The sequence below is a fragment of the Mus musculus genome, chromosome 5 (genome assembly GCF_000001635.26).
Source record: "Mus musculus strain C57BL/6J chromosome 5, GRCm38.p6 C57BL/6J".
Lineage (NCBI taxonomy): Eukaryota > Metazoa > Chordata > Mammalia > Rodentia > Muridae > Mus > Mus musculus.
The window spans coordinates 96,884,463-96,956,551 of record NC_000071.6 but is presented as its reverse complement, the minus strand read 5'-3'; the positions used below and the strand labels follow the sequence as shown (position 1 = coordinate 96,956,551).

Genomic DNA, 72,089 nt, shown 5'->3' with positions numbered 1-72,089 from the left:
GAGTTACTAAGACTGGGTAAGTTACAGAGAAGAGAGTTTGGGGCTCATGGTTCCAGAGGTGAAGAAGGTCTGGGTGAAACAACAGTGGAATGGACTAGAAAGCAACAGTGCGTGTAGGAACTACTGAAGAGAGATGGAAGCATTGGGGTGTAGTACAATCCTGTGTATTGAACTCTTGACCTTGTACATGCTAGGGAAGGCTTTATCCAGAAGCTACACACCCAGCCTCTGGCTTTGTTTGTAACAGCCTATTGTAACACTGTTAATCCATTCCAAGGAAACAAGTCTAGTGTCATGAGAATAATATTAAACCCCTTACTCTAATCACCACATAAAGGCTCTGACTCTTAACTCTACAAATTGGGCACCAGGCCCGAGTCTGAGCATGGGCCAGAACAAATCATACTCAAAGCACAGCACATAACTGCTTAAATCTTAAATTGTACAATAATTGCAGTTTTATTTACCATTTATTTTCTACCATTTTTGTTCATTGTATCTCTGTTTGGGTCACTGTTATTATTGTCTTTTCTTCTCCTTTTCAGCTTTATTTATTAATTCTTTCAATTAATATTTTGCTACATATTCACTGTAGCCAATCGTTGATCTAGATTTAGGGAATGCATCAGAGAACATGATCAAGTTCCTGGTATCTTGGTCAGGTATTCTAATTGAAAAAAATTGAAGATAAAAACATATATTTACAATACATAAAATTAGGTCATATGGGAAACACCACAGCAGACCGTGGCAGTGCCCATGGATAGAGAATGATGTGTGGGTGGTTATTCTAGGTACTTTGGTCCATTTTGGTCTCTCCCACGAGATAAAGCTGCTTTTGGTGTGTTGCCTTTCTTCTCAAGTCCTTCAGGGTAATTGTGAGCTGCTCCTGCATCTCTTCTTTCTCTTCTACCCTTCTTATATGTTCCTCAGCTCAACTGCCCTTCACTCTCACCCTTCCCATGATGCCCTTTACTCCCACCCTTCCCTTGATGCACTTCACTCTCATCCTTCCCATGATGCCCTTCACTCCCACCCTTCCCATGATGCACTTCTTCCCATGATGCATTGCTGTTCCAGTCTTGTATGGTTCTGGACGCCTTACTGTCTTTTTCATATTCTCTCCTATCTCTTCCAGGAGTTTCTTTAAACAGCTTAGTCCCATCATAAAGAATTTATATGAGTGCTTAAGACACAACTTAATACTATTCATATGTGTTAAAAACAGCGAATTTAGAAATAATTTGTGTATAAATCAGAGAATTTCAAACAGGCTTAATATACTTCTGTATATGGTATAAGGGGCTCTGAGGTTCTCCTAACTACCCTGAATATACTGCTTACACTTACACAAATATAAATTCAATTATAGTTTTGCCTTTATATATAACTACTGTGGTGGCTAAACTTTAGGGCCAGTGAGATGGCTCATCAGGTAAAGGTACATGCTACCAAACCTGATGTCCCTAAGACCTACATAGTAGAGAGCACCAATTCCCATAGTTGTCCTCTGACCCCTACATGTATGACATGACATGCATATGTATGCATAATACATCCAAACGTGCACACTGAAATCTGGAATGGAAATGACCCAGAAACAAATCCACATCCAATTTTCATGTGACTCGGATTTCGAGCAGAACCCAGACCACCTGTTGTTCATTTCTCACTGTCTGGAACTCAACCCTCACTTCTCAGTCTCCTCCAGAGAACCCAGAACAGGGATTTGCACACATTCTTCTACTAAATAAGTAAATCCAACACCGGAGGAGATCCTAAGAGTTTGATTAAACTCCATGCAGAGACTCAATTTCCAAGTTTCTGAATGAGGCCTTTGGGACCATCTGCTGTCAGTAACATATGCCAGCGCTCAGCATAATACCTGAGTTGTAATTAGTATTGAATGCTTTGATGAACGATGAATGATGAACGGGAAGGGATGGACGGGCCAGTTCTGGTAATCGAATATGCACAAATGCTTTGGAATAATTTGATTCTGTAGCATACATCATTTGGAATCAATGTCAGCCTTTAGACACTTTCGTTTTCATAATATAAAGTAGTTTTTATTAGAACAGTAAACATGAAGCTGATTATCTACTCGGATTCAAAGGCCTACCGAAAGGGAACTTTACACTCTAATTAAGAACAAAGCACCTAATTGCATGAGATTGCACTTCAGAATCACCTCTTTGTTTTTGTTTCAGCTTAAAATGCTGAACCAGGAATCAGGGAGACAGGAACAGTAGAGGAGCTATCCGAGGACATAATTAATGGGTCGGGTTTTGTAACTGCTTATGAGCCGCACAGGTTAAGCCCGAAGGATAGCAACGGTGCTGTCGTTAAGAGGCTTAGCTGTTGGTTTTGCAGGCTCCTAGGCTGCATTCTGTCTGTTTGCCAAGGCATGATGAGTACGAAGCTCTGCCTGCTTTTTGGTTCTCTCCTGCCTCCCTGCCTTCTGACGCCAGCTTCCGGCTTAGCTTCATCCCGATCCATGTGACCCATCTAGTCATCTGGGAATTTATGAGAAGGGAGGCTTTCTCGATTCACTTCAAACCTTCTGAATCAGGATCAGCACTTTAGTGAGGTCAGATGCCCACATCCTAATCTTAGACAGCGCTCTGTGCTCTGGTCCAGCACTGAAAACCTTGGCTATCCAATTCAGGATGGGATGGGGGAGAGAGCACTCAGGATCACGGGTTAGTGTGTGGAAATGAAAATCCCTGGCCCCTGACATAGAGATTTTGATTGGGTGAGTTTAGATGGGGCCTAGGAAGCTGGTTTTTCTTGTCTGTATGCTGCTGGCCTGGTTCTGAAGCCAGGCTCAGCTCTAACCTTAGCTTTCCATACAGTTTGGTTTGAATCCCAGTTTCACCAACCTGTGATGTTGTACCTCAGTCTCTGCTGTGAAATGGCTTGCAGTGTTGGCTTCAGAATGGCTCCTCTCAAAGCTCTTACTGAGGTAACATAGTCTCAGGAAGGAAGCTTGCAGCAGTTTGGCTTAAAGATTTTACATAAGACTGAGGAAATACCAGCCGCTCATATTTAGATGCTGGAGATGAAGTTTCTAGGGGTGATTAGGAGGCACTAACATTCGATTGGTTCTCAGCAGTTTTAGGGACCTTCTCCTAAGCTCCAGATTTGGAGTTCTTTCATCATAAGCCTCAGAGCCAGTCCCTTCCCAGTTCTAGAAGGCCATCAGGTAGCTCAGAATCAATACATTTGTAGAGCAGGGCCTATAAACAGGTTGAAATCTGGGCAGGGGTAAAAGTCTGTGTGGCAGTGATCTCTCAATAGTTTTATCAGGGAGCCACCACTGGGATGGAACTCCAACAATTCTCAGTCTTGTTGCTACTATTCTGAAGAGACAAATACTACAATAAAGTCACCCATGCTGGAATGGCTAGCAGAGTTGGGCACCTTTAGTGACAATCCCCACAGACTCCATCTAATAGAGTGGATAATTTCCCAGTGTGAATAGGTGTACCTGACTAGATGGCTAGCAGCCAGATCTTTAAGCAATGTCCATCACACCATATGAATGGGTGTTGTCCCATCTTCTATAGCTTCTATAGCTTACTTCACTAGAAGTAAGTGCCATGAGACCGGATTTTCTTTTTTCTTAGTTTGGGTTGATAGTGCACCCTTCGAGCCCACGGTAGCTTCTCTATAAACGTTGAATGAATGGATGTGTGACTATGGTTTGTAGGGCTTGTTGGTTCACAGACAGACTTTGGAGTCAATACCTAATTCTCAAGTTGTGCTAACCCTGAGTGGGAACTTAACTCCTCTGAACTTCTATGCTTAGATTTCCTCATTCCTAAGACATACCGAACATAACACATTCCATCTCATACAGCATAGTGAAGAAGTACTTAGAACACTATCTATACTTTTGGCTATTATTTTATTGACTATAGTGTGACAAATCATTCTAAAACTTAGTTTTTGAATCATAACCTTCTTTACTTGCTTATAGCCTTATTTCATCTTAATGTCTAGCTCTGGCTGAGATAAAGATGAAGCTGTGTTCTACTTGCTTTGTAATTTCAGAATACTTGGCCTTGTGGGTCAGGTGACTCTTTGCTGTAGGGAATTAATGCACTGTAAGGTAACATCACACATTCTGCAGGAGAGTATCATGGAAATTGTATAGCGGCTCTCCCTCCTAGTTTCCACTGTTTTCAAACACTGTAAATGTTCTCAGGGTGAGATAAGGGGTTCTTATATGGTTTAGAACTAGGGAGTCAAAGCAAATAATAGATCCAGCCCAGATTGAAGGCATAGGAGGGGCTGGATCCCAAGAACAATGATTCACTGGAGACGAGTGAAGGTCAGCATGAAGGTCTCTGACCCTTCCTGTCTAAGGAACAGGATTGTTCCTGAGCATTTCTTACAGGATGAACTCTGCCTCTGGCTTTTACTAACAGGCACTCTTTTGAACCCCATGCTCGAGTGTCCCCCTTCATTGTTGGCAATGTTCTGCAGCCTTCATGTCTATTTTGGTTTCTCTCCTGTAGCATTCTTGTGATCTGTCACTTCTTTCCACCCATGCATGTCACTGAGCTGTTCCTACTGCTCATATCATAGCACATGACCAGGCTCTGGAGACAGATAGGGCTCATCTGGCGGCCTCAGCACCCTACCCATATACCCGCACGATTATGCTGTCTTCCTGAAAGTGTGTGCCTTATCACCCCCTCCCGCCCTCTCCCTTAACTCTTTTCTCTTAAAGATTCGGTTTATGGGCCCCTCTTCTAGGAAACTTTCCAGGAAGGCCACTCTCCAATGTGATATAACAGTTTCTTGAGGGAGGAGGCCATTTATCTGACAGATTTCATCTCATCTCCATATTCTCACTGTCGTATGGATGAGTAACAGAGAGGCCTTTCAAAGCAGAGTTTAATGCTTAAAGAGAGGCTTGTAAGGACAGCAGGGAGTCTTGAGATGATCTAGACTCTAGATTCTCAAGGAATCCAGAGGAAGAGCCTTGGGGTGGTGGTTGCTAGCTTACAAGCTGCAACCCAGAGATTAGTGAGGCTTGAATAGTAGTCGTGGTCTCTCTCTCTCTCTCTCTCTCTCTCTCTCTCTCTCTCTCTCTCTCTCTCTCTTGTGTGTGTGTGTGTGTGTAGAAAAGTGAAGAAGCTAGGAGTCTGTAAGGAAAAGGAGGAGTGTAATGGGTGGTTATCTATCAGGCAGGTAACACTGTTAGGGTTTGGAGGTCAAGGTGTAAGGGCTTCCTAGTTCACACGAAGATACTAGAGGAGTTTCTGTGTAGAGAAATGACCGACATTGACCTCTTCTCTTGGGATTCCCTGCTCCCACATTCAGAAGACTGGCAGGGGGGATCGGGTTCACTGGGCAGGAAGCTGATGCAGCAGAGGGGATGGCGACCTTTCCTGGCAAAATGAACGGAATGGATGGGAGTAGAGGTCACTCCAAGGCTTGAGGACGACGAGGTGAGGGCTATGTTCTGACAGGGAGCTACTTCTTGGAGAAGGAAATTCAAAGTTCAGTATGGCTATGCTGAGTTTGAGACTCTTATTACATATTTAGTTGGTTGTGTTCTAGACGGTTAACAAGTATAAACTGTCTCCAGAAACTGGACATGTGAATGTGGAAGTGATTAGCTTCATCCTATCAGCTGGAACAGATTTTTTGGGATTAAGAAAATAATAACCAAACACAATGGATAAATACAATAAAAGTTTATTTCCCACTGTTCAACATGTCTGAGAAAGTTCCAGGTCATTGGCAAACTGAGACTTGTATTCTGCGGAGAGTTGGGAACAGAAACCCTGTAGAAATGGGTCAACAGAAAATGGTGAGAGAAAGAAATAAAATCACAGACAATCCACGCAGAATCCAACAGAGGGATGTTGTTATAAAGGAGACCCAAGAAAATGGGAGACAGCTTGAGGACAACATAGGTCTGAGACATTTGTGTTGGTATTTATTTTATTCGCCGTTCCGGGATCTACCCAGGGACACACACGTGCTAGGGAAGTTCTGTGCAGCTGAGCTACAACCTTGACCCTGGTGGTTGATTTTTAAAGTTTTTTTTTTTTTTAATTTTAGATAGAAAAAAAGTTGGAATATTTAAATGTTAATGGAGAGAGGAAAGAGGGGAGATGCAGGAAGGGGAGGGATTTCAAGAGCCCATTTTGAGTGTGTAGAGTGAGAGGCTTTAGGTGGGTTCTGAACGGCTTATCCACTACAGCAGAAGAGCGTGCGGCGCAGAGGCAGGGAGGGTGACTATCAATTTAGGTTTATCTCAAACTGGGGGCGGGGGGAGTAGAGTCTGGATCACAGAACTTTTAGTGTTTCCTCTGGGACAACTCTGATCTCACATAATGGCTAGACTAACCCTAGAGACGTGGAAATGCACCAAAGAAGCTCCAAGTACTGCCATGTTAAAAATAATTCACCATTTCTCAGTGGATTCCACACGTTACAAAGCATTTACACAGTCTAGACCTCAGCATTGTGCAATGTGGGGATATTGCACCATAGAGGTTGTAGTTCTTAGGTCTGGGGTACAGCTCAATCCTACTGAGTACATGCTGTGTGTGTACTAAGACATATTCCACATTACTCAGGATGTACCATCTGTAGATAACAATAAATAAAAACAGTAGGAAGCTGCATTCCCCGAGATTTGGCTGTTCCCCAACACCGATAGATCTGTTATCTTTGTTATCTTTGCTTCATCTTTGCAACAACAATCAATTGATCTACAATGGTAGGTGCAGTTGTTGTAATCTCCACCTAACAATTGAGGAGAAAAATAATTAAGCAATTTTCTCCAAGCTCATATGGGGAGTGTTAGAGAAAGTCCTGGAAGCTTGGTGGATTCCATAGTCTAAACTTTCAGTACTGCACTGGACTGACTCCTAGAAATTACTGTAATGAGTGGGAATAAATGAGCACCTGGAACAAGTACCATACAGATTTAGCAGAAAGATGGGGGCATTTTTCAGACTTCGGAATGAAGAGTCATCCAATGAAGCCAAAGAAGGTGAGGATTTCACAAAGCAGAGGCGAGAGCTCAGGCACAAGAGCCCTTAAGCCAGTGGTTTGCAGCCTGTGGGTTGTGACCCCATGGTGGTGGTGGGGTGTCAAATGACCTTTCACAAGGGTCACCTAAGAACATCCTGCATATCAAACATTTACATTACGACTCATAACAGTAGCAAAACTAGTTATGAACTAGCAACGAAAGCCATTTTATGGTTTCAGGTCACCACAACGTGAGGAACTGTATTGAGGGGTTGTTGCAGCGTTAGAAAAGGTTGAGAACTGCTGCGAAAAAGCAACTTTTGTTCTGTCTCTTACTCTTCTTGTGAGTTTCCAGAGGCTTGGCTTTCCTGACTTTGCCTTTGCATCCGTCCTGAAGCTCAACAACCAACTTGTACAGAAAAGCAGTTTGTTTAGCTCCGTTCTGGGAGCCAAAAGTCCTGATTCTAACAGATTTGCTGAGAGCCTCCTGGTAGACACATCAGAACAGGAAATCACAGAGTGGGAGAGGAAACCAAAGCGACTGAGGAAGCGCTAGGCTTGTTCTGTCATAACAACCTATGTCATGGGAACTGACTATAGGGTCCCATGAGAATAATTCGACTTCTGTCAAGGACACATTGCATTTTGGTGAATGACAACTATTCAGAAACGTACATAAACGGCAGGCCAGGCATCTCTGTTCAGTGAACACCGCTGTCTGTCCAACACCCAGATTAGGCAATACAGCATTCCAGAACCCCAGGAGATCTTTCCTACTGCTTTTTGGGTTGTTTGTTGCAGTGCTGTGAACTGAACTCAGGGCTTGGTGCACGCTAAGCAAATGCTCTGCCGATGAGCTGTCACAGTGTTCTAACCAATGCCCCTAGTCCTCGTCAGGTTAACGCCTAGCTTCTCCAATGAAGGATTCATTTCATCTGCTTTTGAACTTTATACAAGCAGAATCCTACATTCTGTTCTTTGTATCTGGGCTCATCTGTTTAGGATAATATTTGTGAGTTTCATCTGCATCATCAGATATAGCTGGAGGCTTTTCCTTCTCACTCATATATTTCAGAATGCCTTTTAAAAAATCTTCTTTTTAAGCCTAGTTCAGTGGTGCACGCCTTTAATCCCAGAACTTAAGAGACAGAGACAGGTGGATCTCCTAGAGTTTAAGACCAACCTGATCTCATATATCATGTTCCAGGTCAGTTAGGGTTACAAAGTGAGGCCCTGACTCAATGAAAAACAAAACACAAGACACTGAGTAAATATGTTCTTTTTTTTTTTAAATCATTTTACTAAGTGTGTGTGTGTTTCTCTTGATGTCCACTTGAAGCATTGCGTAGGAAACCACCAGTGCTTCACACACACTGCAGCAAGCATTACCATCGAGCTACACACACACTGCAGCAAGCATTACCATCGAGCTACACACACACTGCAGCAAGCATTACCATCGAGCTACACACACACTGCAGCAAGCATTACCATCGAGCTACACACACACTGCAGCAAGCATTACCATTGAGCTACACCACAGTGTTGCTTTATTGTTGATGCAAACATGCGGATAGACAATTTCCAGTTTGAGAAAATTAATATGGATGATATTTCCTATTCCTCCTCCTCTTCCTCTTCTTCCTCCTCTTCTCTGTCCCCGCCCCCCGCTCCCCCGCCCCCACTACTTAGGATCTTTCTATGTAACCTAATATTGTTCAGAACTCATGAACCTCCTACCTCAGAATCTCAAGTACGGATATTAGAGTCATGTGCCACCATGTTTAGTAACATGAACATTGTTGATCACACTTTCTGTAAATGCATTCATTTTCTTCTGGGCATAAATCTGTACATATATGTAAAGATATGTCTCGCCCGAGCTAGTAACTCGCCGGCAAGAATTCACTCGGACAACCGGATGTTGAAGCTTTTATTGCTTCAACATAAGGAAGACCCCGAACCCGGAAAATGGTGCTGCTTATATAGCCCGCAGCGTGACGTTTCAGCACCTGATGTGGCGTGACAGCACCTGATTAGTTGCTCGCCCATCACCCCATTACTACACCCGAGATGGGCAGTGACTGGGCGTGTATTTACTCTTGCACTTGCGCATAAGGCTTGTTTATTAGTTAGGCGCAGTGGAAGCCAGCGCCATCTTATAATGGCGATTGCTCACGGCACGGCTCTCCACAGATATGCAAGACTCCATTTCCTTTTTCTCTTTTTAGTGAATTTATGTCCTAGCACTTTGCACTTATAGATGTGGTTATTACATTAAAACAGCCACTCGTCATGCTCTTGCTTATTGAGAAGCCACTGAACCCTTCAATGACTGGGTTCCCAGGGTATACTGTTGAGATGAAGATCAATTACTACACTTCGGCAATTCAGTAAAGACCAAGAGAAACCGGATCTACGATCTTCCTGGGTAGCCCTGCTCCAAAGCTGGAAACACAGCCAATTCTCATTGCTGCTAAGTAGCTCTCCTTACAAACTTTTTGTAGATCATTGTTCTTGGCCAATAGTGCTTTCTTTATCACTGTGTACACATGATAGACAATAATATTGATTTGACTGGCTTGATTCTTGATGCTATGCAGAGTGTTTTGTTCTTGTTTAAAAGGGTGTGTGTGTGTGTGTGTGTGTGTGTGTGTGTGTGTGTGTGTGTATGAAAAATACCATGTACGCATGAAAAATATCATGTGCGTTAATGTCCACACATGCTAGAAGACCCCAGGTGCAAGAGTTACAGGTGGTTGGGACCCACACACTGTGTGTGCTGGAAACTAAATTTGTGTCCTCTGGGAAAGCAGCAAGTGCCATCTCTTTGATCTCCATTTTTGTTTTGTTCTTGAGGCAAAATCTCACTTTATATAGCCCGGGTTAGCCTCAAATTTGTGAAATCCTTCCTTTGGCTTGCTGAGTGCTGGGATTGCATCGTATACTGATAGCTTTTCATAGTACATGATCTTGTACTACTTGATAGGTTAGTCATGGGCCATGCAAAACTATTGAACATTTCAAAGTGAGACTATTGTGAGAAACTAGTACTTAAATTCATTTCTCTCTCTCTCTCTCTCTCTCTCTTTCTTTCTTTCTTTCTTTCTTTCTTCCTTCCTTCCTTCCTTCCTTCCTTCCTTCCTTCCTTTCTTCTCTCTCCCTCTCTCTCTCTCTCTCTCTCTTTCTTTCTTTCTTTCAATAATGCTCGAGCCAGTGACAGAACACTTTTAGTCATGCCTGGACCCCTTGGCTGTGAGAGTCAGCTGCTTCAATTGTACATTTTTGAAATCAAATTCACATCAAGTATTTTTAATAACTATTTCACAACTGAATTGAGACTTACTATAATTATAAAAGACACGGCAAAAAGCGTCTTCAAAGGGTCCAGGATGGGATGAGCTGTTGATATGGCTCATCTATGAAGAAATCTCAGTCTTGTAGAGAACCGCAGCTCAGTTTGCTATAACCATGTTGGGTGGCTCACAATTGCCTCTAACTCCAGCTCTGGGAGATCTGACACTGGGCACTGGCACATGCATGCCATATGCTCACACACACATACACGTATATGACGATAATAAACATATCTGATTGTATTAAAAGAAAGCTGGGTAAGGATATCTTACATGCATGCCACATGTCCCTGTATACATGGCTGTGGTCTGGAAAGGGGATGGATTTCTTAGAAGAGAATGAGAATAATTTATTGGGTCAAATGTAACTGGATGCACATCGGAGCTCTGCCACTTGAATAGCCATTGCTAGTCAAGTGTGTCACTCAAGTGCCAGGTTCCCCTTCTGTAAATTGGTGATGTAAATACTGTGGCATGTTCTACCCTGACTTGCTGGGTTCCATTTGACTTTTTGCATCTCCTGTGGCATTGGCTTCACCTTCCTCTACCTGTCTCTCTCTGTGGGTCAGTGGTGAGGTAGCTGCTGCTGCCTGAGGCTGGAACCAGTGATTATGGCACAGACGATCAGAGAGCAGGGAAATGGGGGAAAAGGTTAATGTAAAATTTATACCCAGAATGCCCCTGGGATATCTAGCTCAAGCAGAGACTTCACTTGGACCGCAGCTCCCCTGCATCTGCTTCTGTACCTCTTTCCTTTGAGTCTAAGAGCTAGTGGCTGACAATCAACGGAAAACAAGTGCCTGTGCAAAGACTGAGGGATTCTGTGAGGAGAGCCTGAAGCTGAGGCAGCTCCTCACCCGCTCTTCCCTGCACACCGTCCAATGATCTCCAGGGGTTGTGCTGTCACATCAAGAAGACAGGAACTGCCAATTATTTTCTGTTCTCCAGCAGTGCATTTATATTAAGATACTCTTACATACCCTGAATTCTCTCCCACCTTACACACCCATTTCTCTCTCTCCATCTCATCACCTTAGATGCAAGAAAGCAGCAAGAACTTATTGATGAGCTCTTGGGACCTTAGGCAACGATGAATGCACTAATAAACAGCCACTGTTGCCTGTTTCTATGAAGTCTTTCCGAGTACAGTGTTAAGCTGATGCTGGGGTCATTAAATCCTTTGATGGTGCCACTTTAAGAGTATTAATGACTTCAGAGCAAAAACAGGACATTTAGTTAAAACTTAGTTCACTGAGTCAACAAGACAAGACACACACACACACACACACACACACACACACACACTCACAGGTCTTCTCACTCTAAAAGTAATATATAAATGCCATTATAACATTTTACTTAAAAAGGCAATATATTTCATATGCTTTCAGTTTGTTCTTGTGTGTATGCACTTTGGAATTTTTGTTTTTTATATATAGTCTGATTATATAATGCAGACTAACTCTGATCCTCCTGCTTCAGCCCTTGAGAGATGTGTCCATAGGTATCTGCTTCCATTCTAGGCATTACTTCATTTTCTTTCATTTAAATCATATTTATTTTTAACTGATGCATAAAATTAAACATTTTTACATATCAGTGGCATAAAATGTGCTATCCTTATATAGTTGTACACTGTGTAATATAAATCAGGTTAAGTACATTTCCTCAAATGTTCATCATTTCTTGTGGGGTTTTCATTGCTGCTCTGAGACACACTCTGGCTAATCAGCACAGGTGAGCCTTAAACTCACAATCGTCCTACTTCAGCTTCCTCGTGCTGGGACTACAGGGATGTGCTAACTTCTTTGGACACGTTTTGATTAATGGTAATTCTATTTCTGATATTATTATATGTCAGGCAGGAGTCTAGGATGTTCACAGATACTATCTTATTTAATTCCAGTTCAAATACTGTCTCTTTAATGAGGATTGCCCTGGCCTTTTTCAACCACTTTATTGAGGCTTTTTATCCCTAATTGAAAATTTTATTTATTTGGTTATGTGTTCATGCAGCACTCTCGAATTCCTTCCCCAAATAGATTGTTCATTATTTTATTGGAACATCAAGCTTTTCTCCCTGTCTTGAATTCTGCTATAACCATCTAATGACATAACCACAGTCCCTTGAATATTGGCCCACAGCAAGCACACAGTGTATATTTATAGAATTGCACAGTGAATGAAGAAGAGCATATAAACCTCTGAGTCCCCCAACGACTACAAGGTTAAAGTCACGAAGTCGCCAAGGCAGGCGGCAAAATCCCTGCGCTCTGCAATACTGTCCTTACCTTATGTGGGCTGTAGAAGGAACACACCTTGCCTTAAAGAGATCATTCCACATTCAACAAACACTTGCTAAGCCTTACTAAGCCCAACGCTAAGCACCAGGAACACAGAAGCAGACAATACAAACACATGCCAGCCAGTGTAGAGGTGTTTTGTCTGGACTTGACTAGAGAAGAGAGACATTCTAGGTAATAAATGAGATACACACTCTAAAAGAGGTGCACAGGGCGGGGTGGGGGTGGGGGTGGCCAGAAATGGTAGCAAGTCAAGGGAGTTGCAGGTGGTTTCTGAGGCTTGTTCTCTGAAGGAAGCCTGCTCCAGAGACAGCGGAGTACAGAGCAAACGTTGTATTGTGATAAGAACAGGAAGGCAGGGGACACACAGAGAATAGCCTTGAAGTTAGTTGTTTATAAAAGTAACTATCAAACACAGTCAAGAAGGCTGTGTCTGAACAGAGACCAAGAGATGGCGGGAGGTGGAGTTGGGAGAATTCGAGAGTCAGGGTCACAAAGGCGCTAACGTAGCACTCAAGTTGTGGGCCCTGCATGGAGGACTCAGTGCAACAAGGAGAGAGAGAGCATCATGTCCCCCTTCCTTCCTTTTTATCTATCCATTGTTATTTTTTAAGTCTGGAATTCTTCTTGATTTGGAATGAACCATTCTCCTGCCTCACCCTCGGATTTTTCTTCAGTTCCTTTTCCCATAATTTTCCTTAGGAAGCATGTGTGCATGTGAGTATGCCTGTACATGTGTGTATGTGTAAGTATATGTATGTACATGTGTATGTGCATGTGTGTTTGTGTGTATGTATATGTGTCTATGTGTATGTGAGTATGCTTATGTATGTATGTATGTATGTAAGTGTATGTGTATTATGTGTGCATGTGTGTATATGTGTGTACGTGTGTGTATGTGCATGTGTATGTGTATATGTATATGTGTGTATGTGTATGTAAGTGTATGTGTGTCTTTGTACGTATGCATGTGTATATGTGTATGTGTGTGCGTATGTGTGCATGTATTTGTATGTATCTATGTATGTATATGCATGTGTGTGTGTGTGTGTGTGTGTGAGAGAGAGAGAGAGAGAGAGAGAGAGAGAGAGAGGTGCCTGTGGCACCACACACTTGTGGAGATCACAGACTGTTTTCAGGAGTCTGTCTCCTGACATGGGCCCCGAGGATTGAGCTCACACTGTCAGTCTTGATGATGGACTTCATCACTGGCCTGCCTTCCTTAGTTTCTCTCTTTCTTTCTTTCTTTCTTTCTTTCTTTCTTTCTTTCTTTCTTTCTTTTTTTTTGAATAGTTACTACATTTCCTGTGGCTATATGCACACATGCATCTTACACAGACACATAAAATGTCCCCTCCTTGCTTCTTTCTCCGCCATCTAATCTCAGGCACCTCCTCCCCTCTTCTCCTTTATTAGTTTGTGTGTGTGTTCTTTCAAAATCATCTCATACAAGTCAATAAGTAATTATTTTGCCAACTTTTAATGTACAGTATAGCATCCTTTATACACCACTGCATACTTTATTTAACATCTTACCTTTGAAATCTTTCCACACACAGCACCTAAGCACTTCCCCAGACCTTGACAGTTGTGGTGTTCATATGAATGCATCATAACTGATTCAACTTGTCTCCTGTTGACAAGTTTCTGGAATATGTCCAGTCCTTGATAAATGTATAGATATGGTAACTTATATCTGTATAAATATATTTATAGTTTTCAAATTGCTCTCAACAGGGGATATGTAAAAATGTTCCCAAAGGGTTAAAAATATCTATAAAACTAACCATGAAGCTAAAGAATCAAGACATGTGAATTATGTTTTTAGTAATCATATTAATATGCTCACTCATTTCCCAAAAATACACTGGCTACAATTAAAACTTAGAAATGGAAAATTACATTGTATGTTTGGATCAAATTTAGATATGAATTTTTTGAATGCTGAAGCTTATGGAACCTGAGAGGCCTTCTTTATGAAAAGCAAATTAAAATTGAAGAAACCCAAATGGGCAGCATAGAGCCTTGGACATAGCCCATATGAGAGCGGGGTCCTAAGATGTAAGTATCATTAGCCGTGGGGATGCCTGATCTGCTTGGGCAAGCCTAATCAGTGGGGGATGCACATAGTCACATGTGGGGAGAGCAATTACTTTTCCTTTTCTATCAAAGTCACATTCATATGTTATGGGCTGCTGCCCCTAGCCATGTGTTGGTGAGATATAGGTCCATGGGCTACAGTGCTGGCATCTGCTGAAGGATGTAATATTGCTTGAATTTGCATATCTCCTCAAATGGGTTCATTCTTTTTATGTGACATCTTTCATCTCAGAAACTACCTTACAGAGATTTCTTGTCAATTAGCAATATGAGCATGATACAGAAGAAATTGTGTCATAATGAAAAATCCCTGGGAAGAGTTCAAGAGGCCTCCGCCAATCTCATTAATTTGGCAATATGCATAAAGGTTCCAGCTGGTGAGTGGTTAGCAGTGGGCAATCACTTCCTTATAGGAAGGCCAAAGGAAAGAAGCTGACGGGTTTCCTCTAATGATCTGCAGCCGGCAGCAGCTGGCTTGTCTGCTCCAAGGTTTGCTGCTGTCATCCTGTAGGCAGTCGCTGCATGATCGCTTTGGGAAGAGAAGACAGCCAGCTGGTAGAGGGCAAACAGTGTTTGCAGTAGCAGACAAGGGACAACAGCCACGGGGAGAGGAGAAAAAACAGAGTCAGGTCCAGGGTACAGAGACAACCCACCTTACCGGTTTAACACCAGCCCAAAGGAATACATAGAACATGGAATGGATATTAGAAATGTAGGTTGCCTCTCAGGCCGCATTACAGTTGTAGGGGAACTGATTCCATTTAACATAGAAAGGCTCACAGATGATAGTTTAGATATATAGGCATTATCCAATTAAGGGAACTTTGGAAGGAGCCCATATCCAGCCACCTGTACTAGAGGATAGAGCGCTCTAAGTCATGTTGGACTTTAGCCAAATGTGCCTCATGGTCTGAGCTTTGTACCTACCGCTGGCTGAGTTATTGTGTCCACAGAAGAGAGACTTGGTGAGTGCTTGAAAGGAACTTTCTGGGTTCTTTCTTTTGTTTTTGCTTTTATTTGTTTGTTTGTTTTCTTTTTTCTTTTCCTTAAGGAAAGTGGCTTCATTAAAAATTTTTCTGTCTCATGATGTCTCACCGGATGGTGGGCATTGAAACCCTCTCATCATCCACCTTACTACAGAGAACTGGGCGTGGAGATTATAACCCCTCCTAATTGAGCACCTTTCAGAAAGGTCCAGCTTTCTGCTCATCTATAAACCACCTGAGACAAGGGAACAACTGTTCTATAAGGTTCAAATCCAGGCCGCTGAAGCTACAGGAGAACTAACAGGCGTGGGCATCTTAACAAGTCACATTGCCATTCGTTATCTACCAGCCTAGCAAGGTCCTGTGGTGAGAGACCCCGTGGGAACCTTGATCATCGGTGAAACAGGTCAGCTATGAGTCCTGTGCTAACTTGGATGGATGATATCATTTGGCATGGCTCTGTATTTGCTGGGCAGGTTTCCCAGTGCCTGAGTGACACAGGGATGCTTCCTTGTGCATTAGCAAAAGAAGCACATGTGTGGATGAGGGCGTGGGAAAGGGAGAAGGGGCGGAGAATGAAGATGTATAACTCTCTTTTCTAAAATTCTCTCTCTCTCTCTCTTTCTCTCTCTCTCTCTCTCTCTCATGTGTGTATGCTGTGAGCATGCATGCCATGGCACGTGAGTGGTAGTGAGAGGAAAACTCAGGAGGTCATGGGGTCATGGGGTCATGGGGTCATGGGGTCAGCTCCCTCCTTCCACCCTTTCGTGGCTTCAGGGGACTCTACTCCGGTTGCCAGGCCTGTGCAGCGAGCACGTCTACTGGTTGAGCTATCTTGACAGCCAGAATTCTGAACCTGGCTATTTCAGAGATTTTCGTGGTTTCTATTTTTAAATTCTGATCATGACTATTAAGGCTTATGGAGTCAGAGCTTTGATTTCAAAGAGTTTGCTTTTTATTTCTGGAATTCCTTGTGGTTGACAGGTTCACTGGTTATAAAAATTAAACTTAAAAGGGATACAGCTAATGTTTTCATTGGTGTTCTTCAGGAGTGTGTGTGTGCCTGTGTGTGTATATGTGTGTATTATGTGTGTGTATATGTGTGTATTATGTGTGTGTATATGTGTGTATTATTAGCTTACATGTGTGTGTATATATGTGTGTATTATTAGCTTACATGATAAGTTATCAGAGATTGGTTAGTTCCACAGCAGCTGTCTTTAGGCTGGAGAGCTCAGGAGACCGGCAATTTCTCAGTCTAAGAAGCAGGGAGGCCCAGTTTAAAAAAAAAAAAAAAAAAAAAAAAAAAAAGAAGGAAGGCTTCAAAGCCTCTTGGGGGGTGTTTGTTATCTATACAGAACTATGCTTAAAAGCTGAAGAAGGTGAAGTGTGTCTCCAAAAATCAATAGCAGCAAACAACAACAACAAAACAAATGCCAGACCAAAAAAAGCTTCAAGACAAACAAAACAAACTTGAAGAGCTCAAAAGAGGCCAAGCAGGGCTGGAGAGATAGCTCACAGGGTAAAATCCCTAGATAACAAGCCTGACCACTGGAGTTTGGTGCCCAGGGTTCTCTGCATGTTGCCCTCTGACCTTCATACACATTGCTATGGATTGTGCAAGCCAGCCTCCCCTTCAGACACACTAAATTAATAGAGGTAATAAAGAGTTTTTAAAAAGAAGACTCAAGTAACCGTGTAAAAGGGTCTTCTGCTACTGCCTCACGGGGCAACCTATTGGCGGGTGCCAACCACAGTAATGGCAGCGTTTTCTCACTCAACTCGCTTGTCGCTTGCCAATGTACTTTGGAAACACTCCCTCAGACACACCCAGAAACGTGTTTTACTAACTTTCTAGGAATCTCTCAGTCCACTCAGTAACCACAGTTACCACCACACGACTAACTACAGAAATGATCATCCTAGCAAAAGACTGGAGACAGCGGCAAGCCACCTGCCAGAATCTGATTAGAAAAATGATTGTACCGTCATTGGATGGATTGTGGTCTCCAAGCATAACTGAGGAGTGTTAGTTGGTGGATCTAATGCGTGAGCATTCTGGGTATAAACATCACCATTTGCTACTCTCGGCTTCTGTCAGCTCAGTGTCCTCTGCAGGTCGGTGTTTTAGGGATCTTTTCCGAGTTTTTTTTTTTTTTAACATGCCAATAAATACACATAGATTCTCGTTTTTCTTTCCAGTTTGTTAAAGAGCATGGTAGTCTGATTACTACCTTGTCTCCTATTTCAATTGTCATGTACTGGATCTCTTAAAAGATACAATCCATTCACTTAGCTGGTCTTTATGTCTCACAATCGTAATTTAAAGTTTTCTTCATGTAAGCCTTACACATCTCTTGTGTTTATTCTAAGATATTATATAGTTTTGTAGCTTTATTTTCTCTTCCATTCTGTCTCTTTGTGTGTGTGTATATGTGTGTATATGTGTTCATGTAGGTGTGTGTGTGCTAGGGTGTGTTTTTTGTATATGTGTGTATGTGTTCATGTGGGTATATATTTGTGTGTATGGGTGTTTGTTTGTGTGTGTGTGTGTATGTGTTCATGTGTGTGTGTGTATGTGTGTTTGTGCGTGGTGTATGTGAGTGTGTGTTTGTGTATGTGTGAATGTGTTTGTGCATGATGTGTGTATATGAGTGTGTGTTTGTGTGTGTATGTGTGCATGTGTTTGGGCATGGTGTGTGTGTGTGCATGTGCATGTGTATATGTGCTCATGAGCAGCCACATAGGTGCTACAATGCTTGTGTGCTGTCAGAAGCCAACCTTGGGCCTCAGACCTAGCCTTCCATTTTTTTCTCTGATAGGCTCTCTCTGTTCTTTTTCCTCTTATACATACACCAACCTAACTTCCCATGAGTTTCAGGGGGTTCTCCTGTCTTTGTCTCCCATTCCCCCACAGGAGTTACATAATTTCTGGTGCTCATTCAGAGAATAATCTTAATATAGAGGCTAAGTATAAGGACATTGCTGGATTGTGTCTCAATCAAAACCTTAAAACAACGCACAGAACTGTGTTCCTCCTGGACTTTATCATATGTAGTATGCATCTTCCATGGATGCTTTGCTTGCCAGTTGAACTATGGTCTTTGGTTCTCACAGCCCATTAGACCTCATAGCCTGAGGAGATGCAGAGGAAACAGCTCTCTGTACACCTAGTTCAGCATCTAGAGGTCTGTCTATCAGCAAGACCTTTCTGCATAGTCATCTAGACTACTGGCTATTCTAAGACCATACAATTTAACAGAATACAATTACAGTGAAAGCCTCCTATCCCTGTATTACTTGTAGGCAGTTGTACTGGCCAGAAAGGACAAATATATTCAGACTGCTATATAGAGCTTATTGCATGAAGCGGTAAGTGGGCAGCTTTTAAATAGGAAAATCTTACATAGTAACACCCCTCCCCCAATGCATAGTCAAGAGGTTTTTCGATCTAAACCCAAATACTCAAGATCAAGTATCATTTTCTTTATTAAAAAAAGCTTCACATTTTCAGAACAGCCTTCAAAACTGCCCCCAAATTGCAGCAGGAATATTTTTTGAAAGTCAGATTTCCATTATTCATGGTGGAAATTACAAGGTCTGTGGCTCTTTCCAGCCCAAGTCTCTCTTGATGCCCATTTTCCAGTTATTTCATGTTTTCCTGGCAGCCCACAGGGGAGATGTGGAGATCATGAGATTTAGAGGCTTGGTTACAAAATTACAGAGGAGAAACTCACCAAATCCAATCTTCTCATTTTGCAGGTAGAGAGACCGAGGAAGGACACTGCTAAATGACTTCTCTAACACTCTTCAAAGGCTTCCTGGAGCTGGCTGGCATTAAAGGCCAGGCCCTTGCTTCCTGCTCTACCACATCTTGATAGATATTCCCCAGGAACAATGAGAACACACTCTCCAATAATTATTAGTGACAAAGATGAAGTTTCAGACAATACATAGGACATTTCTCCAACATGTTCTTTTCCTATTGGGATTGCTCATTCCATGGTTGTCATTAGCAACAAGATAATCAATGACATAGATTCATATAGTCAGTCCCGACTCATATCTAACTCACGTCCTATAGCTCCACTACCTAATTCACAACCACTGTATCACATGCTTGCTGAAATGGGCTTATTTTTAAAATTATTATTGTTCTTATCATTAGTGTTTTTATAATGTGTGTGTGTATGTGAGAGAGAGACAGAGAGAGACGGAGAGAGGGAGAGAGAGAGATAGAGGGAGTGTGCATTAGTGTTTCTACGTGTGTGTGTGGGGGGGGGGGATAGACAGAGACAGAGAGACAGAGAGAGGAAGTATGCATTAGTTTTTCTAAGTGTGTGTGTGTATGAGAGAGAGAGAAAGAGACAGAAAGAGGAAGTGTACATTAGTGTTTCTAAGTGTGTGTGTGTGAGAGACAGAGACAAAGAAAGAGAGAGAGAGATGGAGGGAGTGTGTGTGCACACATGGATGGAGGTTAGAGGACAACTTTGTGGAACTGTGGGACAGGTTCCCTCGTTTCTCCTTTACCTGGATTCCAGGGATCACACTTGGGCCACTGGACTCATGCAACAAACGCTCTATCTGATGAGCTGCCTCACTAGCTCTTAAGTGTATTTTTTTTTTTTCAAGACAAGGTTTCTCTGTGTAGCCCTGGCTGTCCTGGAACTCACTCTGTAGATCAGCCTGGCCTCGAACTCAGAAATCTGCCAGCCTCTGCCTCCCAAGTGCTGGGATTAAAGGCATGCGCCACCACTGCCCAGCTTCTAGGTGTATTTTTAAATTTGCATCACACCCATTCTTTCCATGCTTCCTGTTTATTGCTTGCTTGAGTAACCATTCTGCTGACTGGGGCTTCATCCTACCCTTCACATTCTTTTCATTAGCGATTTCTTTGATGCCATCCCCTAGATATTTGTTTTAATCTCTTAATTTTTATTGACATGTATTATCATTATATCTCACCAGGACCATTGGCATTTGTCTCCCTCTCCTCTTCAAATTATTCTCCACACCACCTCACTGTCATTTTCCCAAATTATAAATATTGCTTTGTTATTATTTTGTCTGAAACTTTACGCTGTCTTCTTTGCATCTACTGGTGCAAGCCAACTTGTTATTTGTAGTGTCAGATTCTATAGACACAGAAATCCTTATGTTTTTTGCATTTATTGAGTTACTGTATGCCTAACCCATCTTTGCACATACAGTTTCCTTCATCTAAAACACCGTCTTCTGCTCCCTTTCCTCATATGTTCCCCTTATTATTCTGATTCATCCTTCAAAATCCAGTATACACAGGCCAATGAGATGGCTCAGTGGGTAAGGACACTTGTCCCTAAGCCCAATGACTTGAGTTTGACCCTTGGCTTCCATGTGATGGAAGAAGATCACCAACTCTCAAAAGCTGGTCTCCAACCTCCATTCATGTGCCATAGCACTCACTTGCTCTACTGATTAATAAATAGATGTACAAAATTATTAAAGAGAAGATATATAGATGTTGGAGGTATAGTTCAGTTGTAAACACTTTTCATAGTATGCACAAGCCCTGGGTTCCATCCCCAGAACTGAATAATAATAATAATAATAATGATAATGATAATGATAATATAGCAACAACAACAACAACAACAATATCCAGTCATCCCTAAAGGCAGAGCTTATTTTTTGGTTTCTATGTCAAGCCCTGCATATACTTCTATTATTACATAGCACATCACATTATAAACCCTTATTTATGTACTATCATGGTATTTATCTTTGTCCAAATGCCTAGCACAATGCCTGATTGAATATCAAAATAAATAAGTGAAATAGACAGATTTACTTAATGGGCAAATGTAATCTGTTATATTTACAAACCCCTGAAAATAACTCTTCTGTGTGCCTGCTGTTCAGAACAGAGTCACTGCTGGAGCTATAAAACAGGAACGGTTCGGATTTATAGAATTTTAATAACTATAATTTAAAATGGTTATCCTTTCATCAAATCATATGTTTGTTTCCTCACTGTAAAATCACCGTACACAGTTCTCACCACATGACATAATAGCCGTCTCAGAACACCATGCAGATCAGAGGAGACATCTGGCATTTAATAGAGGCTTCATGTATCTTCACGGCCATTAGTTAACAGCTGCATATCTCCAGTTTTAGTCAAACGCAGTTCATTACACACTTATTAAGGTGTTCTGGACTTCTGGGCGCTAAGGACATAAATAGAAAATGTTATTATGTATGTACTTATAGATCAGATATCTGAGGTTAAATATGTTGTTTACTAAATTAAATGAGGACATATAGCAAATTGGAACAACAACCTAGGGACAGGCTGATGTTTGGTTCATGACTTCTCATACAATATCTACTAAAACAAGCCCCAAGGAGAAGGATGGCTGTGTCTCTATGGGAATCTAGATACTTACCTCCTATAAAGATACAATGTCTTTAATTAGCACCTACGTTTTACATTTTACTCCATTATTTATTATTCTAAAGGCTTTTTTGTTTTTTGTTTCTTTATTTCTTTCTTTTGTCCTTTTGTTCTTCCTTCTTCCCTCCCTCCCTCCCTTCCCCACATCTTTCCATCTTTCCTTCTTTCTATCTTTTCTTCCTCCCTCCCTCCCTTCCCCACATCTTTCTATCTTTCCTTCCTCCCATCTTTCCTTCCTCCCTCCCTCCCTCCCTCCCTCCCTCCCTCCCTCCCTCCCTTCCTTCCTTCCTTCCTTCCTTCCTTCCTTCCTGGAATAAAACCTAGAGCATTTCACATGTTAGCTAAGTACTCTATAAACCTCAAAGAACTTATTAATAAGGTTTATGCCCTGGAAACTGCTTCTGGGACTAAGATATGGCTTCTAACCTATACTTTCATTTGGCCCCAAGTACCAGGAATGATCAATAAGCAAGTATGATATCCAAAGGCAGTATAGAAATGGAGACCACATCTGTATATGCCACTCACTATTTATTATCTTCTGGGGGGTGGGATTGAGACAGGGTTTCTCTTTGTAGCCCTGGCTGTCCTAGAACTGGCTCTGTAGACCAGGCTGGTCTGAAACTCACAGAGCTCTGCCTGCCTCTGTCTCCACTGCCTGGCCCATTTTCTAGCCTTTGACTTTAAACAGGTCACTTAATTTTTCTGGGTTTTATCTTCCCAATGAAAATACCAGCCCCACCTTGCCCCATCTGGGGATAATTTTAAAGGTCAAGTGAAAACTCCTTAGAGATCAGACTTAAGAGTGGACAGTGGGTAGGGACAAAAGGAGTTCCGGACCCAGAACCACAGTAAAACACACCACAGTTAACCACAGCATTGAAGATGCCCCTATTGCCATGATCAGCTCTGCATGGTCTGCAGTTACTGCTGGCCCAGTATCAGGCTTGCTGAAATATTTGGTTGCTTCTTCCAATACTTCTCGAGTGAATGAAGTCGCTAAATCCTAATTTAAGTTGTGAGAAAGGTTAGAAATGCACATGTCCAGCCTTCTCATCGTTTATGGTAGAAGATTGGCCCATGACCCCCAACTGAACCTTTCCCTCAGATGCCAAGAGAAATTACCATGCGAGTTCCAAACACCTCTTCCTGGACCTCTTGTCCCTGTAACCACATTGCCTGTAGATGTGGAGGGAGGATAAGGTAGAGTGCAGAAGAACCCTTTAGGCCAGGAGGCAAATCCATTCCTAACAGTCCAGAGTTCTGGATTAGTTAGGGTGGACCATCCTGAAAAACTTACAAGGCAACAGGATAGGGTGCTCCTGATGTTCTGCTGGGACACGGAATAACTTTTGTGACATTTATTTATTTATTTATTATCCTCTGTGTGTACAAGTGTCCCAGTGCATTCGTAGAGGCCAGAGGACAATTCTTAGGAGTTGGTTCTTCTCCCTTTCTTTCATGTTGAGTCTTAGTTATCAAACTTAGGTCATCAAGCTTAGCAGCAAACACCCTTGCCCACTAAGCCATCCAAATGCCCTGTATGGGGACTTAAGTCAACACTGCAACACGAACAGTCTTTCAGTTGTTTTTCCCAACGGTAATTAACTAGTTCACATCTCGCGTCTTTTGCTCATTTTGCCATTGACCTTTAAATGCATAATACCTCAAACTTTTTTTTTAAATCCCAAGCAAAAACAAAGTCCCTCTCCTTCTTTGCACCCAGTGCCTGGTGCATAGTAGGCCTATGTGTTAGTCACGTTTGCACAGATTGATAGAGGGCTGTAAAAACAGACTTTCTATGAGATCACTGCTGGCTTTGCTCAACTTTGCCCAGTTCAGAGAGAAACATTTGAAGAGAAAATCTGTCTCCCAGATAGTCTGTTTTGCCTGAAGCAAACAATTCCAGGAATGAGAGACCACAGAGCAGCACATAGCCCCCACAACTGATCAACCTCCTCACTCCCAAGCCTCAGTAAAGTGTCCCCTGCAGACTCCCTCCATTCCCACATGAGGAAGGCTTCCCTTCCCTGTGTGTCTTTATGAACATGGCCTCATCTGAGGTCACACTCTGGTTTCTTCATGCTGCCTCTGAAATCTAGCATAGCTGTGATTAAGAAACCTGATAAAACATCGTAAAGGAGAAAGGATTTGTTTGGGCTCATGGTTTCAGAAGGTCAAGTCTACAGCAGCTTATGGGCTCATACACGTGGGCAGAACATCAGGACAGCAGGAATACAGACTGGAAGAAGTATTTGCTTTGTAGGAGACAGGAAGCAGAGAGCGAGGAAGCAAGTGATGACCAATATAACTTGTAATATCACACCTCAGTGACCCACCTCATTGACTTAGGACCCAAGATCTAAAGTTGCTAAAATATCCTTAAGTAGTGAGGGACAGACTCCCTGGTGCGCAGGCAGATAAGAAGAGGGCTCATGACTAAGGTAATAAAGAACTTCCAAGATGCCTGGATTCTTCATCACCTTCCTGAGCTGAGACAAAATCCTAGCAAAACAAAAGTCATGAGGGATTTTTCTCCGGACAGTTGGACCCCTGCTGATGGGCTGACTCAGGATGTGAGTACAATCCTTACACAATTGTGAGGCAATCAGTCATCCTGTCTTTCTTCAAGCTGCCTAACCTTAAAGTAAGGGGAAAACCCTTCAGAGACTGAAAAATTCCTAGAGAAGAGGCTGGATTCTGGCTTCCCAAGCTCCCCCTCGGCTTAGCAGATGGTCTTTTTATTTTTCCATGTCCCTGATGCATGTGTGTCTTCCCTCACTCCCAAAACAAACCATTATGAACTACTGATTCTATCTGCGTCTGTTTGCTGTGTTCAAGATTTTCTGATGGCGAAAGTTGTGTTTTAAGTTTTAATTGCTGTGATTAAGAGATCTATAAAATGAAAATACCTCTAATCTTTAAGCCCCTCTCCCCCTGCCCAAGGATAGATAATTCCTAGAACACTGGAGGCTGCTCGTGCAAGAAAACAAACCAGGGGTTTTTGCTTCTGTGAACAAGTTTGGTTGTTCCAACAGCACAGGATGTGTGCTTGAACACACATAGGCAGGAGGTATGTAGGCAGGACATACGTCAGGATGTATGCTTGCCCCTGACTGGACTAAGGTAGGAAGTGCATAGACTTAGGGGTTTTGCCTATACAAGCCCCTAATGTAATTTGCCACTGTATTCTGGGAATCCAGGGATGGACCTGGCTATTATCAAGGGTTCCAGCTAGTACTTAATAAAACTTACTTCAAAACTTTGGCTCAGAAAGTGTGGTCTGACTCTTACCTAGTAGGAGTAATGTTTTCTGGAAGGCCCCCCGGTGAGATCAGACCAATTACCCCAATTCTAAACGGGGAGCTTCACTCCAGGACCCCAGGGCTGAGGGATCCTCTCAGGAGGCAAGCACCCTGAGAGTTCCAACGCTCTGAGGTGCGCTTTTGGTTTCACGGACTCTCTGATGTGAACTGCTAAGAAAAGCAGCAAGCCTGTGGAGGCCTGCCCTAGTAAGTCAAAGTAATTTTCTGTGACATCTGGTTCTGTTGGGATCTAGATCTGGAACGAAGGGATCCAAACTATCTCATCCAGGGCAAAAATCTCGATGTCTCACTGCCCTGCCTCGTTCTGGTTGTTTGGTTACTGGAAGCCAAGATGGAAATCAGTCAGGCTCAGGTAAGTGTATGAATGAAGGTGGCCACCACGTGTTTTGTTGTTGACCAGTCTCTTCTGACTGCATGAACATTCTATGTTCTGTGTTTATTGATTTGTTTGTACTGTCTCTGCCCCCATCAGCTACCAGCCCCTGCCATCACCATTTTCCATGGCTGCTTTGATGGCTAGGGCTCAGAATTTCTTATCTCTGGAGTTTTCTGGTCTCTGTAGCAGGGATTCAAATGCCTTTTGGGTATGGATAATATTAAAATTGTTTTATGCTATTCTGCTCTATTGAAAATCTAGCTCTCACATTGGGTTATGTCTCTACCTTCTCTAGACTCAAGCATGCATATCTAAAGTTTCCTCCCCATCCTATGTCAGCTGAGCCACCTGATTTTGTGACAGAGAAAAGAGAGCAAAGCAAAAGAGCCAAGAATGTAGACTACTGGTTTCATTTAATTGTCTAAAACTTTTGTAAGTCTATTATATGAACTTTCTGTACCTCAGTATTTGTAAGTTTATTGGGTACGGTTAAAAAATCTGTAACAAAAAAGTTAACCTCTCCCCTTCCCACTCCCCACTGGTGGTAGGTAGGAGACCAGGCCATGGGGTCATGAGAGCAGACGAGCTGTCTCTGCCTCTCACCAGTGACCCTGCACTTTGCCTGGATATGAGCTGACCCTGGTGGTGAGGGTGCGAGTAAACTGGCATGAGTATGGGCAATCTGGCCCCACCACTTGTCTTCTGTGATGACATGGACAAGAGAAAGGTGTCCCCTCCCCACTCTGCCCCTTGCCACCTACGGCAGGCAGGAGAGCTGCCCCATGCCCTACCTGACCCTTGGAAGTCATCAGGGTGGGAACGCTGCCTTCACCTGCTACAACACTTAGGAGAGTGGGCCCTTCACCTTGCCTGCACAGCACAGTAGAGCTGGCCCTGGGTGTAGGGGTGGAAGGTGATCCGGCCCTGAGGCTGTGAGGGCAGGAGAGCTGGTCCTGCCTCTTGTCTGTTGGGTGGTAGAGGAGGTAAGGGAAAGATACCCTCCTCCCTTCCCTTGTCCCTTGTCATCCAAGGCAGGTGGGAGAGCTGGCCCCAGAGCCATGAGAGTGGGAGAAGCGTAAAACTGTAGCTTTTGTAAAATTAGAAGGTACATTTTTATCCTTGTTAGGTTTAGCCTCCAAAAGAAAAACAAACAATTTTTGAATGGAGGCTCTTTGAGCACCAAAATAAAACTTTAAGTCATAACTATCGTCCACAGAGAGACTGGAAACTTTACTTTTCTTGTCCTTTAGAGCACATCACAGAATATCACACTTTCTTATGTGATTCGGTTTATCAAGACAGCTAAAGCAAAACAAAGTTTGTTTTTTTTTTTTAAAGGCAATGCATTCTTAAGACCTGCATTCTTAGCCACGGATCCTCTATAACCTTAGTAAAAATGGCTGCCAGTCACGTGTTTGCCTCCATCCTATGGGGGCCATCAGCTAAGATGGCAGCAAGCCACATGTTGTTTACATCCCAAGAGGGTGTCACACCACATGATTTCTTTAAGATTACTCCTGTCTAGATTTTTAACTATCCACTATTGAGTCTTATAAGTCTTAAGTTAATATTTCAAACTTTTTTATTGGTTCTTTGTGAACTTCATATCATGTACCCCAATACCATTCATCTCCTCCCCACCCAGTACTCTCTCTCCACCCTTGCAACCTTCCCCCCAATAGAGGAAAAATAAAACTTGTTGTGGTAGCTGCAGTGTGTCACAGTGTGTCCACAACATACTCTTTTGTCCACACTTCTTTCAAATGGTCATTGCGATGACATGCTGGTCTGATACTAGGCCTCTGGCTTCTACTACATTACCAACACTGGATCCTCACTGGGATTCCTTGTAGACATCCTGTTGTTGCCCTATATCATGGAGATCCTGTACTTTGGAATCTATAGGACTGCTCCCTTCATATACTGAAGCAATTCATAGATGGGGCAGACATTGGGATGGATCAATTCAAATCCCTGACTCTGGGCCAGGGAGGTGTCTGAGCTGGTCAGCCTGCCAGCTCTCTGGCTCTCATGCCCTTGGGCCCAGCTCACTGGCAAGCCCTACAACCAGAGCCAGCTCTACCCTGCTGCCCAGGTGAGGTGCAGGGCCCTCTCTCCCAGGTGTTATGAAGGACATGGCCCATGTTCCTACTCTAATGGCCCTAAGGCCAGCTCTCCCACCTGCCATGGATGGCAAGGGATGAGAGAGGGAGGAGGCACGGTTTGAATATGCTTGGCCCAGGGAGTGGTACTATTGAGAGGTATGGCCCTGTTGGAGTAGGTGTGTCACTGTGGGTATGGGCTTTAAGACCCTCATCCTAGCTGCCTGGAAGCCAGAATTCTGCTAGCAGCCTTCAGATGAAGATGTAGAACTCTCAGCTCCTCCTGCCTGGATGATGCCATGCTCCCACCTTGATGATAATGGACTGAACCTCTGAACCTGTAAGCCAGCCCCAGTTAAATGTTGTCCGTATGAGAGTTGCCTTGGTCATGGTGTCTGTTCACAGCGGTAAAACCCTAACGAAGACACCTCCTCCACACAGACAACAGACAAGAAGCAGGACCAGCTCTCCTGCCTCATAGCCTCAGGGCCAGCTCACCTTCCACCCCCACATCCAGAGCCAGCTCTACTGTGCTGTGCAGGTGAGGTGAAGGGCCCACTCACCTGGGTGCTATAGAATGTGAAGGCATATAGAGGATATGACTTCATCGCCATCTTGATTGGAGGTGACCACATGGCATAAATCAACTAAGGAGGCAACAGTGTTTCCAAGATATTCTGGATCTGGGTGGATTTTTGTGTTATAATTCTTGCCCAAAAACAAAGTCATAAAAACAAGGTTTATAAAAGATATGATTAAAAACAATACTTGTTTAATAATGTATTTAAGGTGCACCTCTGTGTGTTCATATGTAAGAACATACATTGTGCTGGCAGCTGAACTTTGTAATGTCAGAAGCACCCATGTGGTGCAGGTTTTACAGGCATGAAGGGGTCACATAATACAGCAGAGGTTTGGAAAGTTTGTATAGGAGGGCTGGAGTTCCTAAAGAGAGCCCAGGAGACACCTATAGCTTTGGAGATGCCTGTGCCCTGTGATAGCCACCAGAAAGAACAGCAACAATGCAATGGAACTGGCTGGAGCCTAGGAGACCATATGAAGGTGGAGGCAGAGGTGACCCAGGCCCCTTGGAGGGAGGATCCATAGTGTTCCGAGGGAATCCCAGATGTTGAACACTGAGTTGTTCTCACTGTTGGAGTTTTGTCTTGCCTAGTCCAGATGTGGCTGTGCCCTTTTCACTCTTGAATTTAAAAAAAGGTACTTAACTTATATTTTGATATTGCTGAAGAGCACAGCTGAGAAATCTTGTACTTTTCTGTAAAAGAAAATTTTGGAGTTTTGCAAAAACTTAAATAAATAAAACTGGATTTTTTTTTTTATTTATTTATTTCACATATGTGAGTATACTACACTGTCGCTGTCTTCAGACACACCAGAAGAGGGCAGTTGATCCCATTACACATGGCTGTGAGCCACCATGTGGTTTCTGGGAATTGAACTCAGGACCTCTGGAAGAGCAGTCAGTATTTTTAACCTCTGAGCCATCTCTCCAGCCCCCATGATATTAAAAAACAAAAACAAACAAACAAACAAACAAACAATAACAAAACAAAAAGAAACTTTAGAAAGATTGAAACTGCCGGGCAGTGGTGGCCCATGCCTTTAATCCCAGCACTTGGGAGGCAGAGGCAGGTGGATTTCTGAGTTCGAGGCCAGCCTGGTCTACAGAGTGAGTTCCAGGACAGCCAGGGCTACACAGAGAAACCCTGTCTTAAAAATCAAAACAAAACAAAACAAAACAAAAACCCAAAAACAAAACAAAACAAACAAACAAAAAAAAAGAAAAGAAAAAGAAAAAAAAGATTTAAATTTATATGTCTATGGGATATTTTATGTTTATAAAATGTGAGACTATATTTATGATTTAAAGTTTTATTTTGGTGCTAAAAGAGCCTCAATTCAAAAATCGGTTGGTTTTTTTTTGTTTTTTTTTTTTTTTTTGAAGTTAAACCTAACAAGGATAAAAGTGCAAATTCTAATTTTATAAAAGCTAGTAACTTATAAACTGGTAAAGATGATTTAAAACATGCAAGTTAATGATCAGTCACCTTATAATGGTCAAATTCTTTTTTTCATTAGTTTATTTATTTACTCACCTTATACCCCGATCACAGCCCCTCTCCCTCCTTCTACTCCTAATCTCCCTCCCCCTTCTCCCATTCCTCCTCCCCTCTCCCCGTACCAACCCACACTGACACAAGTCTCATCAGGACTAAACATATCCTCTCCCACTGAGGCCAGGCAAGGCAGCTCAGCTAAGGGAAAGGGATCCAAAGGCAGGCAACGGAGTCTGAGTCAGAGACAGCCCCCAGTTTGGGGGGAACCCACATAAACACCAAGCTGCACATCTGCTACATCTGTGTAGGGGGCCTAGGTCCAGCCCATGCACACTCTTTGGTTGGTGGTTCAGTCTTTGTGAGACTCCCCCCCATAGTCCCAGACTCTGTAGGTCTTCTTGTACTGTTGACCCCTCTGTCTCCCTCAATCTTTCCCTCGACTCCTTCCAATCCTCCTCAGACTTCCTGAGCTCTGCCTGGTGTTTGGCTGTGGGTTTCTTCATCTGTTTCCAATGATCAAATTCTTTAATGCCTTCAAGAACTATACTTGTAGTCATGCTAAGGATTAATGTAATTAATTGCAGGAATACGCTTTACTTAGCATCCTCTGTACGTTTTCAAGGTTAAGCCTAAAAGGAATAACTAAAAACAAGTAAAGCTTATTTAAAATCAGGTATACTTAATAGATGACCCTCAAAACTTCTCAGGGTTCTACTGAATATGGCATTTGAAAGGTTTAAAGGAAAAACCTTCCTGTGATAAACAGAAATGCCAGCTCCTTGAGGCAACCCTAATGTCTTCAGAGAACCCACATGGGGCATACATCTGGACAGTGGTGACGCTGACCATTGGGAAAAACTGCCCCATGCCTTGCCTGTTGCCAGGACCCTGCACACACTGTGGATGTTATAGGGCTGACTATCTGTCTATCCAGCCTAAGTCAAAGTAGGCCAATTTCCCAAGTTTCTCATCCCCAGGAAAATCTCTCAGTCCTTCTGCATTCTGTCCTGTGCAGCAGTTGAAGACCTACAACTTCTGCCCCATCCCCACCCCCCTCACTCCCCCCCACCCCCTCACTCCCCCACCCCCCCACCCCCCCCACCCCCCCACCCCCGTGAGGCCATGGAGACCACAGGAGTGGACTAGGGTTATCATGCAGGTAGCTGGTAAGTCTCTGTCATTTTAATAGACACAGAGGCCATTTGGGTTATACTTCCTGCTACAGTTTATCCTTCTCAGATCTCTGATGGTGTTGACAGCTAACAGTAGCTTTGTCTGTTTGTCAGTGGCAAGCAACCAGCTTCTCCACCAAGGCTGCAGCTGCCTGGTCAATGCGTGTCATATATGAGAATCAAGCCTTGCTTTTCCAGATCTCTTAGGTCTCCTGATAAAAAAGGGCACACTCACAGACAGGTTTGACTTATACTAAACGGTTTCAGATGTAACGTTTTGTTTTGTTTTGTTTTCCAGACTATGTTTCTCTTAGAACATGCTTTGTAGACCAGGGTGGCCTCAAACTCACAGAGATCTGTCTGCCTCTGCTTCCAAGTCCTCCCAGAGGCTTGTGCTTCTGTAACAAGATGGTTGCCCCCGCTGCACCGGATGTGTGCTTGGTCACACACAGACAGGAAGTATGTCAGCATATATGGTTGTCCCTGATTGGACAAAGACAGGAAACTTATAGCCTTGCAGGTTTGACTTTATAAGTCCCTGACTAATGTAACCGGGCACCATACTCTGGGAATACAGGTATCACCCTCCTGGCCAGGATCCATGGTCCTGGCCAGTACGCAATAAAACTTGCTTCAAATTTGGTTCAAAACTTGTGGTAGTGGTCTTATTCTCACCAATGGGATTGACAATCTCCCTACCTGTCTAGCACAATTTTTTTTCGGCCTTTTAATTCTTTAACTGGAATGGAAAAGGAACCCTTAGTTGTACTGCTGGACCATGAATTGGGGACCAAGCACTAAACACTCGAACCTGTGGCAGCGCATTCAAGTTCCAACCACAATACTCGGCAGCTCACCTCCTAAGGTCGCTTGTGTCTCGGATCCCTCTGGGCTGCATTTTGTTTCCCATTCTTACTGTCAGCTTATCTGAAAGCAGCCAACGATATCCATACACGGCCCGAATGCCCTCCTATCTTGAAATCTCCTTTCAAATTAATTTGTCAGTTACTTACATATTCATCTCCAGGCAAAGTCTTAGGACATGGACAGATTATGGATAAATTATTGGCCAAGATATAACAGGAATGACAACTTTCTCCAGGTCTCCATTGCGACCTGAAGCCTCTAGAATGCAGATTTTACTGTCCACATTTCCCTCAGCTTCCTGGTCTTCTCATGATCCCATGAACACTGTCGGTTAAGTTCTAGTTACAGTGTCTTAGGTTTTCCCTGACTCACTTTTTTCTAGACCTTTCCAATCTCTTCCACAAACCAGTTCCAATGCACTAAAAACAGCACACATTTGTGTCTTCTCAGCAAGGGGCCCACTTCTCTTGTACTGGCTTTCTCAGTTAGATTTCTGAAGTAATGACCAAAATACCTGAGCAATGAACTTAAGGGACAAAATATTTGTTTTGGGTCATAGCAGCCATAGTTTGCTTTCATGGTGGTGGCAAGGGCATATGAGGCTGTTTACCTCACATGGAAAGAAGCAAACATGGAGGGGTCTGGGACAAGATACCAGTGAGGTCTTACTCCAATGACCCACTTCCTTCAGGCAGGTACCACTTCCTCAGTTTCCCACCACTTCCCCAAATAGCATCACCAGCTGGAGACCAAGCGGTCCAGGCAGAGATTGAGGAGATATTTCAGTTTTAAACCATGAAAGTATGCAGCAGATATTTGTTAAACAAAGAAATAAATGAGCAACTACCTTGCCTGTTAGGCTTCTCTGGCTTTCATATTTCAAAAGAAGAGACTGCATGACTCAAGAGTTACACAAGTCAGAGGAGGCTTTTGCTTCCTGCTGGGCTCCTCCGGGCAGAGCTAATGGCTCCCATTAAAAATGAAAATGGAGTCACTCACACTGACCGTTCTTACTAACCAGTTGAAATGAAGCTACCTATCTGGCCTTCTGAGACATCAGGATGGGACTCTAACAGCCAACTTTCCCAAATAGGCCCACGGCAGTCCACAGGGTAGTAGTCGCTCTGCCTTACTTCTCACCAAGGAGGGTAACCTGAAGTAGCACCGTGTTAACTAAATAGCTGTGGCCCTATTGTTCTGACTCCCTGCTTGTCCTTTACAACGAGAGTACTGGAATTAATTCCTTTTCTGTTCCCTTTGTCTCTGCTTTCTTTAGCTTTCCTTTGTCTGTAACACTGACTTCTTCGGCTCAGCCCCTGGGAACACTTAGTCTAGTTTAGGGAATCAAGTGTTGCCCAATTCTAGAATTGAAAATAAAGCCAGCTGAGGCCGTTAAGCTGAATTGTTGTCATTTGGGCCTTTAACACAAGTAACAAGCTCAGGATTCAGCTGTCTCCAATCATGGTTCTGTGGCGATTGTTCTTCTCCCTATGCTGCGCCTGCTTCTCTTCCTCCTTTACTCTCTTATCTCCTGACTCTACTTCCTTCCCCTCATTTTCTTCCTCCATCATGCCTTCCTCTCCTCCCCTCTCTTCTTTCTCCTCCCCACTTCTTCCAACTCCTCACTTCCTCCTCTCCATCTTTAGGCCTCCCCTTTCTAATGCTTTCTCCTGTTGTTGAGTCTCTTCTGTCTGTCCTCCACATGTGGAAATAGCAGCTGTTCGCTGAGATGTGCCCTTCTTCAGTGTCCTCAGAGAAAGAAAGTCTGTCTCCACACCACTGTTTTAATATAATGAAGAATTTTAGGCTTGGCCACACCTATGTCCATGGCCCAGGATGGATGGCGTAGAGGAGGGACATAGTGACTGGCAGAAAGGGAAGTCGTGGTTTTTCCAAAGGAAGGATGCTGGGTAGATGAAAATAACATAGGTCTGCCACAGATATTTTCCTAGGGTTTTAAACTAAGGAGTAAAGGGGGGCTGCTTTTAAGAGAACACTACTTCCTGCCCCTTGAAAGGAAGCTCTCAGGATGGAGCTACATGGCGATTGATCTTTTATCTGTCTGATTCAGATCATAAACATGTAAAAGACGGACTGCACTGTATTCTTTGAGGAAAAGGTATGAATTAAAGTCAAAGGCAGTTGTAAAGAAACCCACCCTAAACCTGACGTTGTTATTTATCTGTTCAGCAAAGAAGAGGACTGCAGGACAATGCTCGTGTTTATTCTGGCTTCTAGCCAGGTGGGAATTCTGGGACTTGGTTCACAGATAAAATGCCTCAACCTAGGAGAGGAAGTGCGCTGCTCAGGAACTACCCGGGGCTGCAGATTCCCATCGTCTGGAGGCAGGAAAAGCTGCCTGCAGTGTGTTCGTGTGCCTGTACAGGTAGGGAGGCCTTGAGGGCCCTCATTTTCACAGGGATGCAGCCAGGCACTGGAAAGTACAAGAGATTGTTCCGTGCTCAGCTCTTAAAGAGTGTGAGTGTGCTTTCTGAGTTCAGCACTTGTTGGTTTGTCTCTGTGTTTAAAGTCCTTTAAAAGAAGCAAGAACCAGAATCTAAGACAGAAAGAAAACCTTACCTGTCCTTTTTGCTTCTGTAAGGTGTGCTAGTTTACACCCCTCTGAGTGAACATGGGGTGGCTGAGAGCCTCGTGGGTTCTGTGGAAGAAGGAAGGGAAGACAATGTCATGAGCGTCCTTTTCAGATCTCAGAAACATGGCTTCAAGACGCTAATGTTTCTGGGAAACAAACCGGAAGTGGTTAAATTGGTTCCCTTTCTCGACAACGGTTTTATCATTTCACAAACTGGATTTGAGGAAAGGAAGATTGAAACTGTCATTCCCTTAATGTGAGTTATAAACACAAATGGCTAATCAGAAATCAGCAAAAGTTATAAATACATTTGATTAATTAGGAAAACACCTGGGAAGAGAAAACAACCCCACGCACGTCCCACGTTTCCTGACATCCTCTTTTGATTTTGTAAGGTTTCCTCTCCTTACTTTTCAGTGTGTTTATTTGAAAGGAAGTTTCTCTATAGGAGAGAGACAAGAGTGTTACCCACCCATCTCCACAGACAGGCTGAATTAAAAATGTGTTTCTCTCGCAGTATTATTTCATATCTTATGTCCTGTGGCCCATGACCCATGTCTCTGGGTGGTCACATGGGTTCGGGAAGCAGCGTTGAGAAGCGGTGGAAAGAGAAAGCATTACTCATAGTGAGGAAGCTGTGACCAGCAGATAGTGAAAATTATCAGTGAGCACTGTCTGGGCCATTGCGAGGTATCATCACTGTGCCCAGCGCTGGACAAACCCATGTGTATCACAGACTCATCACAGGTCTATGATTCTTTTTGTAATTTTGTTTGCATGTAAGTGTGTATGTGTGCTTATGTATATTTGCCACATGTACGTGAGTATGCTAGAGCATGTGTATGTGCATGTGTGTATGTGGATATGTGCGTGCACATGTGTGTATGCATGTGTGCGATGTGCATGTGTATGCATGTAGAGGCCCGATGGTGACACTGGGAATTTTCTTTGATTGCTCTTCCCTGTGGCAAGATCTCTCGCTGAACCTAGTGCTTGACGATTTCAGCAAGTTCAGCCCAGCAGCTTGTTCTGAGGACCCCTGCCTGGGTTCTATGTGCTGAGTATCCAAAACTGAGTCTTCCCACTCGAAGTCAGTGCTTTATCCACTGAGCCACATCAGTGGCTCGATGAGTCTTAATTAAAAAAAAAAAAATGTTTCTTAAGACCTGGTCTTCTTGCACAGCCTAAACTATGAGCCCAGCCTGGCTTCAGACTCCAGACCCTTCTGCTTTGTCTCACAAACATTAAAATTATAGGTGTGAGCCATTGTGCCTGTCCCAGGGTTCTCAAAATCAGGATTTCACCTGGCTAGGGTTGTGTTTTCAGTGGTCATAGTTCATTTAGTTTAATGAGGAGAAATAAACTCAATGCTATAATATCCTAGTCAGGGGAATATTATCCCCATTTTGTAGATGAGGAATGTTAGGTTTTAGGAGGCTGTGAAGCTGGCCTAAATTCATAGCACTGTAAAAGTAAAGCTGCATTTGTAAGATCTTGGTCTTAGGAACCTTTTTTGTTTGTTTGATTCTTTTGTTTTGTTTTGTTTTTTGAGACAGGGTTTCTCTTTATAGCCCTGGCTGTCCTGGAACTCACTTTGTAGATCAGGGTGGTCTCGTACTCAGAAATCCACCTGCCTCTGCCTCCCGAGTGCTGGGATTAAAGGCATGCGCCACTACGTCCAGTCTTAGGAACCTTAATTGAAGGTTATAGTCTATCATTTAGCATAGCTTTTGATAATTCAGGATGTATCACATAACTAATATAACTAAATCCATATAAAATCTGTAGTGAGTCATATTGGTATACACCTTTAATCCCAGAATTTAGGAAGAAGAGGCAGGAAGATCTCTGTGAGTTCCAAGACAGCAAGGCTACACAGTGTGACTCTATCTCAAGAAATAACAAAAGAAAAAAAGAAGGAAAAGAAAATCTACTCTCCAACGTGTGTATCCTGCAAGGGAAAACAGGACTTGTGAAAAATCACTAGCAAGCATTGTACTGAAATTAGGTTAAAGGTTAGCCTGTATCATACAAAGCCAGCATGTGTAAATTCCATTGTCAACTTAGACTATTTGAGGACCTATAGAAAATCTTCTGCAGACTGTGTGCATGTGTTTGCATGTACACATGTGCATCAGACCTTTAGAAAGAAAACCGTCTTGTTACCATCCATGGACATTTTAAATTCACCTTGAGCTTAAAATATGCAAGTGACTTCTTAGAGAAACATTTTTAAATAAAATTTAAAATTCAGAATAATTATATGTTATAATTCACCTAACAGTTTATACGGGAGCTATTTCATATGTCATATGATCCTTAAACAGTCCATGAAATTTATGTAGACTTTGTGCATCGCAGGCTGTAAGAGTGCTTATAGCCGATAATGACTGCTTATCAACAAGAAAGCCAGCACATTTGACCACAGTCCAAAAGTATAAAAGTGGTGCCTACAGATAATCTATTTCTAGCTCTTAAGGAAGCAACGTCATTACTAACTGGTTGCGGTGCAGGTATTGAGCGGCCTCAAAGGTTAAACATGAAAGGGCAGTCAGAAAATTGACTCTCAAACATCCATATCTTTCAAGCGTCATGGTGGTGTTCCCCAGACACATCTCTCACTCCACAGAGATCTAAAATGGCTAAGGTACTTCTTAGAAGTGTGTGTGAGCCTCCAGTTGTCTAAAATTAAAATACCTACTTCTCTAAAAACTTACTGTGGGCTTGGACAGATGTCTTAGTAGCTAAGAGTACTTATTCCTCAATCTTGAGGATCTGAGACTTCAGATCCTAGCACTCATGTGGCACACACACACACACAAACACACACAAACACACACAGACACACACAGAGACACACAGATAATCACACATACACTGACATACTCATATACACATAGACACACACACACAAACACACACATTTACACAAAGACACACAACACACACATTCACACAAAAATACATACACGCAAACACACACACGCAAACACACAGACACACACAGATAATCACACATACACTGACATACTCGTATACACATAGACACACAAACACACATTTACACAAAGACACACAACACACACATTCACACAAAAATACACACACACAAACACACATGCACTCACATACAGACACACACTAAGACACACACACAAACTTGGCCGTGATTGAACCACATGACCACTCTTGAGTCTGTTCCTGACAGGGGGAAGACATTGTATAGACCAACTAGGCTACTCATGCAAACTGGAATCAGCCTTTCTCAGACTTATGATTAGGTGGGAAGAAAGGAGAAAAAGAAACAAGGAAGATTCTTTTAGAAATAAGCAATCAACAACATTCATCGTGTTCAGAACTTGTAAAACCTTTAGTGCTCTATTCTAATGGTGGTTTGACATCAAAACTTTTCATCATTAACACAGTTCCATCTTCAGAGACTTTAGTCATTTTCCTAATTACAGGAGAATGTCTCCAGAAGTATTTAGAACACAGCAAAAGAAAAAGAAAGTCAATTAACACAGGCTTCTATTTTATATATACTTTAGCAACAAAAGAAATTTCAATTTATGCCTAAAAATAACATACCACACTCCCTTCTGGAGAGGCAACAGTAGTGAGTGGACTCTATTGCAAGAGCCAATGTCAGAGAGGAGCCTGTCACCACACAGGGTTTTGGTTCCTTCTCTATCCCCTCCCCCACTTAGAAGTCACCCTTCAGCATTATGCCCATGTGTACTTGCCAACTTTCTGCATCATGACACAAAGACATTGCTGGTTAGGATCATTGTGGCCGGGAGAAAGGCAGGCGTGAAGCCAGCTGGGCTTCCACGAAATGCACACTGTTTGCGGAATGGCCACTCTGTTTTGAAAGCTCCCTTTATGAAAGGCTAGCATAAAGTCAACAGCCCACGGTCACTCAAATCTGTGCTTTGGTTTCATTGCCTCAGCCCACCACTTCCCTACCCAGGAGAACTATAGTTAAGTTGTGTTTTTAAATATGTCCCCAGGGGAGTGTTGAGTAAGATGAAAAACATGCCGGGTCAACGATAAATCATTTCGGGAAAAGGGGGCACTTCAGGAAAATTAAACAAAGCAGAGAAAAGCCTTAGCTTGCAGTTTGTTGTTACAGAATTTGAGTGACGCTTCTCCACGCTCAGACCAATACTAAACAGGAAGCTCTGAACAGGAAGAAGAAAAAAAAATCCTCCAGCCCAGAGTACAGACAAGAACAGACAATGGTACAATCATTGTCCTTTTAAACAAAACCATGGTGTCTAGTTCTTTAACCCTTTCTACTTAACCTGATGATTGGGAGAAGAATGTCTACAATGACAACCGGGTAACTCTAAAAACCCTACAAGGCTGGAATACAACGTTTCAAAAGTATTAAAAAACTCAGCTACTTCCCCAAATAGCTCCCATCCTTTGTGCCCTGGCGACAATGTGCAGGTAAATTGCTCTCCCTGGAATCTTTGCAGACGAGAAGGTATACAGGAAAACAATGTGCACAGCTCCTTCAGCCAACATTTAGAAATACATTCTGAGGGGACCCTCGTGGTTTTAGATTGGTGAATTGTATTGTGGCCTTTCTATTTTTATTTGGTGCACAATCCTAACACTCAGTTGTCTACTAATTGCGACTGTCATATCGTCCCACAACAGTGTCAGCCCAAATTCATTAGCTGAGCTCATCTCTGGCTGCCTCCATAGCAACTAGCTGAGGATGTTAAGGGATTTCCCCAGGAGCCCGGGCTGAACAAAAACACGTTGTCGTTTCTTTCATTTTTAGCTCTTGTCTACCCCAAGAGGAACTGGATAGAATTGAGAAAATATTTTTCATCTTGAAACACAACTAACCAACCAGGTCAAAGGCCAGGTCTGGTTCTTAGATGCCCTACTGACATCATCTTCCGTTGAAGGCTGAATACCTTACCTATCATTTGCCTCAAATAAATGACTCTGTTCTCTCAACTTATGTTTCATACTTCCTAAAATTGACATTGCTAGGATGAATATGTTCCTTTTTAAAAAAGATATTTTTTAATTCTTTCAGAATTTTATACGATGTGTTTTTGTTGTATTGACCCTTCCCAGCTTCTATATCCACTCTCTCTACTCTAACCTTCTGTGATGGTTTGTATGTGCTTGGCCCAGGGAGTGGCACAATTAGAAGGTGTGGCCTTGTTGGAGTGGGCGTGGCAATGTAGGTGTGGGCTTTAAGACCCTCATCCTAGCTGTATGGAAACCAGTCTTCTAATGGCCTTCAGATGAAGATGTAGAACTCTCAGCTACTTCTGCACCATGCCTGGATGCTGCCATGTTCCTGCCTTGATGATAATAGACTGAACCACTAGACCTGTAAGCCAGCCCCAATTAGATGTTGTCCTTATAAGAGTTGCCTTGGTCATGACATCTGTTCACAGCAGTAAAACCCTAACTAAGACACCTCCCTACCTATGTAACTTTTGAACCCATTCCTCAACCACACTGAGTCAACTGCTCTTGGGAGAGAGGCCTGCCCTGGAATTTGGTCCACCTACCTGAAGTGATGTGATTAAAGAGAGTTCACTCTCCCTCTCCTTGAAGCTCATAGCTCTTCAGCTAGTGGCAGATTTCCTCCTGACAACCTACCCACCTTCATGCTGGGATTGGATTGTGTTTGGCTGGAGGTTGCACGGGTCTTGTGCACATTGTCACAGCCCGTCTGAACTCATGTGTGCACCTGCCCTGTCATTTATGGAAAACAGTGTTTCCTGAAGTCATGTTCTACCTCTGGCTCTCAGTCCTTCAACTCCATCATTAGTCTACTTCCCTGAGCCATGGTGGGAGGGGATGATATAGATTTCCCATTTAGGGCTGATCACTCCACACAGTCTCTCACTCTTTTCCCATTGACCACTTCTGGGTCTCTATCAATCATTGTCTGACTATAGGAAGCTTCTCTGGCGGGAGTTGAGAGGTGCTCCAATCTGTAGGCACGGCAGCAAGTCATGGGGAATGTTTTGAATACTCAGTTATTCAGTCCACTTGACAGAATAATAATCATAGGTTCTCTCCTAGGGCCCATAATCTACCTAGTCATAGCTTCTTGGCCCTGTTACTAGTGCCAGGAATGAGTTCCATCTCACTGGGGGGGGGGGGATGGAGGGGGGCTGTCTTAGATCCAATCAGAAACTGATTGGTTGTGAATACATTTTTTTAGATCACATAAGGAATTTTTTAGATCACATAAGGAATTAGAACACATAAGGAATCACATAATACATTTTTTAGATCACATAAGGAAGGTAAGCACGGATGTATGATTATACCACATATTTAACACTCTCATTAATATAAAAATTTATTAAGAATAGTTAAAAAAGTTAATGTCCCCTTAGGGCATTAACTAGTACCATAAGGGAAGCTGAGGGCAGTGACTTTCATCACCTGTTGTGAGTCCTTCCAGCTCTTGGTGGCTATGACTTCATGAATATACAGGTTCCAGTTGGTTGCTCATCATGATGGTTGAGGAGATCAGTTTGCATTACCAGAGTGCATAGAGCAAGCAGGATTCTTCCCAACTTCATAACAGACCTGCACAAGCAACTCTAAAAGACCAAGTTCTTGATTCTTGGTAACCTAACACTATCCGACAACTGTTTCCAGATAAGGAGATCCCACAACAGTATATGGTATGGTTTATTTAGCGTGTTTAGAGGGAAGTCATTATCTTCACTCTGTGTTGGAATGGAACCTATTATTCCTGTCATCTGTCACCTGTCTGTGTGTTTAATTATGCATGTGCTCGACTTTGTAGAGGATGACAACAGTGGTACTTTTCCTTGTGTTAGACAGAAGTCAAGTATTAGAGGAGAAAACCATGAAGCTCCTTCTTAGAAATACTATAGACCACAACACAACAGAGAGACCAAAGGAGTTTCCTGCTGTTCATCTTAAGCATGGTGGTTAGGCGCTGCCTCTTTTTAGACTCTTGTCTAACTGGATCCAATCCAAGAGATGTCCTATTTGCTGCAACAAGAGAAAGTGGGTGTCCTTACTCCTGCTGATTTCACCACACTGCTGTGTGTGTGTGTGTGTGTGTGTGTGTGTAGACCACAAATAGATATTTTGTGTCTTCCTCAATCACTGTCCACTTTATTTATTCAGACCTGGTTACTCATTGAGCTGGGGGTTTTGCTGGTTTTTCCTTGTCTCAGACTCTCTAGTCCTAGGAATCCAGGCACACTTCTTTTCCTGGCTTTTTATGATAGGTTCTGTGGATTTAAACTCAGGGTCTCATACTTACACAGCACTGCTTTACTAACTGAACCAGGTATTCTCTTTAAGAGTCCCTGCAACCCGCCCAGTCAATTCATTTTTGTTTATGTTTATGTTTATGTTTTTTTTTTTTTTTTTTTGCTTGCTTGCTTGTTTGTTTCGAGACAGGGTTTCTCTGTGTATCCCTGACTGTCCTGGAACTCACTCTATAGACCAGGCTGGCCTCGAACTCAGAAATTCGCCTGTCTCTGCCTCCCTAGTGTTGGGATTAAAGGTGTGCACCACCACTGCCTGGCCACCCTGTCAATTCTTAATGGCCTTTGGAAACAGGCTTTGTATTTCTGATTGTAGACTTCCATCTACCTACAGAATCACTCTGTAACTCAACCTGGTTATTCCTTGGAGATCCAGTGTCATCCTCGTATCCACAATACTTCACAGGCCCCGACTACAAGCCAGAGAAACAGCATGCTTTATATGGAGTCTCATTTAAGCCCTTCAATGAGTCTAGGAGGTAAATGCTCTTACTCATCTGTTCTGGCTATTGAAATAGCATGCAGTCTACAGGTGATATAGGTGGGACTAGAACCCAGGCAGTCTCTCAGCTTCTGCCCTCCAGATCCTAACTCCCACCCAGATAGAGAGTGGGACATTTGGGCAATAGGAACCTGGCATAGGACAGAGCCCAGCTGCACAGCAGGACTCTGCCTGACCCTGATTTCCTCTGAGTTTTTTCAGCGGCAAGAAGTTTTATTCATTTCCTCTGTGCTCAAATTAGCTTTTGATTATTTTGTCCACACAAAAATGCCAGAGACAGCCCAGATTGTACTCATTAAGGGCTATCATGTCTCCTGTCAGTTGTTTACAAGAAGGGCTCTGCTTGGCCTCAGCTACTTTTAGGTGAAGTCATTTTAGGAAAAGTCAAGAGGCACAGAAGCAGAGCTTTAAAAAGTTTCAATATAAATCTTCTGTAAAAGGAAAGAGTAGAAAAGACCAAAGTATAGGTTGGATTACAAGCTTCATGTTGGCTCTGTGGGCATGAGTGGTGTGTGTGTGTGTGTGTGTGTGTGTGTGTGTGTGTGTGTGGAGTCCAGAGGTTGACACTGGGTATCTTTCAATCACCAATTCCTCTTCACTTTATTTTAAAGGCAGGGCTGTCTAGGAAGAGAAGCCCCAGGATCCTTCTGCCTCAGCCTCCCCAACCACACCCAGGAATTACAGGTTTATGCTCTGCTTCCCTGCTTTTCACTTGGGTGCTGGGGAGGGAGACTTAGGTCTTCACGCTTGCATTGGAGGCACTTTACTGACAGCCTCGTAGCCAGACCTTTAACGGTCACTCTTGAATGGTGGACCTCCAGTAAGCATCCCAGGGAGCCTAAATAGTGATGCTGCAGAGCCAATAAAAGTCTTTATGAGGAGAAAACCAAAGCAGGACAAGAGCTGGAAGTTAGGCTTGTGGCTGACAGGGCACAAGAAACCCTGTTAGGTAAGAGGAACCTTCTTATTTGATGAAAACAAGCGGCCAAGGGAAAGTCTCTGCATGGTGGGAAGGCAACTGATTTGCTGGGTTTTAGTGTTTGGCTGTGAGTTCTGAGCAACAGAAATAGGAAGGAAGCAGCTCTGTACTGCATCTGGCCTCTTAGGAAACCTCGAGATGGGGCACAGGATAAGCCCCGTCTTCTCCTGCCTCGTGTTCTTCTCATGGAATCTTGAGATGCACTGGCTTTTTCTTAAAAGAAAGTTTCCAGCACCCAGTAGTGAAAAATGACCACCACCCAATTAGAAGGTTCTGGGTGCCAGGGACCTATCTGATCTCTTTCCTGAGCACCTGGAGCACAAAAGTTGCTCAGGGGAAGAAAGGTTCAAAGAACAAACACTTGTGGGGCCCTAATCATTGAGAGTAGACAGAGAAATATCTGGGAGATTTTTTTTGTATTATTCATATGAATAATGATAACAGAGAAGAAGGACAAGAAGGGGAGAGACCAGAGAGATCAAGACACACAGAGAGAAGTAGGAAGAGATGGAAGAGGGAAAGGAGGTAGGAGAGAAGGAGGAAGAGAAAGGGGAGAGACAGGAGGACAGAGAGGAGGGGGAGGAGCGGGAGGAGGGGAAGGAGGGAGAAGACAGAGATCATTCCTCATCTGTTACGACAACTGAGTTATTTTTGTTCATATCTATTTTGTATTTGTGACTTCCTGCAGAAAAGATGTCAGATGATTATGATGAAATAGCCCTGTGCTCTATGTGGTTGGTATACGTGCACCAGCGTGTGTGTGTGTGTGTGTGTGTGTGTGTGTGTGTGTGTGTGTGTGGTGTGTGTGTGTGTGTGTGTGTGTGTGTGTGGTGTGTGTGGTGTGTGTGTGTGTGTGTGTGTGTTTAATTCTTCAGTTCTGCTGAAGTGACTTCCCTGCTTCTCCTGATTCAGCAGTGAGCACTGAGAATTATAAGAAGCAGGATTAGCTCACAAACAAAACAGCCCATCCCTGCCTAATAACATAGCTTAGTGATAATGAGGGCAAGGCACTCTGGGAAGGCCACTCCCCTTCAGAAGTCTTAGGACATCTAAATTGGGAGTTGGTGATCTTGTAAACAAATTCAAATTACCTTCCAGCAAAACCCCAAACTACTTGTTGGAGATGGGTTTTGGCTAGAAGATGTGAATCCAGATCAAAATCAAAAGCCACATAAGTACTAAAATAGCCAAAACAGAGACGCAGTCATTACAGGAAACTCACGAGGCTTCAAAGGAGGTTTAAAGAAGGAAGAGCTGCAGCCAGAAGAGCTGGTGGCGTTGCCCGTCTGTACTGGAAATGTCGACATCCTCTGGAGAGGAAGAGGAAGGAGTTAGCGGTGCCAGACAAGCAGCTGGACAATGACAAGACAGGAAACCGGGCTGCTGATGACAGTGAACTACAAACCGGGAGGAGGGAAGCATCAAAGCTACGGGGCCGCTGAAGACTGTGGGCAGGGACAAAGTGAAAGCCGTGAGGGGCTCAGAACCAGCCACAGGCCACATACGCATGGTCTAGCGGGTAGCCAAGTCTCCATTTATTTCTGTTGAAATACCATGAAAGGTCCTTTGTCCTGTTGCAATCATCCCAGGAATATTCTATTGTATTTTGCACAGGTTCAAACATTGCCTTGAAGGGCAGCCATTCAAATGTGAGAGAACACTGTTGTAGATGTCTCAATATAGTTCTGGTTAACGTTTATAGGTAACACTTAGTATATTTGTTCCCAGTACTTTATGGAAAAATATAATTTAATCCCAAGGTTAAAGGGCCAAAACAGAACAGGTGTAAGAAATGAATTCAGTGATTGTTCTCCAGAGCTCATGCTCTAAGCCCCCCCCCCCTCCATCTTGCCTAAGAAGCCCCGTAGAGTAGAGAGATGATGGATCTATGGTATTGTCCTGAACAAACTTTCAGCTCACTTCTATTTACATCTGCTCCACTTGCCAGAATTCTCTTGCCAACCTTTGCAGCGAGAGATAGTAGCTAAATGCTCAGAATTAAAGAGCAACCCCCAAAACCTGGAAAAGAGTCTAAGTGAACAAAGCCTGCCTGGAATGGAAGAGCTCTGAGTGAAGAGAGTCAGCACAGAGAAGCAAACAGAGGACCCTGTAAGGTACAGTTCTACTAGTCTTCTCAGAATCTCAGAAGTGGAATCCTTTGACCATATGAGGGGGTGGCCGTAAGCTATTATTTAAGACCATAGCAATATTGGAGGGAACTACCTTACCAATAATCAAATGTAAGTATTACTGCTATTATTAATTAACAACTTGATGTAGTTAAGTGATGCAGCAAGGCTTTAGCTACTTTGTGGATTATTCTTTCTTCCACCCTTCTCCATCTGTTTTCTGTCCTTTTAACCCCCTAACACTAGATAGGAGAAAAAAAAGGATAGAAAGGAAAAGGGGGTGTTATCATTAATAGGTGGGACTGTTCCTGCTAACAGGGGTCTTGAGTTTCTGGGAGCAAGTTTGATCTTTGCTGTCAAGATATGTGATTTCTTCTTGTTTCTTCTTTTTGCACAGGACTACTTATCAAACTGTAATCAACAACAACCATTAACAACCAACAACCAACCAACCAACCAACCAACCAACCAACAATCAACAACTCCACCTCTCAGGGCCCTTTTTTATATATTCCCTGAAAACTTTCCAGAATTCCAAACACCACACAATCGCATAAAACTGTCTTCAAGTGTCAGAATCATGCCCCCACCAGAGCTCAAGGAAAATCAGTCAGCTGCTTCGTACACGCTGAAGCAGCCCCATGTCCCACACCTGGGAATAAAATGAAAGCACGTTCTTTTCTCTGTGTGTGTGTGTGTGTGTGTGTGTGTATGTGTGTGTATTTTAAGAAACCAAAATTCTTACCACAAAATGATATCTGAGTTTGCTTTCTATTGCTGTGATAAATATCATGGGGGAAAAAAAAAAACCCAAAACAAAAAACCACCAACACCACCAAAACGTGGGGAAGAGAGTTTATTTAGCTTACTTTTCCAGGGCATAGTCCATCTTTGAGAGTTATGGGGCAGTGAACTGTGCACAGACAGCTTGTCCCAGTTGAGCACAGGCCTTGAACTCTGGAGACCTGGTGGGTGGTGACTTTTGCCTTCATGGGACCATAGGAGTTCAGCCATGCCTCTGGGGCCCCTGGATCCAGTCGCTGCTACTGCCTCCCCTACCCCTCAGAGGTCTGTGGCCATCAGTCACATAGAAGCAGCACCAAGCCCTCCCACATGCTAATAAGATTTCCCCAAAGCTCTCAGACCAAACCAATGAGAAGTACCTGTTGTCAGACCTTTACCCACCCCAAAACTGTATACAAGAATCCTATCTGGAAGGATTAAAGGGATGCAGAGAACTACTCTGTTGTCTAAGCCTTCTGTCCTAAGAGCTGTAACACTTCGAAGAGGTCTGCTCTTCCCAAACACCCGAAACACCACCTGAAGCTCTGCTGCACTCCTCAGTGGCTAGTCGGGCCCCTCATTGGCCCAGCCCGACCCAACTCAGAGCAGGGTGGCATTGAGTAAAGGAGAGTAACCTGGAAGGCGCAGCAGAGACAGAGGTGGAGCCAACTGCAGCAGTGGAAGCAAAGGGAACTTCTGCTCCCTGCTGACACTCACTTCCCTTCACTGGAGCTCTCACATCTGACCAGGCCAGAGATCTCCATGGAAAGCCTCTGATACACAGGCCCTCAGGGAGTAGGGGAAGGAATCTGGAGGCATGAATTGAAGCGGGGACCATGGAGAAACCCTGCTTACTGGCTTGCTCTACGTGGCTACTCAGTCAATTTCTCATACAAGTCAGGACCACTTGCTAGGGAGGCCGTGCCTGGATGTCCTGGAGCCTCTCACACCAATGATTAATCAAGAAAAGGCCCCACAGACTTCCCTACAGGTGAATGTGATACAGGCATTTTCTCATTTGAGGCTCCCTCCTTCCAGATGACTCTGTTTCAAGTTGAACAAAAACAAAACTAACCAACCAGCCAACCAACCAAAAACAAACAAAATTACCCATCACAAGTGATTTGTTTAAGGTCATATATTTCAAATTTCTCTAAGTCTTATTTTACCCAAGAATAATACTGTTGTCTGGGAGGGTTCAGTTCATTTTGAATTGAACATAAGTTTGTGTCATTTAGATGTAGGCTCTTTTCTTCTTCTTCTTCTTCTTCTTCTTCTTCTTCTTCTTCTTCTTCTTCTTCTTCTTCTTCTTCTTCTTCTTCTTCTTCTTCTTCTTCTTCTTCTTCTCCTCCTCCTCCTCCTCCTCCTCCTCCTCCTCCTCCTCCTCCTTCTTCTCCTTCTCCTTCTCCTTCTCCTTCTCCTTCTCCTTCTCCTTCTCCTTCTCCTTCTCCTTCTCCTTCTCCTTCTCCTTCTCCTTCTCCTTCTTCTTCTTCTTCTTCTTCTTCTTCTTCTTCTTCTTATCTGGAGGTCACATGCAGAACCTTTCATGTGGAAGGCAAGTGCTCTACCACCGAGCTAGCATTGCATCCGGATGTGGTTTTTGGATTTTGTTTTAAAGAATTAAAACTTCAAAGATTAGATTTCTTATTTGACTGCCACCTCAGGCTTGTGTAATCCAGAGGACATGTGTCTCCAACATCCAGGTCCCATTTGGATGGCCTGTCATTAGGCCACTGCTCAGCCATGTCCCATGGGGATGGCTACTCAGAGTGACTTAGGATCTGAAGATACAGCATTCCAAATGCATAGAAAGGCTGACAAGCATCCATGGATATGAGCTACTTAAAGTACCAAAGAGTTCACTCAGTGCATACAGCCACATAAAGCACGTGGTGTGGCCACAGTGGAAGGACATTTTTATTTTTTGAGGAAAATCCAGGAATGTTTTAATAGTTTTACCCTATTGTTCATGTCAAAATGCCTTCTAAAGCCAGACTGAGGGCCGAGTAGCTGTCAGCTTTTCCCATGTGAAACCAAGAGGTCTAGATAGCTACAACTGGCTTTGAGTTAGACTATATACTGTTACACTATACAATAATGTCATATTATATTTTAGAGAATAAAAGGATAGAAATACTTAAAATATTAGATGAAAACTCACCCAATATATCACTTTTCATTAAATCAGATACTATTATATACTATAATAATGGTAATATTTTTATTTTTCAGTGCTTGGAGTTGAACTCAGGGCCTACCCCATGCTTACCAAGTACCCTACCACTTAGCCACACTCCAGCTCATACAAGTCTATTTACATAGTATATATCCCTCTGAGGGAGGATGCACTGTTATTGAAGATACTGCAATACTAGGTCAATTCATGGTATAGACAGAGCAAGTTACTATTCTACCTCCTATTCCCAAAAATCCATTTAATGCATTATCCTTTGATAAAGGACATATCAGATATTTAACTGGCAAGAACAGATAGCATTTTTTTTTCTCTTAGGCAAATTACAGAGACGTGACTCCAACCGCAAGCTCCTCTTTTTGTTTGTTTGTTTGCGTGGTTTTTTTGTTTTGGTTTTTTTTTGTTTTTTGTTTTTTTGATAGAATCTCTCTATGTAGCCCTGCCTGTTCTGGAACTTGCTATGCAGACCAGACTGGCAAGGAGCTCACAGACATCCTCCTGCCTCCACCTCCCAAAGGCTGAGATTAATGCATGCACCACCACACCTGGCTTTACAAGACTCTTAAAAATCAAGGGAACTACTGAAATACTCAAAAGAATAATAAAGTGACTTTTCTTGAGGACATTCTGCCCATTAGTTCTGGTCTTTATTTCCATGGATGTTTTGGATGGAAGGAATTCATGGCTGACCTCACATCCATTCCCTTCTGATCTCTCACAGAACCCCAGCTTTCAGCCGGGCAGTGTCAAGATGTGCTGATGTAATGAGCGGGGTGTGACCTGGTCCCCACAGGACATGGCAGAAGTGGCCCATACTGGATTGTCTCTCCCCGGGCTCTTCTATCCGAGAAAACAAGCAAACCCCAACTTCTTGCTTCTGACACTAAAGCCTTGTAGCTCATCTTTCCTTTAAGGGGCAGCATAACTCAGTCCCAGCTCTTCCCACCCGCAGAACCGTGAGGGATCGCAGAGCCCAAACACCTAAGACAACTGGAAATCAGAACCTTAGCTTGAAGCAACAGGCTTGGTTGTTATCTTTCAGTTTTCTCAAAAACTCCAAAGACAGTTGTTTCATCTTCTATTTTTAGCTTTGGGACATTTGGTTTCACTAAAACAGACAAGGAAAAAAAACTGACCCTAGATTCTGTCTGTCTGTTTCTTTGTCTATCTATACGTCCCCCCCTTCTCTCTAACACACACACACACACACACACACACACACACACACACACAGCCCCCTTCTCTAAGTATTATTCAACAATAGCTTGTTTCCTTTTGGTCAGAATATTTATTTTTCACATATTCATATTCTACTTTGAGTTCATAATGTTTACCTCATATGATTCTCAGGATACATTCATGAAGTAAGCAAGAAGAATATGAAATATTTCCATTTCTACTACGTAGAAACTGTTTTCATCCTCATTACAACTTTGAGGTATACGGACTATTATCATCCCTAATATATGTAAATGAGCATCCTGGAATGCCCACATCATCTGGCCCAAGGTCTTGAGTAGAAGCTGGCTTTCAATGCAACCTTGTGGGCTGGGTGGCTGGGTGCCAGGGCAGGTAAGCAAATAAGAAAAATGGAAGTTAAAGGAGGTATCAGAGTCACGACATTGGAATTAAAATTAGGGATTGCTCGTTCCTATTTCAAATCTTTTCCCATTACACCACCTTGCCTCTCCCTAGAACTTCATTCTCCAACTTGCTGAGTTGTCTGTGTGGGTGTGTTGTTGGTGAAAAGCCCTTTTCAGAGGGTCAGCCACAGTGAACTTCAGCTGATGTCCTAGCCCAGGACTGCACACATTACAAAAAGGATTGCTTTCGCTGGCAGTTCTCCCAACCCTGACACCCCGGCGGCGCTGTGCCGACAGCCATTGTCTTTGACAAGCGACTGTGCTGGCAGCGTAGGATCCCCCCAGTCTTTCACACAGCTAGGCTGGCCAGTACCCAGCTCAGTCCTTCCCTTTGCTTCACACACTCACGGTAGCCGGAGTGTTTGTTCACTCAGGAAAACGTTTCAGGAGACTTTGCGCCACGGTTACTGTTGTGGTTTTACAACAGTTTAAACGTTTGAACTAGGAAATATAAGAATGACCACAATCCCTAACATTAAGAATATTTTCTTCCTTCTGAAAGAGCTGAGAAATGAAAAGCCTGGAGCCACCACCCTGTACCACTGTAAAGCAATGGCTGAAGTGAACAGGGGTTTGTTGGGGGTTTTTGTTTTGTTTTGTTTTGTTTGTTTGTTTTTCTGAGACAGGGTTTCTCTGTATAGACCTGGCTGTCCTGGAACTCACTCTGTAGACCAGGCTGGCCTCGAACGCAGAAGTCCGCCTGCCTCTGCCTCCTGAGTGCTGGGATTAAAGGTGTGCACCACCACGCCCAGCTTGTTGGTTCTTGTTGTTGTTGTTGTTGTTGTTGTTTTTGCTGGCCGCTGAAATAAATATTAAAATTCATCTAAGTTGGTAGCATGTAAGGCAGTTTAGGTCCCATCACGGGCAGGAAATTACTGAACAGATTCTAAGCCTACTGTTTACTAGATGAGTGACTGCAGAGAAGAGAACTTAAAGTTCTTATTTGAACTTCATTTTTTTAGTGTACATTAACAGTACAAGACAGTGGTTTCGTTGCATTTGTCACACATACATGTGCATGATTTTCCCACTAACCACACTTCTGTCTCCCACTTTCTGGTCCCTATCTGTCCTGTAGTAGTCTCTCTCTCTCTCTCCCTTTCTCTCCCTCCCTCCCTTCCTCTCTCTTTCTGTCTGTCTCTGCCCCTCTCTTCCTTCTTCCCTAATGATACACATATCATGAAATGTACAACTCATGGTTCTGATTCTGGCTTATTTCTGTTAGCATGAGGATCTTCGGTTTTATGGTTCTATCCATTTTCCTGAAAAACAACGTGATTTCCTTTTCCCTAATAACTGGATAATATTCCTCTCTGTGTGTGTCTGTGTGTGTGTGTGTGTGTGTATGAGAGAAAGAGAGAGAGAGAGAGAGAGAGAGAGAGAGAGAGAGAGAGAGAGAGAGAGAGAGAAAGTGGAGTAGAAGCTATACATAAGATATGTTTTCTTTGTCCATCTACCCATCAGGGAGCAATTAGGCTGATTCTGTAACTTGGCACCAAAGAAGACAAGATGAAGATGTGGATAGAGGGAGGCAGAGAGGGGGTGGGAGGGGCAGAGAGAGAAGGAGGGAAAGGGGAGGGGAGGAGAAGGGGGAGGGAAAGGGGAGAGGGGGAGGGAAAGAGGAGAGGTAGAAGAGGAGGGAGAGGGAGAGGGGAGTGAGAGATTGATTCTATCCAAGTCTACTTAATGAACCAACCAATGAATGGGTAATGAACTGAACAGAAAATTTCTTTCCAAGTGAAGATATACAATAGTCAATAAGTACATGAGAAAAATGTGTAGAAGCCTTAATCATCACAGAAATGCAAATCAAGAGTATTTTGAGAGTCTATCTCATCCCAGACAGAGTGGTGACCATCCATCCGGAAATTTAAAACTATGATAATAATGAGGGTTGGGGAGAAAGGGATCTTTACATAGTGTTGGTGGGAAAGCAAATTAGTGAACCCACCTTGAAATTGTTATGGAGAGTCCTCAAAACACCAAAAACCAGGGTTTCCATAAGATTCAGCTACCCAACTGGTTTTACAATGCAGTGCAGCTATTGCCCTCAGAATTGAGACACAGGGATATATGTAAGATGCAGGCAGTTCATGAAAACTTACAAAGCAAAGACTTTAGCAAAGTTACAAGACTATCAGCACACAGGCAACTCAAGGGCAGCTAGTCACCTCCTGGAAAAGCCTAATATGGAAGAATATTCTCGAAAGCTGTCCCTGGAGTTCCCTGCCCAATTCATATGTAGTGTGACCTGAGAGTCTGCCTTTCCTTTGCCACTGTTTGTCTTCTGGAGGGGCCTTAGAACCTTATAAATTCCGAGTTTTATAAATACAGCACTTCTTCCTTTAGCTAAGCAGGGTCTTTGTCCTTCGAGAAGAGGCTGAGGACTCTATATTCTTTATTTCCCTATGAAAAATGTCATTCAATTGATTCCCTTAATATTTTTATCACTTTCATCATAGAAGTCTTTCAGACCTTTCTTCAGGTTTATTTATAAGTATTTAAGAGAAGGGAAACTACTTCAAATGGATTATTTTCCTAGCCTCTCTCTCTCTCTCTCTCTCTCTCTCTCTCTCTCTCTCTCTCTCTCTCTCCTCTTTTAAAAAACAGGGTCTCATGTAGCATAGAGTGGCCTTGAACGTCTAAGCATGAGGTATGGCTGAATTCTTGATCTTCTTTCCTGCCTTCACCTGCCAATCTCCATGTTGAGACTGTTGGCACATGCCACCACACTTGGCTCCCAACTAACTTCCTCCCTCCCTCCCTTCCTTTCTTCTTTCCTTTCATTCTTCTCTTCTCTTCTCTTCTCTTCTCTTCTCTTCTCTTCTCTTCTCTTCTCTTCTCTTCTCTTCTCTTCCTTCCTTTCTTTCTTCTTCCTTCCTTCCTTCCTGCTCTTCCTTCCTTTCTTTCTTTCTTTCTTTCTTTCTTTCTTTCTTTCTTTCTTTCTTTCTTTCTCCCTTCCTTCCTTCCTTCCTTCCTTCCTTTCTTTCTTTCTTTCTTTCTTTCTTTCTTTCTTTCTTTCTTTCTTTCTTTCTTTCTTTCTTTCTTCTTCCTTCCTTCCTTTCTTTCTTTCTTTCTTTCTTTCATTCTTTCTTTCTTTCTTCTTCCTTCCTCCTTTCTTTCTTCCTTTCTTTCCTTCCTTCTGTCTTTCTTCTTCTCTTTCCCTTCCTCCCTTCCTTTCCTTTCCTTTTGTTTTCTTTCTATCAGATTAGGTTTTTATGTATAGAGAACTAGTGATTTTTTTTATGTTCACTTTGTGTTCTCCAACTTTGCTGAAATTGTTTATGAGATTCAAATATCTTCTATTGAAGTCTTTGAGATTCCTTCAATAAAGGACCATGACATGCAAATAGCGGTAATTGGACTTCTTGTCTGGGCCCCTTGGAGTGCTTCTGCTTTCCTTATTGCTCAGGGTGTGATTTCAAGCACTGCATTCAATAACAGTGGTAATACTCAACAGCCTTGCTTATATATGACCTTAGAGGTAATACTATCCGCCTTTTCACATTCAATATAATGTTAGCTGTACATGTGTTGTATGTGTCATTTATTATGCTGTTTGCAGTTCTCTATCCCCACTTTCTTCAGGTATTTTACCACAGTGGCTTGTTGAACTTGTTAAGGATTTTTTTCCTGCATTGACTGAGGCATTATGTGATTGAGGTCCTTTATTCTATCATATGCTTTATTCTATCATATGCTTTATTCTATCATATGCTTTATTCTATCATATGCCGTGTTACCTTTATTGATTAGCATAAGTTGAGACATCCTTGCATTCTCAGATGCAACTTGATCATAGTGTGTGATCTTTTTAAATGTGTTGTTGAAGTCAGTTTTCAGTATCTTATTGCATATTTTATCTTTGTTCATCAAGGAAATTGGTCTATGGTTTGTTATTTCATCCTTACCTGGTTTGAGAATCAGGCCCACAGTGGCTTTGTAGGATGAACTGAAAGCATTCTTTCCTGTCCTACTTTGTGCCATAGTGTGAGAAGCATTAATATTAATTCTTTAAAGATCTGGCAGAACCCAGCATTGAGTCCCTCTGATTTTATTTTAAGAAGCCATTTTTTATTGGTTCTTCATTGGTTAAAATTGACCTATTTAGAGATTTAAAAAAACAAAAACAAAAAAAAAAACTTCTTAACTCAGTTGTGGTAGGTCATACGTCTCTAGAAATGTATTCATTTATTCTAGATTTTCTAACTTATTGCAATATTGTTTTCAAAAATACTTTCTAATATATTTCAGGGTTGTCTGTGGTAATATCTCTTTTATTTCATGTCTAATGTTTAGGTCTTCTCTTTCTTTATTTCTTTTGGTTGGTTTGGCTAAGGACATGTTAATCTTGTTTACCCTTTAAAAAGCCAACATTTTATTTCATTCATCCTTTGTATTGTTCTTTTAGCCTCTATTTCTTTTTTTAGTTTCATTTATGATCTTTATTATTTCTTTTCTTATTTTTCTAAAATATTGAGGGCATTGTTAATTTTATGTATATAAATGTTTTCTATATGTATATATGTGCCTGTGGAAGCCAGAAGAAGGTGTCAGATCCCTTGGGACTGGAGATAGACATTTTGAGCTATGTGGGTGCTGGCAACCAAACCAAACCCAGGTCCTCTGTAAGAGCAGAAAAAGCTCATAACTGCTGAGCCATCTCTTCAGCTCCTCACTGCTCCTCTTTCATGTCTATGAAATCAGTCTATTTTTAACTCCACATTTAAGTGAGATCACACAGCGGTTGTCTTTCTGTGCCTGGCTCATTTCACTTCATATGAGGACCCCTGGCTTCATTCATGTTATTGTAATGACAAGGTTCATCATTTTATGACCCAGGGGAATTCCATTATGTATATGTAACCACATTTTTTTAGCCATAGATCAATTGATGGACATTTAGGTTGTTTCCATTTCTTGGCTATCATGAGTAAGTACTGCAAGAAATGGGAGTCACGGGGATTTTTAGACTTTCATGTCCAGGTCCACATCCAGTAGTGGGATTGCTGGATTATGTAAAAGTTCTGTTTTTGATCTTTAAGGGGCCCTTCTTATTGATTTTTCTTTTAAATACTGGCTAAAGTAGTTTCCATTTCTGTAGAGAACAGGAGCTCCCCACCCCACCCCATCTTTGCCAACATTTGTTATCTGTTGTTCAGAAAATGCTTTTGTGACACACATGCTAGGCACTCTCGAGATGCTGAGGGTCCAGCAAGAAACAAAATGGAAAAAAATCCCTGTCTGGAAGCTGAGGGTGCAGTTTAGCACTGGAGCAGTTGTCTCGTATGCTGTGGTCCTCTCTTCAATCTCAAGCACTGAGCACACTGAAATTCCGTCTGTCAACAGTGGTCTGGGGTGGGGGTGGGGAGCATGGGGATAAAGCCAGTGCATAGTCTGTTGGTGATTGCTAAGCATGACAGAGGAAACGAAGGTAGAAAAGAAGTGAGAACATCAGGACAGTTGGCACCATGTCAGGAAGGGGACATAGGAAATTAACCAGTAAAGACCTGAAGCGAATCCATGCAGAGCTGTGGAGGCAGAATCCACAGAGCTCCTGGAAGTACAAAGAACTCACTGCAAGAGTCTGGCACAGTCCCAGATCAGCAAAAAGACCAACCTGGTCAAAGTGGACATAACCAAGGGGATGGGTGGAGAAACGGGAAGGGACGGACTTTGTAGCCATTTTGGGAACTTTGTCTTACTGTAGGTGAAGTGGAGGCCTTCATGGGATGGGACAAAGAAGTGACATGATCTGACTTATATTTTAATGGGAACATTTTAATGACCGTGTTATGCAATCAGTAAAGCACTGAGACCAGTAAGAGATTGTTGCAATAACCTAATGAGACATGATGCAAATATTTGCTGGTGGATTTGATGTGGTATGGAAGATTCAAAAAAAACTCCAAGTTTTTGGCATGAGAAAGTAAAGAGATACACTTGATGTATATGCAAAAGATCTAGGAAGAACAGATCTGGGACAGATACATCGTTGGATATTAGACACACTAATCAAACACCAAGCCAGCTGGATAGGAAATGAAAAAAATAAATAAATAAGAAAGGACATGTCTGCTTCTAGGTATGATGGAGAAGAAAGTTTATTGCGGATATGTGGGAGAACATAGCGAGAGGTAGAAACATCTGGGAGAGTCCAGAGTGGACATGACCTTAGGCCAGGTCGTGTGAGGACATCGGGGAGGGGAGAAAGGAGAAGAGCCGCCAACCAAGAGGGGCAGCCTGCTCCAAGAGTGTTGCATAGCAAAAATGGCTGTTATATAGGTTAGAGCCTATGTAACTCCAGGGGAAGCTGGAAGAACCACAGAGGAATGAGAGACTAAGGCTACTTACTGAGTGCTGTGTATTCTCTGACTTAACCCAGCAGTGATCTTGATGCCTGCCTCAGAATATGTTCTTTATCTCAGCTTAGTCTATCATCCATGACCTTGAAAAGGTTAGCTAGAAACCCAACTCATAATCCTACTTAATACTTTTGTTATTATTATTCTACAGGAATGGGTGTTTTGCCAACATGAACGTCTGTGTACCACGCCTGGTGCCCATGGAGGCCAGAAAGGGATGTGAGATTTCCTGGAGCTGGAACTATGGTTGTGAGATGCCATGTGAATGCCAGGAATCAGACCTGGCTCTTCTGGAAGAACAGAGAAGTCTGTGTTCTTTAACCAAAAATTCATCTCTCCAGTCCCTATGATTCCATTTATTGATATGAATCCTAAGGAAATGATTTTAGTTGTGTCAAGATGCGTATACATATGGTTGTTCATCACAGTTTTACTTAAAATAAAGAAATCTAGAAGCAATCTAAGTGCCTCAGGATGAGGAAAGGTTAAATAAATTGGCATATATCTATAGAATAAAGTATTAGATATTCATTGAAATGATTTTACATAATACTTGATTACATGGGAAAATGATGTTTTAAAATAAAATAAAAATTAATATAGAGTTACATACAGTATGATTCTAACTTTTTACTTTCCCATGTTCAGGGGACAAAGGAGATAAAGAAACAAATGTAATGTCACTGGTACACACATTTTTTGTCTCATATTTGTATATTTTGAGTTCTTTCCCACCAGAGATATCTTTATAATTATATTTAATTTTTGCTGGTATTTTAAGGCAAAAGTTTAGATGAAGAATTCCTCGGTTATCCCCAGTTATCCCGAGTGCTCTCTGTCTTATTTCAATTGTAGGCTTTAGTGTTTGGTACCTTTTCTCCCAGAACAAAGGGGCAAACTGAGTTGACTGTGCATCAGGGTGGGGATCTGTCAGAAACCGCACACACTGGCATGGTGGCTGGAGGAATGATCTCCTTGAAGCCCTGACGCAGCTCATCAGCCTGGGACTTCACCCACAGGAGCTGGCAGCCGGCCGTGCAGCTCACTGAACACCTAGAGCTTATTCCTGAGCCTAGGCTGTTGATTCATGAGTTCATATCCCTGCATTCTTTGAAGCTGAGCCATTTCCTGTTTCAAACTCTTCCATATACCAGCCCCTTCTCCCCACCCGTGGACACCTCTGGCCCAGAATTGACTGAGCACACTATTTGTCCTACAATGCAGGGGATATTCTTCAAGCTGGTGAAGTGTTAGTCTGTCATTCATATATACATACACACACACACACACACACACACACACACACATATACACATATATGTATACATATATATATATATATATATATATATATATATATATATATATATATATACTTGCATTGCACAGCTTGTCCACCTGATTAGGCAGAGGTGAATAGTCAGAGCAGATGGTGTGCATTCCACCGGCGGGATCGGTGTGTAGATAGTGTTTTCTGTACTGCTAAGCAGCCCCCAAGTTTTGCTTAGCAGGCTGGATTTAACATTCTTCTGTATCTTCAAAATTAGGAAACCACACAGGCCTCCTGGCTCTTGGCAAGCAACAGATTGCCCGTATGTTCTTACTCAGCACTTTGGATCTTACAGAAACGCTGCCTCCACATGTCACAACCAGTTCCTCCAGTCTGAAGATCCCCTGGGTGTGGCCAGAGTCAGAGCAGCCTCAGGAAGAAAGAACCGGAATGGGCAGAGTGGGAACGAGAAACAGGCTTTACAGCCCTGGCCAGCTCTTGTTGCCACCTAGAACCTTCTTCGGCCCCAGCTGCAATCCTGTGACTGATCCAGAAAACCTCAAATGCAGACTCATCAAGCCTAAGGCACCCTCATCTGCGTTTCCTAAAACACCCACCTATGTGCATTCTGTCTTACAGTTTTTCCTTGGTTCATCCTTTTATGCATCTCCCTTACCAGCTGTCAGTGTTCTGGAAAATTAGATTGGTTGTATTTAGATTGTGTCCATGTCTTTTAACATGATATTTTGAGTTTATTGAATAAAAGACTTGACTTGCATGGAATTGAGTCTCAATCTGAAGACTAGAACAGAATCAAGAATGTTGAGCACCATACAACCCCTGCTCTCCCTGGGTTTATAAGATTGGGTAAACACCATATCCCAGGTTTGTTACAGCTTCTAGGAATATCAGCCTTCATTGACCTTGGTGTCTGTCATTAAATGAAACCATACTGATTACAATGGTTCATATACTACCACTGTAAAGACATTGAGGCTGCTAGCTGTATTTATGAAGAGAACCTAATTAAACTCTTGAAGGAAAATAAACACCCATGTACAAACACACTTAAGGAATTAAAGGGACAATAGAGTGTAAGACAGTTGTACATGGTTGTAAACCCAGCACCGTAAAGACTGATGCAAGATAATTGTGAGTTCAAGACCACCCTGGGCTTGATAATGAAACTTTCTCTAAATAATAAATAAATAAATACATAAATAAATACATAAATAAAAGGATAATGTAGATCTGTCCTTATTGTTGTGCAAGGATGCTGTCAGAGTCTGAAAGCCAAGAGCAAGTACCTAGCTGCTGTGGAGCAGAGCATACAGGGAGTTCATACCTGAAGCATCCTTTAGTATTAACAATCGACTCTCTGAAGACTCACCCAGATGTATCCTCACTTACAGCTTTGAGTGAAAGATAGTAAGTCTAGAAGTCAAGGAGAAACTCATGAATTGGAAGCAATTGATTTCCTGAAGGTAAATTCCTAGTCCTTTTGATAAAGGGTTCTTCCTTCTCTCCCCAGAATCACCATCACCATTACCTCCTCCTCTTCCTTTTCCTCCTCTTTCTTTCCTTCCTCTCCCTTTTCCTACTCTTCCTTTTCCCCCCTCTTCCTCCTCCTTTTCTAATATCATGACATAGACTGAATAGATGAAAGAATGGCAAAACTCTACAAAACTTGTAGGCATGTTGAAAACACATCCTTGGTAGAAAGTTGCGATAGAACGCTGCCCCTGGCCAAGCACTGGATACTTGATCATACATAGAAAGGACCCACAATGGAGCAGACACTTCCTCAGCAGTTCCAGAGGGCTCACTAGAGGCTTCTCAGAGGAAAATGCAGAAGGAAAAGGAGCCTGCCCTTTCCATTCCTCTTCCAGGATGCTCTCTGGAAGTGACTTGTCATCCCACAGCTGGAATAAAAGCTGGGAAAGAAGGAAACTTAGTTATCAGCAGAAAGAGGATGAGGTTTGGCATCACAGGGCCCCTAATGGAGGAGCTAGAGAAAGTACCCAAGGAGCTTAAGGGGTCTGCAACCTTATAGGTGGAACAACAATATGAACTAACCAGTACCCCCAGAGCTGGTGTCTCTAGCTGCATATGTAGCAGAAGAAGGCCTAGTCTGCCATCATTGGGAAGAGAGGCCCCTTTGTCTTGCAAACTTTATATGCCCCAGTACATGGGAACACTAGGGCCAAGAAGTGGGACTGGGTGGGTAGGGGAGTGTGTGTGTGTGTGTGTGGGGGGGTATAGGGGACTTTTAGGATAGCATTTGAAATGTAAATGAAGTAAATACCTAATAAAAAAATGGAAAAAAGAAAGAAAGAAAGTAGAGCTTCGTGTTCCTGGTGCATGGCTTCCTTTCAGCCCAGTCAAACACTTCCTGAGAACCAGCTCCCTGGTAACGTCACTGCTTGCCTCTGTAGGCAAGGAAGGGTTTTTCTCCGCTGGGCTTACTTGCTTTAGTGACTTGCTGGACTGACACAGTTCTGCCTCCACCTCTGACTAACACAGTGTCCACACCTCCCCAGACCACAGCTTCTCTCCAAGAAAAGTGATTCTTTAGCAGGAACTGTAAAATGATTCTTTCTTGCCTTTGGGGGGTGGCACTGTCTCCTCCTGTTTATAAAGGAGGAGATGTGAATAATAAAATGCTTGCACAAATCATTTCTCAGATTTGTGGCTTAAGCAGGGATTCACATGTTCTAAATGTAGTATTTTCCACCCACCAAAATAAAAGAAGACATAATTAGTTCTAGTTTGAGTCTCCCTTTCACATTCTCACTTTTCTAGACAGGTGTTTTCTTTCTTTCTTTCTTTCTTTCTTTCTTTCTTTCTTTCTTTCTTTCTTTCTTTCTTCCTTCCTTCCTTCCTTCCTTCCTTCCTTTCTTTCTTTCTTTCTTTCTTTCTTTCTTTCTTTCTTTCTTTCTTTTTTTTCTGAAAGCACAAACACAGTCTGGCAAGGCCAAGTGTTCTGGGCCCCTTTTCCTTTTTCTCTCCTTTTCTTTCCATTTTTATATTTCTTCTTTTCTTTTTGAGATAGTCTCTTGTCATGCTGCCCCAGCTAGTCTTGATTTCCTAGCCTCAAAATCTATGGCACTTCAGCTTCCCAAGTAGGTACAGGTGTGTGCCACCACACCCTGCCAGTGGTAAGTCTTCCCACTCATGCTGAATCAGGGGTGATGCTGCAGGCTACCAGAGACAGGTGGAGGAGCCTCTTTACTGGGCTTTGCCGGATTAACTGGTGCTGGGAGGAGAAGGTCAAGGAGAAACAGGTGGGCCAGACTCCCAGGTGTGCACAGATAATGAGGAGAGGCAACTGGAAAGGGCTGGTTTCTCCTCCAGCAGGAGAAATCCAAGCCAAGATGGAAACCAGAACAGAGAGTAGGTCACCCAGTGGTGACAGATATCCAGACCTCAGGAGAGAATAAAGTCAAGCATGTCTCTCTCTTTTTTTTAATTAGGTATTTTCCTCATTTACATTTTCAATGCTATCCCAAAGGTCCCCCATACCCACTCCCCCCCCCAATCCCCTACCCACCCACTCCCCCTTTTTGGCCCTGGCGTTCCCCTGTACTGGGGCATATAAAGTTTGCAAGTCCAAAGGGCCTCTCTTTCCAGTGATGGCTGATTAGGCCATCTTTTGATACATATGCAGCTAGAGACAAGAGCTCCGGGGTACTGGTTAGTTCATATTGTTGTTCCACCTATAGGGTTGCAGTTCCCTTTAGCTCCTTGGGTACTTTCTCTAGCTCCTCCATTGGGGGCCGTGTGACCCATCCAATAGCTGACTGTGAGCATCCACTTCTGTGTTTGCTAGGCCCTGGCATAGTCTCACAAGAGACATCTATATCTGGGTCCTTACAGCAAAATCTTGCTAGTGTATGCAATGGTGTCAGCGTTTGGAAGCTGATTATGGGATGGATCCCTGGATATGTCAATCACTAGATGGTCCATCCTTTCATCACAGATCCAAATTTTGTCTCTGTAACTCCTTCCATGGGTGTTTTGTTCCCATTTCTAGGAAGGGGCAAAGTGTCCACACTTTGGTCTTCGTTCTTCTTGAATTTCATGCGTTTAGCAAATTGTATCTTATATCTTGTGTGTTCTAAGTTTCTGGGCTAATATACACTTATCAGTGAGTACATATTGTGAGAGTTCCTTTGTGATTGGGTCACCTCACTCAGGATGATGCCCTCCTGGTCCATCCATTTGCCTAGGAATTTCATAAATTCATTCTTTTTAATAGCTGAGTAGTACTTTAGAAGAGAAGAAAAGCTGAGAAGAGAAAGGCCCAGGATGAAAGAAAGTCAGAGAGAGACATACCTTAGAGCACAGCTGTTCTCTCTTTGTATGGAATGTTCTGCTTATCTAGGGAGCAGGGATCATAGGAGCTAAGAGCAAAGTGGGGGAATTAAAATGAAAGGTTATGTGCCATTTCATATCAGGAAGCAGACACTGTATGAGTTATATGTACTATTCTATGGAGTATAACACAAACATGATAATGGAGCCACAGTAAATCATATTCATATAGATTAGTGATATATAAAATCACATGTAATTATTCTATTTATACATTATGCATTAATATGTTATAATGTTTATTGCAAAATATTGCTATTATGTTAGAATTCATATTTATACATTATGTATAATAATTTTATTCGTATAATGTGGCATTACATGTTTTAACATAATATTTTTATTAATTCTTTGAGAATTTCATACATACATATGCTGTATTTTTAAGAATAGGTTTACCCCTACTCTTCCCAGGTTGGCCCTCAACCTCTCTGACCCCTTCATATTTCATTTCCTTTCTCTTAAAAAAAAATAACCCACCAAATACACTTCATATCTTTCATATACTCACGGGTATGAAGTCATCCTCTTGAGCATGGTCTCCTATCAGAGGCCATATTTCTAAAGAAAACTGACTCTCTCGTTTCCCTGCCAAAAGCCATCAACAGTCAATAGCTCCTTTAGGGGTAGGAATGCACAAGCCCCAACTCTTCCATGCTGGCCTGGTTTTGTACAGAGAACGACAGCGACTTTGAGTTCATGAGTGGGCAGACTCATATTCAGGGGACAGTGCCATCTGTAACAAGGATACTGGTGTACATCTTTAGACTTTCACCCAAGGGCCAGAGATGAGTCAAGGTGCCTAGTACAAGGCTGACTATCAGAGATCCTTATTGAATAAGGTAACCCAAACCCAGAAAGGCAAATGTCACATCCTCACACTTGTCTGTGGATCCCAGCCCCAAATCTTCAGATCTCTGAATAAAGCCCTTCTGATTAGCAGCCTCGAGTTTCTTCGGGGCAAGTTTGATCTTCGCCATCAGGATATCTTTTTTTTTTCTTGTTATTACTTCTTTGCACACAACTACTTAACAAACCATGACCAACAGCAACCAACCTTCTACCCATCAACAGCCTACATACTGGGGCTCTAGCATACATACCTGTTGAGTTTAAGACCTGAGACAAGTAGCTGAGGTGCATATTTAACATACCAAAGCAGACCTGGGTTCCAGGTTCTTTCAGCATCCCTTCCTCCCTCCCTCCCTGTTAGAGGGCATGGCTAGTACACCTGCCCTCTTTACTGAACTGTCCAGCCCTAGGGCTGGGCTTCCTCTCACACAGCAGCTCTCTACTATATAATCCAGACATCTTTGTTCTCTCTCTTTTCTCTCTGTGTGCACACTTTCTCTCTCTTCTTCCTCTCTGTCTCTCTGCCTGTCTTCTTCCTTCTGTCTCTCTCTGCATGGTAACTTAATAACACTCTCCAGTGTGGTCATTGAACTTTCCTGAGTGCTGCCCCCAATAAACCTGCTTTTATACTTTAAGTTGTCTTGAATTGGCTGATTTTGTTGGCCGAGATAACCTATCATCACCCTTTGAAAAATCCCAAGAATTCCAAGTGTCACACATTCACAGAATTGTAATTGGCAAAATTACACCCCTGCTAGAGCATGAGCAAATCTTAGTCAGTTGCTGTGAACAATTTTAAGCAGCCCCATACCTCACACCTGGGATTAAAACAAAAACATATTCTTATAATGTTTCTGGGTTTTTAAAAAAGGAACCAAAATTCTAAAACTGACACTACTGAAGCTGTTGCTGTTTCCCTTGGTTGCCTCTAAGAGGTTGGAGGTAAGACATCATGTGCTTTGGACACATGACTCAGAGGATTCAAGCTAGTTGTGGCCTGAAAGCCTCCTCCTTGAAGATTAGCTTTCATGGAACCAGAAGGTGCTATGTCAGCTTCCACAGGAGGGAAACAACCAGCAAGTCTACCAAGCTATGATGTCTAGGAAGAACAACAATGACTAACACAGCACAATAACTCTAAGGTGCAATAGAGACATGCATCTCTCTGTGTTAAGGCCTGGAGTTCATCAGTCAGGCTAGGGATCCTTCTGGCTGTGGAGTTCCAAGTGCACATTATCACATCCAGCTTTTATGTGGGTTTGGAGGGCTGAGATCAGATCTCCCTGCTTGCAAGGCAAGTACTTGACATACTGAGGCATTCCCCAGCCTCGAACTCTCTTTCTATCAGCACAACAGCCTACCTCTTCTGCCCACAGCTCACTCTGCCCCAACATGGCAAAATGGATGGGCAAGATTGGCAAATGTAGTACATTCTATTTTCAATCTTCCCTCTTTGGAAGACAACCTGTCCGGAATAAAAGGCTCTCGAACCTTATGTATGTATGTATATTAGCTTTATCAAATTCAGATAAGATGTAATAGCAAGAATTTGAACTAAGTTCTACTGATTATACAAATCTTGATGTTTTTAATCTTTGTTAACCTTTCTACTATATTGCTGACCTAATAAGTAATGCTTGATATTAAAGAACAACAACAACAACAAAACAAAAACAAAGAACTTAGTTGTATGATACAAATAAGACTCCATGAGAAAGAAGGAAGGGAGCGGTCCCCGAGAGGCTGAGTTTGGGATGACTACACAGGTGTGTATTCCTACTTTGCAGGGTTCAATTCCAGCTAAGCCCTTTGTGTAAGTCCCAGGAACCAGACGAGCTGGAATTACTGCTTACCTCTTTCTAGGTCACGGAATCAGATGTATTTGTTGTGAGCAGAAAAAACCCCTGTGGCATTTGTCTGGGCCCCAGAACATAGCAAGTGTCTCATCAGTGTGGCTCTTGTTTGTAATTTGCATGTTGGTGTTGAATTCTTCTGGGCCTTAACCCATAAGACACCCAAGGCATGGCAGGAAGTATCTTTTCAAGTACTCAAAGTGTGAGATTACGCAAAGGTCATGTCAATCATATTTCACAGGGGGACATTCACTCTTTTAGTTGAGTATTCTTATAATCATAAAAAGGCATTGGTCTTACATCTTCTGTTATATGGGTTTTGACAACTTTATACATTCATACAATCACTGAGCAAAACAGGATAGAGACCATTCTCATGAGCCCAGAGTCACATTGTGTAATTTTTGTATCATACATCTAGCTTCCCCACACACAAACTTGACACAATGGATATTTATTGATATTACAGCATTTGCCAGTAATCTGATTTTTTTCATTTCCAAGTAGTAATGACATTTATTGATTTATTCTCTCCTTGATACTCATTTAAGTCATTTCCAGTTTGGGGTTATTATGAATAAAGATGCTGTGAGCATTTTTATATGTGAACATGCATTTCTGCCGTTCTTGAGTAAATATCTGGAATGGGAACTACTGGGTCAGAGGTCAGCTGTATAGTTACTGTCATGAGATGCTGCCAAACAATTCTCCAAAGGGTTGAGCTATTTTATATTTCCACCATCGACATGGCTTCTGTGGTCCCAAAGGAGAAATTTTCACAAAGCCAATGATGACATCTTAGCAAAGAATATTTACCATGATGTCTAGGGTGGGACAGATTTCTGTGGGAATCATCTAAACAGAGTTAAAAGCAGCAAGGGCATGAGAGTGGATTGGCAGTCACCAAATACAGTTTAGGAGGAAGCCAGCCCAAGGGGACCACATGGGCAGTGGGTTCCATAGCTACGAGGCAAGGCTGTGTTGTTTAGGGATGACGTTCACTCCACATGCCAAGCTCTCTGTCCATGCTCCAAGAAATCTGGGTAACTTATTGTTTTTGCTCAAGTTGTACTTCATTGAAATTCCTTTTGGAGTGTCCCTTTCGGTCACAAGTTCTCTTTCTTGTCCAGAAGCCAAGACAGTGGAGCTCAGCCTTTCAACCCCTGCTGTGAACTTAACCTTGGGTTCCTGCTATTAAAGCTGGCCAACCTGGCTGGGTGGGTAGCTTTGCTCGGCCGCTACAAATTGAAAACAAGTTATTGTTTATCTTCTGACCTCTTCCCATCGACTACTCTTACCCAGGTTTTTTGATTTATTTCTGTGTGGGCTATTGTGTTCTGTAGAGGGCAAGGCGTTTGGCACTGCTGTAAGATTATGTCCTTTGAAACAAAACCTTATTCTGTAAGGCCTTTTAAAAAGGTGATCATGACAGAGGCCAGAAAGATTGGGCAGTATTTCACTAATCTTTGCTTTCTTCAGTCACAGCTGATTCTGGTGTGTCTTCTGTTTCAGTCGATCCTGTTTGGGAAAGATTTGCTAATGTAGATGGCCAGGGTCTTTACTCCTCTGACCAGATAGTCCGCCAAGTTCACGTGTTACACATTCTTAGCTTAACATCCACAGCCCAAAACAGTCCATGTCTTCTGATGCTGTAAGAAAGAAAGCACCCCTGTTGCCTAGCTTGTCATCAAATGTTCATCCCTGAAGCACCCCAGAGGCAAGTTCCTCAGAGGTGAGACAAGGATGGGCAGAGATGGGGACAAGGGCATCAGGTGGAAGAAAACAACAGGTGTCTCTCCTAGAACACATGCACTGTTTTGTTTTGGTTTTTTCAGTATGCCTGGAACATTCCTGGGTACCATTCACCATCTCTCATTAGCACAGGGCTTTGGGTGTGCTTGTCATCAGCTTTCAGATGAGGTCACTGTGCCATGATTACTTCTCTCAACCAAAATCCATGTCCTACCTGAGTGTTGTTTAGCTCTTGTCTTGTCCATTTATGAGCATATATTCCTGTGTGTGTGTGTGTGTGTGTGTGTGTGTGTGTTTAATATCTTAATGCCTGGATTATTAACTCCATAAATCCAAGACAGTATCTATGTTGTTCATTACATATAAGTTTTCAAAAGTATGTACAGAATGACCTCAGGGCTTGTGCTGACTCCACTAGTGTTCCTTTTTAGTCAACAGCCAGTAAATGAACATCTGGCTGAACATTAGGCTCAACTGTTTAAATAAATCTCAGTTCAGAGATGATTCATGGCCCACCAGAGCCATTAGGCTATAATGAAATCTTTGCTAAGGTATCTGGGACAGAGGCAAACTTTCTTTTGTTTGTTTGCTGATGGCCTGAAATAATTGGAGATGGAGCTTCTGTAGTTGGTTTGCTCCCATGTAGAAACTGAGGCTGAAAGTAAGCAGAAAAAGCCAGAGTTTGGAGAAGAAGAAAATCCACAGCCTAACAATATATTCTGAACCCCCCGATGCCTAGATTTTACACTATCCTTGTGTTTCTGGCTATATAGAACTAGAAATTCCATAACTATTTGTGTCTTTATCACCCAGAGAGACCTTAGTATATTATGATTAAAATATTAATTAAAATAGTCCATAATAATGCATTCAGAATTGATAGTATTCCTGTATTCTTTCTTGAGAACAAGAAGACATTGAACCACAGTGATTTCTTAGGGAATTTGCTGCAGGTAGCTTGAGATTGGCTGTTGGGAAACTAAACTAGAGGAGCTGAAGAAACGGCTCAATGGTCAAAGGCACTTATGCTCTTGGAGAGGACCCAGGTTTGGTTCCTAACATTCACATGGTGGCTTACTACCATCTGCAACTCCAGTTCCAAGAGATCTAATGACTTTTTAATTTTTTTTTTCAGTGTGGGCTTCAGGCATACACATGGTAGATGTACAAGCAATCAGAAGCTCATAATTAAAACCAAACCCACTAGACTTCCACATTGGTTACCAGGCCTTGCTGCACATCTGTGGTGGTTTGTATATGCTTGATCCAGGGTGTGGCAATATCGGGATGTGTGGCCTTGGTGGAGGAAGTGTGTCATTGTGGGTGTGGTCTTTAAGACCCTTCTCCTAGCTGCCTGAAAACAAGTCTTAGCTGCCTTTGGAACAAGAGGTGGAATTCTCAGCTCCTCAGCCCTATGTCTGTCTGGACGCTGCCGTGCTCCTGCCTTGATGATAATGGACTGAAACTCTGAACCTGTCTTTTTATAAGAGTTGCCTTGGTCATGGTGTCTGCTCACAGCTATAAGACCCTAAGACACCATCTTGTCTGTGCTTCACCTGACTCTGTTCTTCAAGTTACAGGAGTAGACACCTCCTCTCATCCATAGGACAAATAGGGTTACACTACTGTGATATCTCTCATACCTTGTCAGCTAGCAGGTTTTCCAGAATTTTCCCTAGGAGGTTTTTTGGTGGCTGTTTTGTTTTATTGTTGTTTCTGTTTTTATTTTTTGTTTGTTTTTGTTTTTTTAAAGTTGAGGGTTGGACTTGGAGCTTTGGATGTAGTGGATCTAATGTAGAATTGTGTTAGTGTGTTTTTCATTATCACACTAAATATGTGAGTTGGGCTGATTTTTAATAGGCTGATTTAGTTCACAGAGTCTTGCAGCATTGTGCCAAACTCAGTGTGGCTTTGTGAAGGCCACTGGCAGTGCTGTGGGCCTGAGAGGAAGAGAGCACACAGCCAGTAAGGAAGCTAGAGAGTTATTTAAGGGGTCTGACTCTCTTAAAACAACTTTGTCTCTGGATAACTCAGCATCCCATGATGCAAGCTCACTGACCTAAGGACCTTCCACTCAGTCCCACCTGTGAAGGTCTTCACTCCCCTTACAACACAGTCACAGTAAGTTTTAAGCCTGAGATCCATGAGCTTTTTGTGAACACACCCAAACCATATCCAAACCTCAGGGAATTTGGTGTTCTAGGTGCCATTAATACAGCTCAAATTTCTCCCAACTGTCTGAATTCACCATCTCAGCTCTGTCAAATGCTGCTGGAAATCTACTCCCGGAGACGGGGGTAAAACCTTTCAAATCTTAGAATAAAATTTCTGTTACCTTGTTTAAAATAATATGCCTATCTCTAAGTTAGGCCTAAGCAATTACTTGCTTTTCTGATTTTCCTTTTTTCCTCACAGAGACAAACCCAAGGAGAAAGTTCTGCAGCATAGTCTGAAGGGCAGAAGAATGTCCTATACAGGATAATTTAGTTGGCACCAATGATTTTCAGCCAAGATGTTTTTGGGTTTTGACTTTTGTTTAAAAGTTTAAAACATTTATTGTCACTCAACAACAACAATGACAACAGCAACAAAATGATTTTAGCTTGTGCCTTGCCTAGTGTAACCAGCCCGTACTTTTGCTAAAATGATGAATGTCTCTACGTCCTGGGAGCCAACAGTATCCAACTGGATAATAGGTGCCAAAAGTTGATAAGATGACAAACAGTGATAGTAATTTAGAAATGTACGTGTAACTGGTCCTTGTAAGAATTTAAACAAGCTATTTGGTTGTGTTGATTCTTCTTAACAACCATATCTTTTAAGATAGGAAAGAAACTAGATGATAGAGGTTAACAAATTCCTCTCATATATGAAATCCCATGAGTTACAATTGCAATCTTACACCACGTAGGCATGAAGATGGAGGAACTGGGGGCTGGAGAGATGGCTCAGCGGTTGAGAGCACTGACTGCTCTCCCAGAAGTCCTGAGTTCAATTCCCAGCAACCACATGGTGGCTCACAACCATCGGTAATGATGCCCTCTTCTGGTGTGTCTGATGACAGCTACAATGTACTCACATACTTAAAATAAATAAATAAACCTTAGAAGGAGGAGGAGGAACAACACACTGAACAATTTAAAATTATTTTTCCACATGGATATATATATATATATACACACATATATGCACATGTATATATATATACACATATATGGAAATAATATTAGTAGAATCAAAGTTTTTAAAGTATTCAGCAAAAAATACCTACAAACCTAAACCTTTACCCTAAGCAAGCCACTTCTCTGTCAGTCTCTAGATATATAAAATGAAACATTAAATAATGGCTAAGAAAGTGTCTAACTGGAGACATTGGTCATTAAAACAGAGCCCTTGCTGAGGAGGGTTCTTGGTCACAGATCAGTGCGCATGATCATATCGACAGAACCTAACCCAGCTTCTCTATTTCGAAGACATTTATAGTTGGCCATAGCAGCCTGAAAGACTGACTGGGAGGAAAAGAAAGCCAAGGTATTGATGTTTATCATTCGTTCATTCATTTGTAAGTACGGTAACGTACTTGGCATCAGGTTCTACCACAGATTCTGAGACTGTGCTGTATCTGAAAGGAATCAGTCTCCCCTCTCTCAGAGCATGTTTTTCTAGAAGACACCATACACACATGAAAAAAAAAAGTCTTGAGTTTTATATAGGAGGTAGAGCAAGACAAGAGACAGGAAGTACTTGAAGTTGTTTTTTCATGGAGGGTGGCGATGGATAGTGGGCTATCGGAAGAGAAACCTGATAGGGCGAGAAAAAGAGGCAGTTTCTTGTTCGGGAGGGCAAGTGCAAAGGCCCTGAGGTGGGGGGCATCTACTTTGGGAGCAGAGTGGAAGCCTGTGCAGTGGGAACTGGGGAATTGTACAGGAGCGAGGTCAGAGGGGTCGCGGTTCCCACCGTGCTGGACCTGCAGCTTTCTTGGATGGGCGTGGCCTCAGACTCTCACGTGTGGATCGCCTGCTTTTGAATAATCACAGGGGCAATACGCAGCTCCACCGAAGTGTAGCAGCTGTTCAGCTTGGGTGCAGGGCCTGAGACTCACCATCTCTGCTTAGAAGCACAAGGTGTTCCCAGAGGGAAGAAAATAGAATATCTTTGGTTCTTGGCAAAGTTTTTCTTACTTTGAATCAGTCCCTCCTGTCCCGGCCTTTTCTCCTGGTGTATCCGTGATGGACATGCTGAATGGCAGGTACTCCATTCTTTCTCTGTGCTGGGTTTTTCTCAACGTGACACACACCTAGGCATATCTGGGAAGAGGACATCTTAGTAGAGAAATTGGACTGTGGAAAGGTCTGGTGGGCATTCCTAATGGTTGATGTGGAAAGGCCCCTGCAACAGTGGGCAGTGCCACCTCTGGGCAGGTGGTTCTGCATGGTGTAAGACTGCAGACTGAGCAGATCATGAGGGGCAAGTCAGTAGACCGCACTCCCCCATGGCCTCTTATCAGTTCCTGCCAAGGGTTCCCTTCGCGGTGCACTGTAGGCTCTAAGGTGAAATAGCCCCCCTCCCGCCCACCCCACCCCCACTCCTGGCCCCCGGCAAACTGCTCTTGGTCATGGTGTTTTAATCACAGCAGTAGAAACCCTAACTACGACACTCTCAACCTGCTTCATGGGAAGGTCTGGTACTGCAGAAACTAGAAAACTTTTTTCTCATTTTAGCTACTACAGGAAAACATTAAATTGTATATACTTGTCACTGTTCTGAACCATGCGGGGTGATCAAAGCAAGAGGGTCACTCAAGGATAAGTTAAGGCCTCGCTGGCTCCGGGGAGGTCCAGCCTCTCTGGACTGAATGTCAAACAGCCTTCCAAAAATGTATCTATTGATGGTTAACTAAAGTTGTTTTTTTTTTGGTAAAACAAGTTTCTCATACCAAGGCCCCCAATCTAATCTGTATGTCTCCTGAAGGAAAACCTCACAGCTCTGCAGCATTCGTCCTTATTGTGCACTCTTTGTAGTACTCAATCATTCAAGACATTCCATGTTCGCCAGGACCCTCCTGTGACCAAAGTCCCACAAAGGCCGTAAAGCTCCTTCAGAAAAACAACTCTGCAGATAACAAAAAACAATCACTGTTTGCTACAATAATTTCTTCAAGGCCACAGGACTTCTAGAAAACAACTATCAGATTCTACTAGAATTCCATAACATATATTAATGAGTTGCAACATGATGTTTTAATACATGTATACATTGTATAATGTTTAAATTGGATCAAACATGTTCATCTCCTGAGACATTAATCATTTCCTTATGGGAAATCAAAATTCTTTCTTCTTGTTTTTTGATATATGGAGATTATTGTTGTGATCTGTAGTATACTATTGTTCAAAAA

The 72,089-nt window shown here is 42.7% G+C and overlaps 4 long non-coding RNA genes and 1 other non-coding gene across 8 annotated transcripts in view; 2 read left to right on the top strand and 3 right to left on the bottom strand.

The window, feature by feature from the left end:
• The first annotated feature begins 15,184 nt into the window (after positions 1-15,184).
• Gm46916 lies at positions 15,185-21,576 on the top strand. 3 transcript variants are annotated; one of them, XR_001784895.2, is made up of 3 exons: positions 15,185-15,726; positions 15,902-16,153; positions 19,510-21,576. It is a non-coding gene; the product is annotated as a predicted gene, 46916 (long non-coding RNA). The 3 variants fall into 3 exon arrangements; XR_001784894.2 differs by having other exon boundaries at positions 15,813-16,153; XR_003955943.1 differs by having other exon boundaries at positions 15,185-16,153.
• A 108-nt stretch (positions 21,577-21,684) lies between these two features.
• Positions 21,685-35,280, bottom strand: Gm8013 (predicted gene 8013). Its single transcript, NR_131152.1, has 3 exons — positions 35,170-35,280; positions 34,685-34,763; positions 21,685-21,956 (listed from the first exon to the last, which is right to left on the bottom strand). It is a non-coding gene; the product is annotated as a predicted gene 8013 (long non-coding RNA).
• Gm33370 (predicted gene, 33370) lies at positions 34,403-46,282 on the top strand. Of its 2 annotated transcripts, NR_168887.1 has the most exons (4): positions 35,317-35,444; positions 42,330-42,474; positions 45,425-45,590; positions 46,003-46,282. It is a non-coding gene; the product is annotated as a predicted gene, 33370 (long non-coding RNA). The 2 variants fall into 2 exon arrangements; NR_168888.1 differs by lacking the exons at positions 35,317-35,444; positions 42,330-42,474 and adding an exon at positions 34,403-34,490.
• A 2,444-nt stretch (positions 46,283-48,726) lies between these two features.
• On the bottom strand, positions 48,727-48,920 carry Gm24623. Its single transcript, XR_003956122.1, has one exon. It is a non-coding gene; the product is annotated as a U2 spliceosomal RNA (small nuclear RNA).
• Positions 48,921-65,381: 16,461 nt separating this feature from the next.
• Gm33100 (predicted gene, 33100) overlaps positions 65,382-72,089 on the bottom strand; it is an 11,829-nt gene continuing 5,121 nt past the window's right edge. Inside the window, exons 3-4 of the long non-coding RNA NR_166594.1 lie at positions 70,873-70,998; positions 65,382-66,588 (exon numbers count right to left, since the gene is read on the bottom strand). This is a non-coding gene — a long non-coding RNA (predicted gene, 33100). The remainder of the gene's footprint in view (positions 66,589-70,872; positions 70,999-72,089) is intronic.